General features: G+C 42.1%; 2 protein-coding genes across 2 annotated transcripts; one reads left to right on the plus strand and one right to left on the minus strand.

Moving 5' to 3' along the window:
- Positions 1 to 4,690: 4,690 nt before the first annotated feature.
- Positions 4,691 to 9,030, plus strand: LOC138623922 (uncharacterized protein C1orf232). Its single transcript, XM_069703723.1, has 4 exons — positions 4,691 to 5,009; positions 6,695 to 6,772; positions 7,016 to 7,122; positions 8,212 to 9,030. Exons 1-4 carry the CDS (start codon positions 4,938 to 4,940, stop codon positions 8,567 to 8,569), a joined length of 615 nt encoding a protein of 204 aa, XP_069559824.1. The 5' UTR covers positions 4,691 to 4,937; the 3' UTR covers positions 8,570 to 9,030.
- A 20,720-nt stretch (positions 9,031 to 29,750) lies between these two features.
- fam110d (family with sequence similarity 110 member D) lies at positions 29,751 to 47,685 on the minus strand. The gene is made up of 2 exons (XM_069703781.1): positions 47,608 to 47,685; positions 29,751 to 33,955 (listed from the first exon to the last, which is right to left on the minus strand). Exon 2 carries the CDS (start codon positions 33,218 to 33,220, stop codon positions 31,874 to 31,876), a length of 1,347 nt encoding a protein of 448 aa, XP_069559882.1. The 5' UTR covers positions 33,221 to 33,955; positions 47,608 to 47,685; the 3' UTR covers positions 29,751 to 31,873.
- Positions 47,686 to 72,089: the final 24,404 nt, after the last annotated feature.

Raw genomic sequence — 72,089 nt, forward strand, 5'->3', positions numbered from 1 at the left:
CTTTACAAGAAAACCAATTAGTATTTCTGAAAATATCAAACCATTCATGTGATGTGCTGTAAGCAAAAAGCCACGCAGCTGTCTTAAATCTGACCTACACGCTGAACTTCCACTGCATGAAGCAACTCGTCTACACACTTGTGGCTTAAAGGTGAGAGTCGGACGTTTTTAACCAGAAATTCTGGATCGTATGTGCCTTAACCTTCAACACTAACTTGGGTTTTCCTGACGCTACATACAGCAGAGTAAACGGGGCAAAAGGCAGCAGTGTGTACGTCACTCCTCTTTACATATTCAACACGTGGCTCATACTGTGTTGTACTGGCTTCATCTTCCAATAGCTCCTTCTGTACATCAGATCTATTTTAGTTTGGAAACAGCCTGGGGAGCATTTACACATGCATCAGCTTTATAAAGTCCAGACTCTCTCTCTCTCACACACACACACACACACACACACACACACACACACACACACACACACACACACACACCGAGGTGGAATTTTAAGTTTCAATCCAAGTTGTCGCGGGAGGCTGAACAACAGGCTGTAAAATTGACGAGCGCTATGTGGACCCCCGTGGATCGGAGTATTTGGGGGTGGGGGGGACAAGACACTGGAGATGGGGATCCGAGAAGAAGGACGAGCACAGATGGTCGTCGATGCTTGGCTCGACTTCAAATTAGCAACGAGTGTGATGTGCTTCGAAGGAGGACGGCCGGGTTCACCTGCGCTGACATCAGCGCTTTCAGAGTAACAACAGGAAGTGCTGCAACGTGAAAAAGTGCATTTATTAAAGTATTAATTATTCAACAAGTAATTGAGTGCTTCCATTTTATGCGGCTTGAACAATGAAGAACACTAATAACATATGATGCATTGTTATAGATTAAAGTACTGTAAGTACAATTTTCAGGTTTTAAAAACATTTTGTTTTACTGTTTTAATTAGCCTACAAGTTACTTTGTATGCTCAGATTTTGAACTGAAAGTTATCTTACTTGTCAAAAACACAAGATAAAGCTCATTGTTAGACATTAAACTATATCAAAACATTAGAATGAACTCCATCTCAACCAGTTACGGCTTTAAAGTGTTACTTTAACATTACTATTAATGATAATGATCAGAGGGGTAATTTTTCTGCATGATATTTTAAGTACATTTGATAATAACCCTTCTTTAGTTTACTAAAATGAAGTTTATAACGCAAAACATTTCCTCATAAGGAAGTATTTTACATACAGAAGCAAAAGAAAAACCCGGTTATGTCGATTAAGCTATTCTTTATAAGATTAAATAATATTTTATCATTTTTCTGTGAGTATATTTTACGAACGATGCTTGAACACTTTTACTTTAGTAAATCCATAGTACGGGACATGAATTTCATTGTACTGAGTACATTTTTCGCCAATGCGTTGCTGCTTTTACTTCAGTAAACGCCCTGATTTTGTCTTCCATCAATGACAGGAGGTTTTCTTTGAGAAAGTACAAAAATCAAAAGTTTCCATGCACGTTTGAACGTTTATGAACTACTGCTGATGTCAGCCTTGGGAAAGCACCAAGCTGCTCGACGGGAGACACAGTGTGCAGCAATAGATGAGAACTTAAAGAAGTTTCAACACTCGTGGTAATGTTCTGATGTATCTGATGACATTCGTCTGGTTATGTTTCTGACCGCCGGTATATAGATATATCAACAGGGAGAATGTGTTCAAGTGACAGGTCATTAAAGACACCCCCCCCCCCCCACCACATCGCGCTTCAGTGCTGATGTGAGATCTGTTTGGACAAAAGAGGTTCATGAAGTTCAGGTGGTTCGCTTCAGCCTTCTTGTGTGGAAAACTTGTGTTCATTATTTCTGTTACCGCTGATCTCTGGCACAACGGAGAGACATGAAGCACTTTGCACAGAAACTGACTCAAATGATAACAACACAGCTTCTGCGTTTTTACAGTCATATCATCCGAGGCAGTTTCACGCTATCTATTCCAGAAAATGCCCCGCAGCTGTTGATCTTTCAGATGACTTTGAACAGGCCTGCATGTTGACGCTGTGGCACGTGTGCGTGTGCGTGCAAGATAAAGTGAATTAATGTACACTGTGTACAGTACATTCTGTTCTTTATCTCTCCAGCAGCACCGCTGCAGCACGGGATTGCTTTAGTGTCTCCCCCCAGTGGTCAGAAGAGGGAGGCAAAGGTGACCAACCACCAAACTAAAACGACCAAAAAAAAAGGATCCATCGCATGCATATGACACATATATGGATGGACTCCTGGGCACCAGCAGATATGGACTTTGTCCCGTGAAGGACAAAAACAAGGAAGCGGTTATAATATTTATATCATAATAATATTTAAAAGAAAGTGTTTTTCTCCCAAAGAAATATTGTAAATATCAATCAGGGAGCCTGATTATGTATATATATTTTTTTATAACTCACATTCTGTTTATAAGATTTATGCAGAAAAAAAATTTAAGCAATCAGTGTAGTTTTGCAGTCAAAAACAGTCCTCAGATAATATTTATGGAGCAGGGGGCTTTAATGTGTGAGGACACCCATTCAGGGGACCCACCTTATTTTGAGGAGGACAGGCTAAATGTTCTCAAACATTTAAATTCATATTGGATTTCTAATGTGCACGAAATATTAAGACATAAACTGCTTTGAGACAAAAGTATTTAACCCACATTCACAGAAACCTTTGGTCTAAATTCAGCGACACAACTTTCCTGGAAATTTATTTAGAAAGAGTCGACTGAAAGAAAACAGCATGATTACAGCAATTAAAATGATAATGAACTTTGTTGAATGTTGTCAAATCAAATCAAACATAATAATCACAAGTCAGACAACTTCAGCAGCAACTTTCGTAAAGTATATTTTCACACTGCCATGCAAAGAAAACAATCAATAAACCAGTCAAGGTCCATTGTCTCTTTTTTTTCCTGAAAGGAAATCCGTTTGCTAAAATGACACTTTTACATCTGCCTGGGGAGCACAATTTGATACGGTTTAATATGGTTTCTGGAGCCACCTGGTGGCAATTTAAGACTTTGTTTCAATCTGGATAACTGATGAGAGAAGAAACGGCAATAAACATCCATTATCTACACCCGCTTTATCCTGAACAGGGTCAAAGGAGTAGCAAGTCAATAAATACAAAATGATTTTAACAAAACAATAGTGGAACGGATCCAAAAAAACATTTGTAATGTCTTGACAAAAACTTGGTGTATTTCAAAATATGACAAAATTCAAAAATTCAAAATATAAAAATTAAGACACATATTTACTTTAACTCCAGATAAAGTGAGACCATGCTTTATCAGCCTCATCCCACCTCGAGTTTAATAAAACATTCTCACGTCTTTTTGATGAATTTTCTCTAAAACTTTACTGGGTATATCATTTAACAGTTTCATTATAAAACCCTTAAAACTATATGTAGGCCATCACACAAGCCTCAGTAACAATCAAGCGCCACTCTGTGGTGTGTTGACGCTGATAAATACATGGGTGTGACCTTTCCATCCTGAAACCCGAGCTGCGTCCACAACCAAACTGGCTGCTCTTCCAACAACCAACATGCATCAGTCTGTATGTGCAGACATGTCGCCCACAGACCTGCATTCATAATTCATGCTGATTTTATGGATCTGACCGACCTTACACCTTCATCACTGCTGAGCTCTGTATAGTAATCAAAACCAGGAACAGGAGAGCTATAGGGCACGTTGGATCCGATTTCTCTGCCATGTAATCAAGATTATGATCAATCCTTCACTGTGGCAAGCAGCAAGTGTAGTAGTTGGAGTCTATTGCTGCAAAATAAGAGATCATTGATGTCAATTTAACATTAAATGTTGTTATTTCCCAGATATTAGCTGAAGTGTTTGATCCAAATAAGCAAAAAAAAAAACAACAAAACCTGTGTATCTCTATGGTTGTGGGTGGAGTGACATCCAATCAGTCATCAGAGCTTTTTACATCTCTCTTTATCTACATGACACTAGCCAGCCCTCTCAAGTTGCCAAGCAACGAGTAAAAAAAAAAGAAGAAAAAGAATAAAGAAAAAAAGAAAAACTAACAGTGCACCTGAATCTGGCTGGTGTTTGACTGACATGCTGCAGCAACCGATGAGAGCAGAGGGGAGGAGCGGCATGCAGGTGGCCAGACAACTGCGGGAGATGGGTGGATTGTAGGGTGAGACGGTATAAAGGGGGAGCTTCTGCACATAAACTGCAGGTATGAACGTGTGTTTAGAGTGAATTCAAACAATTAAGATAACAAGTGATTCATGCATTCGTGCAAGAAAGTCAGTTTGAGTTATCACAGAACATGAATCCTCCTGCAGTTTTAAAATCATCAAAATGAACTTTCTTTCTGAACATAAACATGTCAATGGTGTGCACGTGTACCTGAGTGTGCATGTGCATCAGGGTTACAGGAACCAGGCTACCAACGCTGGCGGACAATGGACCCCTGGCTCTGGAAAAGAGACCCTCTGAAATATGAATGAGGAAATCCACACCTGTTTCCAGGTAACCGAGGCAGGGATTCTGAACCGTGACGCTGAACGTTAATGTGTGTGTGTGTGTGTGTGTGTGTGTGTGTGTGTACACCTGCGTAAGTGCATGCACGAGCAGCACAACTTCCCAGCTTCACCTGTTCAGACACTCTGTGTGGACGAAAGCAGCTGTCAGGCCGATCGACATAATCTGACCAGGAGAAGAAGTATGAAAATCCTCGGGCCTCTGCACTGAACGAGTTCCCTGCACTTCTAACCTGCTGAGAGTTTTACGCATGGACACAGAACAAGGTCGGCCCAACTGAGACGAGCTGAAGCTGGGAGTGGAGACTTGGTGGAGGGTGGACCAGAGAGCCAGAAGAGGTCTCTGACTGAGTGTTGAGCATTTATCAGTGCAACAATGTGGAAGGTTTACAGAAGCAAAGTGATGAAGACTCTCAATCCTGAGTACGAAGAGGACACGGCTGAAGAGGTACAGGAGTTAACGCCTTTCTCCGATGTTTGTTCGTCTCACTGATTCATATGTTTTAAGAACGAGACAGAAAGATGAAGTTTGAGAAAGTTGATGTGGTTGTTGGCACCGAAGTCAGAAAGTCAGCAGGTTTTGTTTTGCTGACCATCTCTTATTCATCACAGGGTTAGATGAGCCTGCAGCGCTGTTTGGTTTTCTGGCCAACGGGAACTTTAAGGGCAGAAGTTTGGCCTGCAGCTTCCTCTTGTGCATTTTGGCAAACTCGACTCTGCTAAATCTGCATCCATCACACATTATATTTCAATGTTTACCTGCTTCTTTTAGGTTGTTTGAAATCGGTAGGCGGGAGCACTTTAGTTACACCTTGCAACTAAAGCGAAGGCAATTAACATTAAGACATATCATGTTTTTATCGGAGGTACGAAGTAACCAAGTACATTTACTCCAGTACAAGCATAAGTTTCAGATACTTCACATTTCAGAGGAGAATATTGTACGACACATTTTTAAAGGATAAACCAGTGATTTCCAACCTTTTTGGCTCGTAGCCCCTTCCAGAAAGGCCGAGCCTTGTTGGGAACCATTGTCATATTTCAGATGTTTGATGTTGTTTCCATTTAAATTGTTTTGAGGCCAACATTTACCCACAAAATAAAAAAGGGTTATTATCAAATGTACTTAAAATATCAAAAGTCATGCAGAAGAATTACCCCTGTGATCATTATCATGAATAGTAATGCTAAATTAATACTTTAAAGTTGCAGCTGGTTGAGATGAGTTCAGGAAAGATCTGAGAAGATTGTTTAATAAATGAACACACTCTTGTACAGCAGAACTTTGCTCTTCTTTCGTTAATCATCTCAGGACCTCTCCGATTTATCTTCTGACCCGTTGCAGGAGTCGGATGCCCAAGACTAGGAACCACTGTACTAAACTTCCTAACTGCATAAACAGCGAAATGCTACTTATTTACTGTAACACCTGGACTCTATCCAGGATTTGGTACCAGTGCAGCAGACAGTGTTGCGTTGACCCAGATCTCTGGTGAGCTGAGAAACTCGATCCTGCACAGGAGCTGAACAAACGGATTAGTTGGCATTCCTCTGAATGACAGGAGGACAAGACAGATAGCCAGGTCCTCGGGGCAAACTCAGATCTGTTGTCTCTCGCAGCGCCATATCATCTGCAAGGGCGCGGGGAGCACTGCCTGTGGTTGTAGAGATGGTTTTCTTTTAAACAGATATGCAGAGTTATCATCACTGCAATTTGAGTCGTCATGGCTTCACACGCGCTTGTGAAATATGAGATCATTTAAGTGTACTGTGTGACTATGACCTTTCTTCATGTCAAAATAAACACTGATGTGCAAATACCATCCAAGTGTTCATCAGACAAAAAGTAAAATTAAAAAAAATTTAAAAAAAACTGTGTGTAAAATTTAAAAGTAAGTTTCAGCGAAGAAATTTGTCATTTTTGCCATTTTAACAGTTTTTAATCATCTTTTATGTTTTGTCCTGAGGTTTTCGACCCGTTGTAGTATCAAGAATAGGCACTAGATGGCGACTTACGCGCACAAAGCCTGTCCATCTGCAGAAGTACCGGACAGTATGTTGTAAATAAACTCAGGATGTTGCTGTGTGGACAGTTAATGAACATTCATTTTGTAAATTGTTTTTTCGTTGCAGGTCACAGAGGTGGAGAATGACATGAGTCCGGTGCAGGAGGATGAAGGGCCCAACGCTGTCTCCCAACTGGCCAGGAAAGTATGTGAACAATGAGACCCGAATCCTAAATTCACAGACTTTACAAAGATTGTTTATACATTTGTCATAAATTGCTCCGTGAATTCACTCTAAGACTTAATTCATGGAAAGTTTTCCGCCTCCGTGACCGTCTTCTTCTACAGGTATCAGAGAGGACCATTGTTCAGGAGATCCTATTGAAAGCACTAAATGCATCCCTACTTTGACCTTTGACCCTGTGTGTGCGCCTGGTTGTGTGTCCAGATGCAGGGGGCCGGGGCTAAGAGCTGGAACAGACTATCAACTCTCTTCAACAAAGACGATGAGCACCAGCTCCTCGAGGAGACTGAGAGCCCGCCAGTCGCTGACCAGTGAGTGGAAATCTCTCTCTTTTGTTGACATCTGTCCTCTTTTCTTCCTGGTCGGATGTCATCGCTGCACTTTAAACCAACTGTGTGGTTTGTGTAGGTGAAACAGAACAGAGTCTGTATTTTACAATCTGCTGTTCAGATCGCAGTTTTGGGAAATTTCAGTCATGATCAGATTCAAATTTCTATCACACTACTCTTCTCAGACACACACACATAATACTTGGTGGCACAATTATGCTCGCTGACTGAATTGAATAGAAGAAAAAAAGTGTATGTAGTAATATAATGAAAAAATATATCAGCAAATTTAAGCTTTAAATTGCTGCTAGTCTGGGAAAAATGTGGCTGAAAAGTCCAAATTTAATCTACTTCTAGATAAGAAGGGGCAATTGTCTTTACAGCATTATTATATCAAGTTAAATGAAAAGACTTGATACCACTCTATCTGCAAGATAAGAAGCTACAATAAGCAGAAGGATTAACGCCAAAACGTGAAATAGACGCACTTTATGTGCGTGTAAGTTTCACGCTTTCTAAATGTGTAACTGTCACGTTGAGACAGGCCAAAGCGTGGCTATTTCACGTTTTGCTGCAGTGGACCGACGTGTCCATTTCAGGCTTTGCCGTGATACTGGGTTGAATAATGTTAACATGACTCTGCACAGTGCTAACACAATCCAAATAAAGCTGGGCTAACTGGAGTTTAGTTTCATACGTGTAAAGACGTGACAGTTGTATCAATCTTAACATCTAATTATTTTGCAAACTGTCAAACAAGGAAAATGTGAAGCAATTTCATACTAACCATTAGTTAGGAGCGCTGAAGTATAGTGACTGAAATGCTATTAAAATGAGAATTCTATGCTAATCAGACATCTAAAAGCAATAATTAGTCAAATTGTTTTTTAGGTTGAATATTTTGGAAACAATTTAGGTCGTCTGCCATCTCATCTTTGTTGTTTCTGTTTACGGAGCAATTCTTCCTCCGAGACATGTTTCAACTAATGATAAGAGCGCGAGAGTAGAAATCTAAAATCGGAAAACACAGAATGCTAAATTCAAAGCCAAAAGCATCCACTACTCTCTCAGTCCACTTGCAGTAATGCCAGAGGAGCCTCCTCGACCCACCAGGCGCTCAGGATTCTGGGATAGCTTCGCGACCAACTGGGCCGCCAAGAAGCAGGCCGAAGCCGCGGCTGCTGCTGCTGCTGCTTCAAACGAGGCGGCGGCGGCGGCGGGAGAGCAGGGCGAGGAAGGGGTGACGGAGGCCGGAGGGGAGGAGAGCCAGGACGGGCGGGGCGCTGAGGGAGAGGTGAGTGAAGGAGAAGGGAGGAGCAACAACAGTTTCTCCAAATACGTCTCGCTGGGAGGAGGCAGCGAGGACGCTTCCTTCAAGTGGAACTTTGTCACCAGCAAGCTGGCAGAGCTGAAGACCAAGACCAACTAGCAGCCCGTGAGGGAGAAATCCAGAGAGTACGAACAACATGACGGAGGGGGTTAGATGTAGGAAGGATGGAGGAAGTTTAAAAGTGGTTAGTTTTATTATATTCTGATTTATAAAATTATGCTCACTGTCTTATAGTTGGTTAAGACACAAAAGCCAGTTTAAGATCCGTTCATGAATGAATGTTCAGTTTCAAGATTAAAAGAGCATTTATAATGTGGAGGATCGCATATTTCAAACCTATTTGACAACGAACTCTGCGGTGACCCTGTCTGCACACCCAGAGACACAATGTTGGGCCCCGGACCAAAGATTGTGAAACTACCATACTATACCCATACGGGAAAAAAACCACGTCATCAAGTGTTGAACCTGGTGCAGGCAACACGTGACGGTCTTGTGTGGTGATATTTATTTACCCAAAGTGCTTCTTAAACCATGAAAAGAGGCCTTCATACCTGTCAGCAAACCTGATCTAATCTGCAGTTCAGCAAAAACTGGATTAAGAGATTAAAGGCAGTGATAGCTGGATTAGATAAGGATTAGCTCACTTAACCTGTTCAGAGGGCAGAGGATTACTGTTCGGAGATTTAGCAGTGTGTTGTTACTGTTACGTAATATTCTGCACAAAAAAACAAAACATCAACTGACATCAGGAATGCGAAATGTGCTGCGCAGTTACATTAAAATGTAGAAAATATGAATGTGTGTTTGATGAGAAAATGTCAGCCACACTGATATGATGAGTTTTCTGATTGAGACTGAGACTGAAATGTGCAAAGTGTGACTTTTTCCACGTCTAATGTTGTGACTCGACAAAAATGTGGCTCAGTTATTATTTTCTCTCCTTTTTGGTTTTGTCTTGTATGTTTTATTCTGTTGTTTTGTTTCTGTGTTGCTATAATAAAGACTTGGTGCACTAACAACTCAACAAAGCATAAACATGTGAATACAAATTTCCTTTTTTTTTTTTTTTTTTTTTTTTTTCAGCCAAACAGGATGATAATCAAATGTAGAAACACTTCAAAGTCATTTATTGAGGGATGATATGAAAGAACTATAATACAAATACAGCAGTAAATGCTTCACAGGAACGAGTCTGGTCGTGCTTTAGAGGTCAGATGAGAATTACTTAGTGAGAGAGTAACTATTCTCTGAGACACTTTCACATATTTACTTTTTATTACAAATGGAAAAAGACCACGAGGAATCATCAAAGCACAGAAAACAGGCTGGTGTTTCACATTTAAAAAGTCATTTTAGTAGCAGTGATTAAAAAAAAGCAACAACATCTAAATAAATGGGATAAAATTGTTCAGTCAATAAGATGAAAGGAAAAAGTTTTAAACAATTTGTTTTCAACAAACAAAAAAATGGTGATGCTGTCTTCATATTATTTCTTTTTATTCGTGCTATCTATGGGATTTTTCATGCTGCATAATAATCTCTGTGTTTCAACTGACTAAAATTTGTGACACAGTTACGTCATGTTAGAAATTTTGCACCAAATTTGAAGTTTAGGGCAATATTTCAATGTTCTTTTAATGCTTTTCATGACCTGCACAAACAAAAAGTTGGACATTTAAAGGTTAAAACCATCAAATATTTGGTTTTATTTTTTTCAGATAAGAAACAACTTTGTTTAGGATGCATGATTCATGATTTATAATGTCAGAAAAGCACAGTTCTGCTGGCAGTTTCTTCTACTTTTAATTGCCAGTGTCTTCCTCTGATTGACAAACAGAGTGCATCTGAGCTGGTTGACACTGCAGAATATAAAGGAGTGATGGTGAAGTGTAGCAGTTGACCAGCTTCTGCTGACAAAGGTCTTTTTTTTTTTTTTTTAAATCATTTTTGAGACACTTTATTTTGATTTGTGTTGGAGGTCACTGGTAGTCCTACTGTTTTTCTGATTTCTCCCTTTATGTTCTCTTTCTTGTGTTTAGTTGAACCTTCAGATCTATTTTCCTGAAATTGTATTGAAAGGACCAGACAAGATTTGAGTTCTGTAATCCAAAGTTCCTCCTCTGACCAGCAGGGGGCTCCCTTTACCTCTGTACTGTAAAAACATTTGTCTCCTCTGTTCACCTCTCTTTACTGTCTTCATCTGTATTACATCAGACCCATCCTTTATAATAGAGGCAACAATCTGATCATATCCTCTGTCAAATTTTTAAAATTTTTCCTCTCTCATCTCCAGTTTTCTTCTTCTCCTTTATTTCCTGTTTTTTCTCCTGATCTACACCCATTTCCTCTCCTACTGTGCCATTTCCTCAGATACAATACAGCTTCCTTTTAGATCTGGGGCTCTTTGTTGACATTTCCATTTGAACTTGACAGTACACCCTAATAAAAGGTGAAAAAAGTACGTCAGCAAATGCACCCAAAGCTCGGCTTGGTGCTTTTTTTAGCTGACCCGTCTCCATTATTTCCATGTGTCTCCAGTGTCAGTCAGATTTCAGGCTGTCATCATGGATCCCGGGAAACTCGGTGAGTCTCGGTAGCTCTGTCCAGACTTCCACGGTTGTCAGTCTCAGTTTGAGTCAAAACAGATCTTTCCCTACACTCACATCTCAGCGACATGTTCGGCCTTTTTGGCATATTTATGTAACTCGCCCATAAAAGAAGCTCTGGAGGAAAAGTCATTCCACAAGATCCAGATTTTTTTTTTTTTTTTTATAATGTTGGGTGATGAATATTGCTGACTAGTAGATGTTTTGAGGTTTTATGACACCGAGTCGGCGATGCTCAGTGGAAATGAGGTTTGTAGAGCATGAAAGCATCAGAAACTGAACGGTGATGGTTGGCAGTTTGCGCAGGGGGGAACACGGGGGGGGGGGAGGAAGTGCAGACAGATAAAACTGGATCAACGAGGGGTCTGTCATGTCTGGCATAGTTTCTTTTAATATGCATCTCCGGAGAGCTTCAAAATAATGACCTGCTTTTTACAAAAGGAGAAATATTTCTGTTCGATTGACAAGGAAATATTAAATAAAACTAAATACGAGATGTTTTGGTTTTTCGCATATTCCTCTATTACTGCAGTTTATCCAGTATGTTGTGAAGCCAATGATTCTGCTTTAATCTAGGTAAATGTGCTTTTGGGAGCGAACCTCCAGTGGTCATTTGAGAAACTGCAGCTTTTAGCACTTTCGACATTTCGGCTTTATTTTTCAGCCCCGGAGGCTTTCTGTGATGGTGTAAACAAAAGCCTCACATATTAAGTTTAACAGCTGACTGTCTATAGTTGCGCGTCTGGCTTGACAAAAGCTCAAAACGTACCCTCACTTTTGGCATTATGTTCAGGTCATATCTGGATCTTTAACTGCTAAACACGTCTCTGTGTTCACCTGCTGGATGCCAACTGTGGGTAATGTAGGCACTGCGTTTTGACAAGAAAAAAACAATGTGTGGAATTAATTTTCTGCTGCATTAACATTGATCGCTTCTGGATGGAGATTAATATTCATATTTCGTGGTCATGATCAAAATTCCAAATAATTGGCCTTCGAATGATGCAGGCCGGAAACAATATTCAAACACATCATGATATAGAAATATGTAGAAGTGTAGCCTATAGAGGTCATTAAAATGCATGTTATTATTGCATTCTTCCGGCCCGTTGATATGACGATGGTGAACATGTCACAGAACGTACGACTGAACTCTGCAAGGGCTCAGTCCACAAGTCCAGAGGGGGGGGGACATTTGGATTTAATCAAAAGGTCTGCACATAAAAGGTCTGTTTCTGTCCCTCACTCATTTCTTCTGTTACTTCACATTCAGCTGGCCAATTATAAAGCAGCTTGCATGCTCTCCCTTCAAACAAACACATCAGGAGCAATTTAAGACGTGTCGAGGGTGCTTTGATATGTCAGGTGAAGCCAGGGATCGAACAAGCAACCCATAAATCTGAGTCACTCCCGCACATGTGCTCACACTGCTCCCAAAGTGTTAAACTCTTTTATCAAAAGTCAGGCCGGTGTGTGGCTGCCCCACTCCCTCTGCTCCTGTGGCCTTTACCATTGGGTTCACTTTTGGCTCAAACCAACCTTCATTTATCCGCCTCTTCTAACACAGAGATATAATTCAGACACCGTCTCTCTTTTCTGCAGATGAACAACAGCCGAACTGTCTAAACTGTTTCGCACCTTGCCCCGGGCTCCGTTACACACACTGTAATTACTTAAGACAAAAGCAGACCACAAAGTTGTGTGACTTTGAGTTGATTGCTGCTTAAAGCCCGCAACGCTCTCTGTACTGGCTCATCTGGTTAGAGAAGATAACAAGTCAATCCTATTTATATCCAAGATAGTCTTTTGTGGTGGGATTACCTTTGTAATTATGATGATGTACGGCCATTGTGAATGATAGTTAGGACACGGGTTAATGCCTAAAAAGGTGGAGATGCTCTTAATAGAGCTTTTATATCCCACTTTTTCAAGTTAAGTGCAGGTTTAGAATAAGTTTAGAAAAGATGGAACACAAAAAGAAAATTAAAATTAGATTTGTATTATGTGTAGATGCTTTCTCAATGCTCTGAGGGAAATTTGGTTTTCCACAAACTCATTTCTGTATGGATTTAGTAAGCTAAAATAAACTTAAAAAAGGCATCACATGAGGTCAGTGGAACTATTTTATGTGATGACTTTGGGACAAACTACCATGTGATTATGTTGTACGTTTTTGCATTTCTATTGTGCCTTTTTTGACTGCTCTTGGCCAACACGAGTCATAAATAATGCAGCCAAAACAACCGGACCGTGCCAGGTTCAGGGAGGTTTATCTTTAAGATTGCAGCTGGAGGTCTCAAGGTTGTTCGGATTTTGAAATGTGGTTAGAAAAGTGCATAAATATGTGTCCCTCAGGTCTTCTCAACGGCTGCTTGTTTTGTCTGAGAACAGAAAGATGAAGTCGGAGAGAAGATTCGCAGGTGAAATTATAGAACCGGGCGTGAAGGAAAACGAGACATTTCTCTTTTTATGAAAGTCCTCACAGACAGACAAACATGTCTGGGAGCACTCAGGTATGACGAAGTTGCGGCGGCAGTCTCAACAGGCGTGGTGAGTCACACACACTCCAGCAGCTGTCCCATCTGGAAACCAACCTGCGGGAGGAAAGGCACAAAAACACTGTCTGAGCTCTTTTCAGTGACTTACTGTACCTCGAGCTGCCACCCCTGCTTCAGGCAAGACTGAGGAAACCTGTCTGTGGAAAACACACACACACACACACACACACACACACACACATATATACAGTTTATAGAGCGTAATGTGAAAATGGGAGGAATACACACAATGCATTTTGTTTAGAGCGAATACAAACCTTTTTTTCCCTCCACTGTTTATAAAACCTCCTCCACCATCACAAATCTTGCAGTGAAGTTTTCTCTTATTGGATTTTCATTCGGCGGTAACTGTTTAGTGGTGGGAAGTAAGTACATTTACTCAAGCCCTATACTTAAGAGCAATTTGGAGGTACTTGCTGTTTACCTGAGCATCTATATTTCATGGTACTTTATACTTCTGCTCCACTACATTTCAGAGGGAAATAATGGGATGTAACGTTGATTTGCCAAAATTGATAATATGAGAAGCTTGTTAAAGTTTAAAGATAAGTTATTAAAGATTTTTAAAAAAACAATGGTTTCCAACATTTTTGTCTTTTGACGTCGTTGAGGTCAGATTTTAGATGACTAAGACTCGTTAAAAATTCCAACAAACTTTGATTTTCCCCTCTAAACGTCCAAATGATACTATCTCACCAAAGTAAAAATTTGAGGAAAAAGTCCAAAGATTTAAAACTAATTTTTGTATCAGAACTTTCAAATTTTTTTTTTTTTTTTTCCTCCCAGTAAACATCTAACAGATTTATCTGCTGTTCAAACTAACTCTACCTGCAGCAACTTTAATAAGCTGCTGTACACACTGATACTTCAGTATTGATAATATAATTAAGTCTTATATGATAATATATCAGTTAGACAGACCAAACCAGCATTTTTACTTTGACACTTTACGGAGATTGTCATTTACTTAGGCAGGCTATTATTTTTCACGCAGGACTTTTACCCGTCATGCTGTATTGGTACTTTTATTTAGGTTGAAATTTCGGAAATAAGTCGTCCACCACTGAGTAAATGTGCCACAAGCTGCCGTGGCTCTGCCTTTTACTTTGTTGAGTTTCCTGTTTTATTTTGAAATGACCTCCCCTCTTGTGTCTGTTTTTCTTTACTTCCTGGCCTCGACTGTTTTTCCTGCTAGTTTTTCTGAGTTGTTGTTTTTTTTTTGCTGACAAGCGACGGAATTAGGTGAGTGAAGCTGGTAATGCTTTTCAAACCTGCCCAACTTCCGGTGTCGTCCCTCTCCCTTCCTGTAAACTACTGTGACGCGTGCATGCCCATATTTCCAGTAGACTTACCCAGTAGCACAACGCGCACCTCCTTTTCTTAATTGTCCCTCTGGTTTACAGTAATTACACTAATGTCCTAAAAGTAAATGCGGTCACATTTAATTCCACAATCACCGCACGGAGGTCATTTCCAGGCGGGAGGCCGCGAACTTAACTAAAACTTTGCACCAGACGTCGCTGATAAGTTTTATCAGCTAAAAGCAGCGGAACCACCAAACGAGCACGCGGGCGAAGCGGCGTTAATCTCCCTTGTTTGCAAGCGTGTCTGCAGAGACTTTATTTTGGTTTACACCAAGTCTAACTCTGTGCTGGGTTATGATGACCTCTGTTTATAATTTATAGCCTCGTTAACCCTCAAGTGATAACGTGCGGCTGCCCGGAGGGAAGAATATCAGTGTTTTAACATTTTTAACAAAATGATTTCTCAATTCAATTTGATTTTATTTATATTGCGCCAAATAAAAAAAATAAATAAATAAAAAATATTTACACAGTAAAGTTCTTACGGCAGAATTTTACAACATTTTACAGAGGAAACCCGACAATTCAACAGTTCCCACATAAACTAGGATGTAAAAAAAACCCCAAAAAACCTCCTCTTTTAAGGGAGAAAAACCTCCAACGGAGGGAAGGAAAAACAATGGGAGAGAAAAAGCATGAAGTTAATGAGATGCAATGGTGAGATATGAGTGTATAGAGAGAAAGAAGCTCAGTGCATCACGAGGTTCCCCAGCAGCCCGGGCCTATGACAGCATAACCAAGGGATGGTTCAGGGCCACCTGAGCCAGCCATAACTATAAGCTTTATAAAAAAAAAAAAAGAAGGAAAGATTTAAGTGTAACCTTAAAGCTCGAGAGGGTTTCTGCACCTCGAACACTTCATTTTCAGAAACAGGATAATTAATCCCTGGGAATGTTACAATTTAATGATAAATATCTTTCAAAATAAAATAACAAAAGTGCATAACACGTCGAACACCAAATTAGAATTACCAAACGGTACAGTGAACGAAACGGAATAAAATACAATAAAAAAATAAGTACCAATAAAAATCGTTAAATAAACAAATATAATCATAAATTTGAAAGAATTGTGTAAATGATGTCACAGATTGTACAAGTAAGCAGTCGAACCTGTTTTCATACCTGGGGCGTCAAATAATGTTGTTTTATCAAAATTATTCACACAATGCCGCAGGTGCGGAAAACCACCTGATTATGTTTATGAAAGATCAAGGTTTGACTTAAAATAAGGACTTTTACGTTGGTACGGTACAGGTTCAATATATCGAGTTACATAAAAGGAATCCATATTGACTTTTGCTTTGTTGTGGACTCGACCACAACAACAAGTTTTTTTGTTGTTGTTTTTTTTCATCCATCCAACCATCCTCAACCTCCTCCCACATCGACTTTACCGCTCTTTGCACTTTGTTACATGACCTTCTTCCACCCGACTCGTCACAGTGCGCGACGTGAGGTACCTCGGGCCTATCTCCCGACGCCAGCGGCTTTGACAAAACCGCATTATTTGACAGGCTGGGACCGAGGGCGGCTCGGTGATCTTAAAATCGCTCGTAAGGAAAACATAAATAATAAATAGACAACGGCAAAATCAGAGTCTCTTTTGCCCCTTTAGAGCGCTGGTAATTTTTTTTTTAACGGACGCGGCGCTCCTGAAAGGTTTTAAAAAAAGAGGCAGCGAGGTGAATTATTTAGAGAACCACGTACGTCCCTCTCTTCACATTAAGGAGGGTTCTCAGGATGTTTCATCTCCTGTAATCCGCAGGCTCAATCTGGGTTTTGTAATCTCGCTGCTCTTTAGGAATGGATTTGGGACCCCTTTTGAAAAGAAAACCTGCAACCTACCCCACCCCCTTTTTTATTTCCCAGCAGAAGGGTAATCTCCCCACTAAGCTCCCCCCCCCCCGGCCAAACCACAACCCCCCCAAAAAACACAAATAGGCACACACACACACACACACACACACACACACACACACACACACACACACACACACACACACACACACACACACACACACACACACACACGTCCTGCCCACCCATCCATCTGTATCTCTGTTGAAATCTGATCACCCATCTCCAAATGTAGGTCTGTCTCTGTCTGCTGTAAATAGATTGATTTTTCTGCGGCCATTGACACTCTTTAACAAGAGCTTAGGGCTTAAAGGATTGTCCTGTGACCACAAACCAATACATTCAGTCAATATACAGGATTTTTTTTTCTTTTTTCTTCTCAATTCAAGCTTTTTACTAATTGTTTTTTTTAAACGTCCTTTTCTTTAGCCCAATGTTTTGACTCTTTTAACGGTTTTATGTGAAGCACTTTGAATTGCCTCGTTGTTTGAAATGTGCCACACAAATAAACTCGCCTTGCCTTGTATTTGTCGGCCGTATTGATTATATCCACATATCGGTGGCCACCTACCGGGAGGAGTGCTCAGCCCGGAGAACCCGAGTCCTGGTATTTCTATACATGACTCACAAAATATAACTGAGGCGTTTCTGACTCTGAAATTACAGTTTTTGGAGTTATATTTAAGGCAGCGATATGCCAGAGGCTTACGGTCCGTCAGTCATTGTGCTTTTGAGAGCCGTGTCGTCACGTCATTGTCACGGACCACCGGTTGCTGTGGTCACTCGCGCAATAAAAGTGCTGGTTTATCTTTATGTTGTAAATTCGTGCATTGTTGTTGCTGGAATGCAAATCGATGCTTCGACCTTTCACAGAATCCCTGTCGGGCTCAAGTTACTGTTTCTACAGCTGTTTAGGCTTGTTGTTCTTTGCTTTTGCTCCCGACCTGCAGCTACAACCTCTAAGCCTAAAAACACACACAGAAATGTACACACACACACACACACACACACACACACACACACACACACACACACACACACACACACACACACACACACACACACACACACACACACACACACACACACACACACAGCTCACCGTGAGAACCAGCCGACTCCAGCAAGACAGTGAGGAGGCATTCAAAAAATGTATCAGGACAAAAACTCATTTTTGAGGATATTTCCTGTCTCGTTGACTGTATTTTTTATTTTTTTAAATCAATCCAAGCGCTACAAATTAGTTTGAAAATGTCAAACTATACGAAGAATCTGTTATCGAGACGACAGAATCTTTAAAAGTATCATGTCAGAGGAAAACGAGTATGCTGTCTGATTCTTGAAGACGTTTCTCTTCTCATCGGAGACATTTATTGGGTTTGGTTTTGGATATGTGACAAAACATCAAGAATAAAACAGTAAATCCAGGTCACAGTATACTTTTATTTCAACACTTTGGGAAAACCCCTAATTTTTAAAAAAAAAATCTTTTGAGTGCTGGATATGAAGATTGACTCTTTCAGGTAAATATGAAACTACAGCCACTGCCGGATAAAAAGCAGTCCGGGTCTCGCAAGTAAGGCCAATGTGGAATACCACCCAAGGCCACTAGGGGTTGGCTATAAAGAGGTTCTGGTCCCGTGGACTCTCATTCAACTTCTCATAAAATATGAAGTTAATACATTCAAGTCAGCAGGCGGTATGTTTTTAGAGGCATGTAGTTAAAAATATGGTCAGTTCTGGCTCCAAAATAGCAACATGAAGACGGACGAAATCTGAACTCCGGGCTTCAAATCGAAATAAAAAAAAATAAAAAAACACAGCTTGTTTGGTCTTTGTACAAATAATACACAAAAAGATATCGTGTTTTCACGAATGAGCTTTAAAGGAGGCTGCCGTTGAATTGAGTCTGACTCGCTCGCCCCTGTTTCCAGGCCGCATGCTAAGTTAAGTTGAATTTATTGTACGAACATTAAAACGGTATCAATCTTCTTACCCGACACTTAAAAACAAAGAAAAATAAGCTTTTCTTCGCAGCATGCAAATTTATTCTTTTTAATGCTTAATATGTCTCAGGCTCTCGTTTGCCATTCTTCATGAACACCGTAAAACATTTTTCATTCAAGTAATCCAAATGAAAATGCTTTTTTTTTTTTTTTCCACACCGCATCGGGGACGGCCTTCGTACGCCGCGGAGTGATCGTGCGTCCGTTGCCTCGGCGAATCGAGCCCTCGGGGAACCGATCGACCCGCAACGGAACGAGCCGAGTCGGAAATTACACATCGACGCACAGCTGGAGATCTCGCTGCCCCTGTTTCTCATCATGTACGAACGGCGCAGGTATGGAAACACGCTGGGTTAAAAAAAAAAAAAGAAAGAAAAGAAAAGAAAGCAGACGTCTATTCACAGCTACGCCGGCCCGCACGGCTCGTCTTACGCCCTCGTCTTCCTCCGCTCCTGCAGGAGTCGTGCTCACTCCCATCCAGCCTGTCATCAAGATGTCATTAAAGCCCACTCCGTCTCTCGTTCGGCTGGTCGTTCTTTCACCCCCCTATCCCCCCTCACCCCCCCCCCCCCCGCCTCCTCCGACCTGAAATTCCTCCTCTTTTGCATGTTGCTTCCCCTCTGACTAGTTGCCCTCCTTCTGTCCAGCTCTATTTCTGACGTGGGAATCCGGGGTGTCCCGGGCTGTCTGGGTGTCGAGGCGGGGAGGGAGACGGTGCCACTTGATGAGGAGTTGATGGAGGCTGTCAGGAGCGCTATTGTGGGAAAAGGCTGTTGTTTGGAAGTTGGCTTTTATTAAGATTTTGTTTGCGTGACTGTGACCTAATTAATAATTAAGCCAGACAGATGGTGCAACCATCTTGTATTTGGGTAAATGTGATGAATTTGTAATCGGTTTTTTATGTCTAATTAAATGACAGCTAAAGGCGTTACGTTTTCAGGTTGTATGTTCCATGCTCACGAACTCAAATGTCAAGACCGCCTTGAGGGAATTTTGTCAAATTTGGTACAAACGCTTTTTCGGTCTCGAGGGTAAACCGATTAAAGGTTGTTGGTCAAAGGTTAAAGGTCACCATAGACATGGATGGAAACTGGAACTTGACTGGCTGTCAAAGGCAGATAACCAGGAGGCAGTAAAGCTGGTCCTCATTTAAACATCGTCAAATCGTTTGATTTATATCGCACATTTAAATTCAACAAACTATTGCCATTAAAAACAAAATGAGCAACAAAACAAAAAGAGAGCGACTAAAAGCAAAATGAAGCTGGAACAAAACGCAAGAAAATGACATGAAATGAGGACTACATAATGCTCATGAAATCAAAATTAAATTGGGCCTAATCTAGAAGTACAGCGGAAACAAATGTTTTTAATGGAGATTTGAATACTGGGAGGCTGTTTCAAAGTTACTTAAGAGCTCTATCGCCCCAGAAAACACACTTATATGCTGCTAATTTGCAACAGTAAGCATGTTTTGAGAGAACATAATGTAGTTCTCAACATGAGAAATCATTTTTTTTTAACTTTAAGGTTAGCAGTGTATTGGAGCAGTTCTTCAGGATTATTTTAAAATTCCTGGCATGCAGCTCTAGACTTTCAACCAGTGATTGATTGATGTGTGACCATATTTGATTAGAGTTATGAATAGCTAAGAAAATTATTCTCTGATGTTTCTGATTCAGTTTAATCTCCTTCTTTTCAAGCATTAATTTTTTACCCAGAAATCCAGAGTAATCCTTTTATATCTTGTTTGTGTCGCTTCTCCATAACTCAATACATCTTAAGTGAAAAGTTCAGCTCCCTTTTAAAAAAAAAAGCATCTTTAAACTTTTATCTCTCCGGCACTCTGCGTCACACTGATGGAGAAATCCGTTGGAGAATCAAAGATCACGGCAGGGCTAATCCTTTCATTCACCACCTGTGGATACCAGGGGAGCTTCTTTAATGCAGAGTAATCGTTCCTCTCGAGGACCTTTACACCTCAGTGAGTGACACACTAATTGGCCAATTAGACACCTGTATCACTCGAGCTGTCCCAGGAGGAGACACCACGGTCCGTATGGTGCGAGATACGTGCAGCATATTGTAGACAATTCAATTCAGGCTCGGGCTGTCTGAAGATGTTACCGAGCTTCATGCAGCCGCCTCACCGAGCCCGAGGCGGTCGAGAGCATGAAGAGATCAGACTCCTTCCTGTGTTCCTATGAAAATGTTTCAGAATGACTTCAGGCCATCAGATTTATTCTGCTTGCTTGGCTTGAAGTTGGACAAATGTGTAATCTGGACAGATTACTATGATTACTTTTAATTGGTAACTCTGTCGGAAAACTTGTTTTTGGGCCGAGCTTGCTTTTGTGTCTTTGTTATTCTGCTTAATAGTAATTAACGAATAGCAAAAATGAACGTCGCCGTCTTTACAGAACTCGGATAGTTTTCAGCGTGAGTGTCACAGCGCTGCATTCCTCTCCGTGCTCAGTAATTCTGAATCCTGGCAACAAGTCAGGAGAGCTCATGCTGATGGACTGAAGAATGTAATTAGAGGAAACAGACTGCATTAGATCACATTAGACTTCACCAGGTCAGCAGGCAGTTCGCATGTCATCTGTTGACAGATCATTTGTTTTCAAGTTCCTCGACTGCCCGTTATGATCAGCTTTGTGGACGGTTATCTTCGGAAGTAATTGCCCACTGAGTTTGGTCTTCCATTACATTTTTTTTGAGTGTTTTATCTTGTTTCTACATTAAACCAGGATTGCAGCTATCAAAGTAAATATAAAGTGACAGTGTGTTTAGGTATTCCGAGTGCTGAAAACAAACAAAATATATTGAAGAGATTTATGTTAATGATACAGTTTAGGTTGAAATGAGTCTCAGAATTACTAGTTTACTCATCTGTAGAGGTCCTGTCAATAAAGTTTTGAACATATTCAACTTTCCAGGATATAATAAAAGTGGATGTTTTGGAAAGCTAACAAAAATGACTGTTCAGTCAGTGTTAACTAACGGGATACCACTTGTACTGGTCCTGATTGACAGCTGATCTCCTCTGTGGGGTTGCTGCATTTAGATCCCGCCGAGGATGAAATGTCAGGTGGGGGATCCTCTGTGGTTTCTGAGGGCTGTCACTGGCTCAACCCTCAGGGGAGGTCCTGCCCAGCTCGGCGCCGTGGCGATGGGCCTTCCCTCGCCCTGGCAACCAGACTGGGGTTAAATTAGGAAAGGCTAACCCCAGAAGTGTGGTGGAGACGAGGGCGAGGTCAAGCGCTCTGGTCTGCTTTGATGATGGTGGAGGTTGGAGAGCGCAGCAGACAGACGCTCTTCATCTGCAGCCGACAGGCCGAGGACGGATCGAGTGCTGCTGATCATTAATGCTGCTCCTTTTTGGCTTCATGCGTTTGGGGACGAGAGTTATGTGTATATTCATATGTCTGATGTCACCATTCACTTTACTGATAGAGGCTGCAGCATATTTTTTGACGGTCCGTTTCTTTTTACAGCCGCCCTTCTTCGTGAGAAATATTTTAGAAGTGTTGGAAACTGTCTCTTGTAGTTGGCGTCACCAGCATGTCAATCTCCGGAGTCCTCCACAGGAGGTTAAGCGCTCTGATGAGAGAGATACAGCAGAGTCAGAAATGTTTAGGCCTATCTTTTACTAAAACAGTTAGGACAACTCTATCATGCCACAGCGTATCATACGGCCGTCCGTCCGCCGCACAGTACTGTCAGTGGCGTGTTTGGCCTTGGGTGGGTGTGAAAAGCAAGACGAGCTACGTTTGGGCTGTAAAAACTTTGTGGTTAGGGAAAGGAAACGTTTTTGGTTTGTAGTAAATGTGACACAGTCATGATTTGGTGAGGTTGTAGGCACAAAACCCACATTTGGCTCGGAAAAGCTCATCGTTTGTTTTACAATAAGTAATGTTACGTTAGCAACGTGACATCGGTCACTTAAGTCAACGTGCATTATGTCAGTTTAATATGTTACGTTATATCCGTAACTCATTTGCATTGTTTGTTCTTTCCGACCACCTCCGATCTCCCTCCCTCCCTCCCTCCCCGACTCTCAATTCGTCACATGACCTCCTTCTTCGCCCCTTCTGGCAAAGTGACCTATACCTGAATACATTTTAAGTATCGCTGCCTCCAAAACCTCTGAGGGCTGTGAACGTCTCTGCCTCTGACTTGGAGGTCAAACTATAAAGCCTTCGGACTTTACCGTCACCGAATGCTTGTGGGAGGAAGAGGAGGAGGAAGAGAAGGAGGAGAGGCTGAGGGAGACTATGTGAAGCAGCGGATGATTTGTCGTTTAAACTTACATTTTTCCCAAACAAATATAACCGACTTTGGAACACATCAAAGCTGCCAACTAAAAAAGGGAACGAGCCTGTCATTGGTTGTAGCCGGGCCATATCGCGAACACATGGCCCCGGCCAGGAGGCGCGGTTATACCCCGTTTGGCGGTAAAACATCAAGAACTGAAAGTGAAAGAGAGTAAACGAAAACCGTAGGGGTGCAATAACGCGACCAATAAAGAGACCGTATCGCGGAGTTTGGGTTTCGAACTCCGTGCCCTCGTGCGAGTCAAATATCAGAGGAAGAGAGGTGTGGATGAATGTTTTGGTGGATGCAGATGAGGAGCGAGGGCCAGCTGTCGACCTGATGTTTTCCTGTTCCCACATGACCGTGAATAGATCTGACTATGTGATTCGGTTGTTTTCTCACAACGCAGTGGCCAAAAATGTTATCACATCAAGGAACACGTTACCGTAAAAGATCTAGGATCAATTTTTGGATTCCAAATGTTTTGGAGCCACATTTTTTACAATATTTTGGGAGGAGATAAGTCTTATTTTTGAAAGTCTGCAAGCAGATGTTTTCAGACTCACTCGGGGTGGTAAACTTGAAGTCTGTCTGCACGAGTGTATTTATATTTTTAGTATACTAAATACTTGTTTGCCAAACAACTGCTGTTCATCATAGTCCTTCGGAGGCTCTGCTTGCTTGCACAGATATTGGGCAATATTTGCTCCGAAATGCACCACAAGAATTAAAAAATATAGAGAATATATATATTTTTTAAATGGATAAATCTACAGTTTTGTTGCTGTGTTGAATCAAGAGAGACAAATTCAGACAAGAAATACTTAACTTCACATCAAATTAAATTTAGTGATGCTTACAACCATAATTTTGGTTTGTGACCAGAATAAAATTGGCTTTGATCAGCGCGCAGCCTCGCTGGCCCGTTCACCGTCATCATCATCATCTGTGACTGGTCAAAGATGTCATGTGGCTAACCTCATATTCTCAATTTACTGCCATCGTTTTATTATAAATCTGTTTACTAGTTGTGTTTTAGAAACATCTGCTCTCAAAGATACTTGCAAACTTCTCCAATGTTTTAATTAATAAAACTCGCTAGTATGATAGTGTTCAAAATGCTGTAATGTATTTAAATCACAGAGATAGTGGCAAGATGTCATACCACAGCAGATAAACACGTTCTTCAAAATAAAACTGAACCATCGGCCGCAAGATCTTTGCAAATTTGTGTTTTTGAATTCTTTTCATTCTTTCTCACAGATTGGGAAGGATACGAGATGAAGGTGGGAACAGTGAGAATTTGTTTTTCTCTCATAAAGAATAACTTGCACGAATCTGCACTTCTGGCAGTGAAAAACAAACACTCAGGATTAATCGCTGCTTCTATAACTCTCGACCACACAGAGCCTCCGTCCCAGCTATTCAAAACTCGAAACTTGTCACAACAAAGGAAGTTAGTTTCTCTCTTCTTTTTTTTTTTCCTGCGATGTAAAAACGAGATGTATTGCCAAAGTATGGGCTATAGCAAGGATAGCCACGTCCACAAATAGATTACTTCTCATAATTGTGTTCGCTCGTCAAGACGCTCAAAGAAGGATTATCAAAATAAAAGCAAGCAGGGAGAACAAGCGAGTGATCGGGAGGAAGGAGGAAATGCTGTCCATCTGTGTGGAAATCTGAAAGACTAAAAGCATAGATTCTTCATTGGTTCATTATGATTGTACCAACATGAACTCTTAAACACGGCAGCAAAGGTTAAAGTGAACTATTCAACCTACGTGACACCTGAACCAAGAAACTGTCGCTATCTGTATTACTCCCTGAATGAAAACAGAGCGACAACTGTTCAATGTTCAGTTTCGGCTCAGCCCAGCTCCGGTCAATCCCGTCTCTGTTATACAATGAAGGGTCAACTGACCTCCCTCGGAAACTGAAAAGAAAATGCATGAAACCCCTGTCCTCCTCGTCCTGCAAGTTTCAGTCGGGGTTGAACCAGAGCCCCGGCGGCAGCCCTGCCGTTGTTCTGCCGCAGCCTGTCCTGACGTCAGACGGTTATTTGAAGAGGGTCTCTGGCTCCTGGTCAGGTTTCCCACAGGGCCCAGACTCAGCCCATCTCCCTGACCCCCCGGGAGGCAGAGGTCACGCATGAGAGAGGGGAATGAAAAGGGCCACCCCTCTGATTTATGACCCAGCGTAGCTATAGGATACCTTCAGCTCGGGGATGGCTTTCGTTACAGAGGCGGGGGCACACCGAGTCAGATTTCCCCCAGCGCCTCCTGCCAGCGTCGGCTTACGATTTCAGCCGTTTAGGGGGAGAACTTTGGCATCCTGTGTCGAATTCCTGATTGTTTTGTCGTGTGTTCGGACAATAAGCAGGCACAACGCAGTCGCCATTTATTTTTTGACTAATTCCCCGGTGGGTTTCATTCCCAGATGTCAGCCAGCTGTTGTAATTTGGAACAATATTACATAACAGATTCGACTGGTGCTGGGTGGGATGATTCCAGCCATTCCTTGGACTCTGTTGTGAGGATTTTTATTTTAGTCTGTCAGAAGACATGTCAGTCAGGAGTCGATGTGTGTCTGTATCAGATCAAGATGAGGAGGCACGTCTTGGTTCCCTCACACACACTCATGGTTCATGACCTCAGCTGGCTGTTTGTTAAAACCCTGTAATTTATTTCAATTCATTTAAATACAACCCCCGTAGCTTCTTCTTAAACTACGACGATGACTTTATCTGATCATTTTTACTGCCTCTGAATGACTAAGTAACAGTATTTTGACAAGTGACCTGCTGGTACTATCCACTGCAGACAATAACTCTGCAGATCATTTTCTAATAAAATACTGCAGTTATTACACGGCAAAAATGAAGTTATTCATTTTGCACTGAGAAATTATGCTTAACGTGTAGATGGTCATCAGGCAAACAGACTTTTGAGTGATTCTGTAAATTTTGCATCGCTCAGAGAAAACAAAACGTTCCCCCCCCAAAAAAAATTAAATACTCTTGCTGTTTTCCATGTCCTGAGGCCTTTCCATTACCATTCTTAATTTATTCCATGCGGTTCCTGTTTTCTACCAAAAGCACACTCAAAAATCAAGCAGATATAGTCTTCGAGTGCACTTAAAGCAGTTGTGATTAATATGACTGAATCTCATGATTCAAATTAATTGCTAATGTTCCTTTGTATTTCCTGGTTCTGTAAACTATTTGTTTTACCATATTAACTTTATATACCGCCCGTCATCGTGCCAGACCTGTCAGTCCACTAGACCGTACCGTGTCGGTGTTCTACCTTGACCTTGCGTGGAAAGTAAACGCATTTATGAGCTGCCCGTTCTCATTGACAGTGAGGGAAATGCTGCCCAGGTCATGTGACGATGTACAAAGAGTAATGAAGTCTAAGTAAGCTTGAGGTCAGGGGGTGGTTGATTGGAATAAGAACAGAATTTCCTCCCAGGAGACTGCAGTTTGTGTCCATGATGTAATGTTTCTTAAGTAAAGGGCTTAATTTAACCAAAACCATGATCTTTTGTTCACCTTAACCCAGCAGGTTTTGTGCCTAAAACTCACCACATTGCTACCGTGTCACATTTAACCCAAACTACGATCTTTTCCTCGGCATAACCACGTCGTAAGGTGCCTTACTGTTCACTTCTCGATGAGGCAACGTGGCACTGACACGTTTTCCTCGAGTGGACTGACGAGTGCATTAAACACGGGCACGATGCCGGGTTGAATAATATGTAAACGTGGTAATGACAACTAAAAAAAAAATAAAATCTTCTAATGAAGGTATATTTTGTCACTTTTCCACTGTGAAAGAATTATAACCTCACTCGCCTGTCAGAATCAATATATGATTCGGAGGCGGGACGGGAATATTTAGAGTCCCCGTTGCTCGCATCTTCTCGATGTTTCCAGCGCATCTCTAGTGAAAGCGTGTCTTCGTAACAGCAGCTAATTGGCTAAAACAGTTGATTCCTCTCCTGGCAGACTCCTTTCTGACGGTTGTGTGCGTACGTTTTTCAGCCTCTCTGTCCATGAGTCATGAACCGAGCTGCTCTCAAGCGTAGACATCCGCTGTGTGCCGAAGCTTTTGGCGCAGAAGAACTAGGCCAGATTTGACACACTTCACAACCCATGCTAACCCTGACACACATTATTGCTTCTCAGAGCACCGAGGAGGAAAAAAAAGAAATCCCAGCTACAAATGCAACACACTCGGACACAAAATGATCGTATTTGATCTGAGCTGTTATCAAACGGTTGAATTGGGGGAATTTTTACAAAAGAAGCTCTCCGCTTGAGTTCAATACTGTTTTATACTGCAGGCTAAAGGGAATCAGATTTACATCCACTGTCTGAGAAATATGTCTGTTATGATTTAGTGGTGCTAGAAGCCTTTAAGCAAAGAAACGGCAAAGAAAAGCCACAACTGCGTGTGCAGTTCATAAACAGTTTACATTTGTTGTCTATTAAGTTGCTAAGAATAGTTGTGTTGATTTTCAAGAGATGCTTTTATTCAGTAAAATCTCCTGTCTGTCAAGTTATAAGTGGGTCAGAACTTTGCTGAGCAGGATTTGCCGGTGGGCAGAAGTGTAAAGCGGCAGGTCTTTGAGCCCCCTGTGGTGTTTCTTTTTTTTTTTTTTATGCGAGTGAAAAACCACATCAGCAGCATCAAAGCCCGGAGTGGTGGAGTCCTGCTAGTTTATCATCCACTTTTTGAGCTACCAGGCGTTTTTTTTACAAGCAAGTCTTAAACAGGTTCACCAACTTTCCCTGCAAAAAAAAAAAAAAAAAAAAAAATGTTGCTTGCTCAGCGCTAGACCGACCTAAACCTTTTCCAAGCCTATAATAATAAGATCCCGGTCGTCCTTTGCCAGCTGTTGTCTGTTTATTTCCAGGCAGACTGAGGAAGAAAAAGGCCAAACCCAAAATACGACCATATGTTTAAACCTTGTCCTATGAACCCAAAACAGGATGTCACAGCAGGCCCTCCGGTCAGAGCAACTGACAGAGACACAGACACACAGGAGGGCTATTGTTTTGTTCTGTTTTGGGAAAGGGAAGTGTGGTAAAGATGCAGAGACATTAGCCATGTGTGTAGTTATTATACACTGTATGTGTTGCTGTTTGAAGCTTACAAGCTTGCAAAATTATGTTGACTGTGTGCGCAAGTGAGCCCAGGGAATGTGTCAGATGTTTGTATCCTTTCAATGTCCTTAAAGCAGTTTGTGCTATATCAAAGGGAAAGCCCGTCTTTAAATAGAAATCATGTATTTTTTTTTTTTGCTGCCTTTGTGAGTTTGATGAAGTCTCTAAACTGCTGAATGAGTCATCTTTCAGACTAATCCTGGAGCTGCTTCAGGGATGGTGAATAACAGGATAATTGGCAGCAGTGCAGCCCACAAGATGACATTATCAGGAAACATTTTCTAATTCCCATCTGTAAGCTCCACAGATAGAGAAATTTCTTTTAGATATCTTAAGGAATTGCTTGATTTACTTTTATGCCAAGACATGAATAAAATAAACACAATTTTCAAGTCTGTATACAGTAAATGATGTACCTGGAGCTAAACACCTGTTGGCATGTGAGCTTTATAAGTGCTGGATGGTGTATTTTGTTACCTCTACCTTCATGGATTAATTACAAGACCTCGAGTGTAACAAGCTGACCTGGGCCCGGTTGGTGAAGTTTGCCGCTAGTTCCATCATGGACACGTGACATCACCTTTTGTGTTAATTTCTCATCAGTAGAAACGCAATATTAGCAATCCATGCATGAGAATGAGAAAATACGGCTGACTTTGCAAATTTATTTGCAATTTCTAAGTGATGTTAATTTATGGGAAGGCACCATACTAGTCTCTTAGTACTAATTAGTGATAATTAATAGTAACCTCTTAAATGAAACTTTTGATTATGAATTTGTGATCCTTGTAGTTTTTAGTTTTAGGTGGTTTTGTCCGTATGCTCAGCTAAGTATGCCAGCTGCTGGTACATATTTATCATATACAGACAAGAAATTCCCTTTAAACACATTTTATATACACAAAAAAGAAGCAGAAAATATCTGTCAATCAGCAATATTCACAATCTCACAATAGAGTTTGTCAAAAAAAAAAGAGCCTTTTGGTATTTTTGCATAAAAATTCCAGCTCTGACTTTCAGTTCAGGGAGTCAGCATTAAATAATAAAACCTTTTTAAATTTTCCTCTTTAGATTTCAATCCATTGCCAGCTTGAGTGTGAAAACAAATGCTGAGTCAGAGGAAAGACAAAGTGTGTCAGGAGGAGGCTGCAGACAGGGTGGAGGGTGTGCTCACGGCGGCGTAGACATAGCATCAGGCCACACAGAGGCTTCCTTGTCTATAAACACAACCTGTTGCAGCTCTCTCAAGAGTGTAGTATGCAGGGAATGCTAAAAGGATTAGCGCCTAGCCACTCGAGATAATGTGAAAAATGAGAAGTGATGCGGTAAGGGGAGACAACAAAGAGTTAAAGACGAGACAGCATCACAACACTGACTGCCTTTCTTTCCTCCTGCCATGTTTAAACCACAATAAGTGCACTCTGAGTGAAGATACGGTCCTGTAAAGTCTCCAAAAACACCCACAAGACAACAACAAAAAATGGCTTTTACACAGATATTTCCTTATTTGTGTTTATTTGCTGTGTACATAATACACAAACTCTTTGGAATAAAAAGTAAATCTCTCATATATCAAAAAAAAAAAAAGAAAAAGAAAAAAAAGAATCAGAAATTACTGAGACATGTAAACATGCAACCAAATAGTTTTAACGGGAGATAAATAAACAAAACAAAAAAAAAGAGTCCAGGTGGGAGGAGTTTGTAGGAGTGTGCCATGCTCGAGATAATTACGGAAAAACAACATCGAGGTTGCAAGTAATCGTGTTAATTTATCACATGTACAAATATAACGTGCAAATGAGTTCGGTAGTCCTCAGCCCACAAGCCGTCTCCATCTAACCTCCGCATACCTCAGCAGACCCCCAGTTCACATTTCAGGGGCATCCTTTCAGGGCGAGCATTGGAAATGACCTTTCATGGAGATAAGGTGGGAATCACTGCAGAATGGATGCAGTGAGGTAGGAGCTGCGGTTATCAGAGAGAGGAGGGCGGCTTGTTTTGATGGGAAAAAGGCTGACTGGGCTCGCGGGGGAGATTAAAACGTCTGTAACCTGCCAGATGGTGAAAGTGACACAAACATTTAGCACAACTTTACTTTTAGAGGTGAATATGTTCTTTTACGAGGCTATTTTCACTTTTAAAACATCTGCAGTGAGATTAAAAGTCTCAGTTTGCGTATATTTGCTCGCCAAACTCTAGTTTTGCTTTCACAGGATCCCCGTTTGTCACTTTTGCAGCTCCACAGCAGGGACCACTTAACAGGCATGACCCATGAGCTAAACTAATCAATAACTGTGGCACAAGTGATTATTGAACACTGACCCTCTCTAGGGGTTGCAAAATGAAACACAAATGATGAAAATTACTGGCCAGGCATGGCTCCTTGTTTTTCCAGGATGCAGATGCTCCTTTGAATCCAGCTCAGTGTTTAACGTTATCAGAGATGAATCTCTGGAAAGAGTCAGAGCTACATTTCTATCTTTCGTCTCCTCTCTGTGTCCAGTTCAGTGCATTAACAGCCCCACAGGGGCGCCTCGCATGTTTGTTCCAACGCCTGCGTTTTAAGTAGTAGAAAAAAAAAATAATTAAAAAGCAACACACAAACTAAACTGGGACAGATTCGAATGAGGTACTCATGGTTCACTTCACACTCACACAACAGCTTTCCAGTCTAGAAAAGAACGCAGCTCAGTGGTTTACCATTTTAAATTGGTCATTAAGGGAGGGTGTCGGTGTCAAAGACACTAAACTGTGTCCGCTGTGTCAAACAAACATACATCTATGTGCCTACAGAGAGACGGGTCACAGGGGGGCTGATTTCAAATCAGTTCTGGATCTGGTTCTGTCAATATCTGAAAAAGAGGCTACAAATGGAGAGGACAACATGTCCAGTCCACACACACTCGCACGCACAGATACCACAACATGTCGCTGGGAGAAATGGCTCCATTTGCCAGTATGGTCTCACACAATACCTCCATATGATCTATAAATACAATATATCAATTTGACAGAATATAACTCGTAGCAGTCGTTCTATAATTTGAAGAATCGGTGTCGTTGGAGTCGAGGGACTAAACATCATCGTGTGCCATGGAGTGCTAATCCTACATGCAGACAGTAGCGCCAGACAAACCCTGGGAGGGTCTGACACTCATTTGAAATTTTAAATAAAAAAATCACATTTTGAAGGCAGCTTTGCCTCATGAAGCTCAGCTGCTTTGACGTTCACTGCTGCTGGAAGCTCAAAAATAGAACCAAGTCTTATTTTTCCCTTCTATGTTGCATTACAGTCATGCTTTTAAAAAATGTGAAATGCTGTGATGATTGAATCCTCTGACTTTTGGTTTGTAGTCCATTTTAGCAAGACATTTCTGCACAAGGTAAGATTGCGCAAGAGTTTCACGGAACAGTTCTTCCTCCCCCGGTGAACATGTACGTGGTTTACTGTGTATCACAAAAGGAATTCACAACAACACCAGCAGACTCGGCACTCCATGGCACACGGATCCCTGTCCCTTCGTTAAACCGTAGACTCTTTGGGTCCTTCACGAGCAGCGTTCTTACAACCATAAAGCCACTTGATGACACGGGCGTTTCTCTCGATGATCGACACACCGGTGGGGAGCTGATCAGCCAGTTCTTCCTGAAACAGTCCATCTCCTGAGTGGCGGGAGAACTCACTGGGCTCTGAGCCTCCACAACCGTCCCCGCCCACACTGCGCAGCGCCAACGAGAGCGTGTCTATAGAGCTGGCACCGGAGAGGAAGTTCTCCCGACCCAGACGCTCTATCAGGTCCATTTCCAGCCCACAGAAGTCAAAGAAATTCTCCTGCTCTGATAACGCTACAGAGCAGCGCAGTTGCAAGTCTGACTTGGAGCGCTTTAGCTCCCCAAACCGCCTTCTGGGTGCCGGTGGTGATGCCCGCTTCCATGGGTCATTCTCATCATGCTTGTTGCTTGAGTGGTTGCCATTGGTGATGCCTTTGTTAACTCCCTCACTGGTGCCGTTTGTAAATCCAATCTTAGTCTGTTCAAATGGGTAGCTAAACCCAGGACTGGGGGTAGACTCTGGGCTGCGTTCTTGGTCGGTTTTACTAGACCTCCTGCTCCCTGGTCCACCATCCATAATGTCTTTGTCGTTGGTCCAAGACATGCGGGACTCACCATCCCTCGATGGTGCTTTCTCTTCACCGATCACCATCTTCTGGATCCTACCCTCGCCTCCGCTGCTCTTCTCTCTCATGGAGCCCTGGAAGAGTCGGCGGACAAAACTGTAGCCCTTCAGCTCCATGTTGTTTTCTCCCACTGCCGCACCGCCAGGGGTTTTGCACTCTTTCTTCTGCCGGTAGATGATGAGGGAGTCCGGCCTCAGCATGCGTTTGCCTGTACTCCGTCTGAGCACAGGAGCGCTGTGTGGTGCCACCAAAGTGTTAATGCCAGGTGCCCTGGGGCTGGGAGGCATCACGTTGCTCCTGTTGTGCGCCTCAACATCAACAGAAGTCCGTCTGTTCTCCTTTCTGGAGTCGTCATTTTCGTTTTCATCTCTTGAGATGAAGGAGCCAGAGAATGTGGAGAAGGGAGTGTTGGAAGAGCGACTTGGGGGAAGATGAGGCGTCAGGCTACCAGAGAGGGCGATCGCTCTTCGGGGCTGCGGTGGTGGGGTGGCACAGGGAATGAGTACTGGCTCTTGCTTGGTGTTGATCACCTGCTGGCTCTTAACATACTTGGCTTTGTCTGCCTCAAGCCTCTCCACAGCGCTGATGGAGCGGCCGTGGCCTCCACCATCTATCTGCCTGCGCAAGTAGTCTGGACCCTTGTTGAGGAGCCTCAGAGGAGAGGGGGATCCAATCGGCGTTAGGGGCTTCATGTTAAGTCACCAAACTGGGAAAGACATCAAAATTACACCCCCAAAGCTTCCGGTGTCCTGCAGAGAGCTGATGTTGGCTCTGTCAAATTGTCAAACCTACTGAGAGTGTTTGGAAAAGTCTTTAAGTGTAGAGGACTGTGGCAGCTCTCATTCCTGTTCTCACAGCTCTTAAATCTATTTGGAGGGGTAATGGACAAGTAGCAATTCAGGAGACCGCAAGGTCCAAGTTTGTTGTAACGTTTTCTATAGATAGCTTACAGTCTCTTTGTTGGGCAGTGTTAGAACTCAGACAAATTGATATCTCTATCCAGTATTTATGCAGGCATTTGGATGGGCAGGCAGGGAACAGGGAAGTCCTTTTTTTTGTCAGCCAAGAGCGCTCCCAAATGAGATGCTCCCTGCCCACAGCGCAACAGAAATAGCAGGCAGGGTGCACTTTGAAAGGGTTACTTCCTCCTCCCCCACTTTTTCTTCTCTCTTTCTGTCTCCCACCAACACCCTTCACTGTTGATCTTCTCAGTGATGGCCGCCTGGAGAAATTAGATATAATGGCCTCAAATATTTGTTTAGCGCAGGCTGCCCAGGGGACGTCAGGTCAAGACTTTTTTTTGTTGTTTGCTGCCCGTCGTGGTTGAGTTGACCTGAGGGTGGCCGGCACCAAGGCACTTGGTTCGCTGATGGACAGATGGTAGAGAAGCCGATCGCGTCCTTGTCCTCACCTCACCTGTGCGAACCCTTGGGAGACACAGAGAGAGAGAGAGAGAGAGAGAGAGAGAGAGAGAGAGAGAGAGAGAAAGAGTGGGTTTTAGTTGGGAGTGTTGCTCTTCGGGGCGGGCAGCACAGACCAGATGGCAGGAAGGACAGTGGTCCCGAAAGCTCAGCTCAGATTGTGCTTATTTAAAGCTGGAGGGAGTTGCATATCTGGAGCAGGCAGTAATGCAGAGCTGCCAAGTATGAGCTTTTACTTACCATCTGCCTTACATGCATATGAGAGAAATATCGATCCCACAAGCATTATAAGTAAGTGGTGGATGAAAGAAACAGACAGGATGATGACACATCTGCCTCTATCTAAACTCATTAATAACCTTCATTAGGCCAATTGTTTCAGCTTTATGGCAGCAATTACATCATCCTGTGTTATTGAGCAGATCCGGCATGCATGATTATTATTGTTGTTATTAATAATAATAATATTATTATTATAAGGACAGATTTTTTTTTTTATCCGATGTTGTTTCTATAGCTTGTGTGTGCGGTCGTGGGTATTTGTGCGTCTGCTCAAGTTTTGCGCCTGAGCCAATAAGCATGTGTGTGTGTGTCAGCACGAGGCAATAAGAGGCCTCCCTGCATATGAAAGAGGGTTGTATGCACAGTAGGGCAGCAGTACTTTACGATATTCTGCACCTTTTTTCATGAAAGAAGTAGTGAGTGTCTGCCATGTGCAAGCCGGGCGGACAAAGAGCACATCTTTAAAAACCTGAAGCTGTTATAAATACCCAGAGGCACACGTGCTGCCTGTGTTTCATTCACCTCCCTTCAACATGTATTTAAAGTCTGTCTGGAGAGATGAATGCGCCTTGTGCTGCGCTCGACAGCAGGAGGGTGTTATATTGTTGTGCTTATTGTTCCCTCAGGTCTGCTTCAAGTGTTATCGACTGCTATTTTGGCTTTTCCGTCACGAGAAGTAAAACAATGAGCAACCAGGAAAAAGGATCCATATCTCATTTGTTCGGATAAATCACATGACACCACTGATAGCTAACACACGCAAACACCTAACAACCCGACCTACACCTTTGCCATCTTACCGTCTTGATTTATACAATACTAACAGGTAATACAGTGACATGTGACAAATGTTGTGAAGGTCTGAAGCAAAGACCACATTATTGTACGACACTTAAACAACTTAAACCAAAGCAGCTTGAAGAAAATGTGTCAGTTTCCTGTTAAATCATTTACTATCATAGAAAAACCTATGCATTATTACTTATTTTCTTAAAACTAGAAATATTCTGACACTTAAGTGAAATATTTATAGTATTTCCTTGGTTCCCACAGATGAGTAAAAGGATCCTGTTCAATGAAAGACTGGCGTATTTAAACAGATTTAAAAAATTTTTTTTTTTTACGTTGCTATGTGACGCTGTAAAGCTTTATACAAAGTTTAACCAAATCCCAAAACATCTGTACAACTAGCAGTTAGTGTGTGATAATTGTTGTACATAGCCTTTTTTTGTGAATATTCTTGAATTGCCTTTGAAATTTAAAGCATATTTCTTTTATTTGGGTTATAAAATAAGCTAATGATCTCCTATTAAAGAATCATTCATTTAAACTAATTATAACACAAACCAGATCCTAAAATTCTCTGGTTTTTTTCTTCTGGGTTTGGTTTGACTGTTTACTCTGCTGCTACTAACATGAAACCACCGCTGACACCTAAGAAGGTGAGCTAACATTTCACCATACTCTACCTCTTTCAGCCTCACACATACCCCTCACAGAGCCTGTCAAATGGCATATCACTATAAATTACCTGAGGAAGGGGGGGATGGGGGGAGGTTTGGGGGGGCAACAGCATACCGGTTAGTTTTTCCAGATGTCGGTTTGTCAAAGCTCGGGAAAGTCAACCATTGTTTAGGTAGATTTCCCGGGAGAAATGTCTTGCAACAGGTGTGGAGGTAAAAAAATAATAAAAAAAATAATAAAAAAAGAGAATGGATGGAGCATGAAACAAGAAAAACTGGTGGAAAATGAGGAGGAAGTGGGAATCGGGGGCTATGCCGAGTGGCTTTGGTTATAGGGTATTTATTATTAGACATCTTTCTTCTGGAACAATCTGTTCTCCATCTGAGTTCAAAATGAAAAAGCGATGGGCTCATGCTATTGAAGCGTTAAAGGAGATTATCGCCACAGGAGCCTAAACAAAGTCATTAATGCTGATGTTGGTTTTCTAGTGAGGGGGATGGAGGTGCAGTATGAAAAAAAAAAATCATATTCAGAAAACAAGGGGCAATATCTATGGATAAAAGAACTGGTACAGTAAATCCCCAACAGTCATAACACTGAAACCCACAATAATGTGGGCAACATCTGTTTTTGTCCTACTTCTAATGCGTTTCGCAGTGCTAGTGTGCTTTTATTGAATCTGACGTGAAGAGTTTGACGGAAACCAGCCACTTTCATAGGTTATCTCTAGCTCCAAGTGCTATCTTGGACATCACGTGACTGAATCTGAGTCACGGTGCTTGCTGTCGGGTGTTTGGGACACAAAATCTTCACGAAAAAGCCGCCCTATACTTAAAATTGCACTATAACTTGACTGTGTTACAAATTCTTATGCATATAAATCAACATAACGGTAAAGCAGAGAAAGCTGGAGCACCGGGGAGAAGAACACACGGAGGGTAGACATGTGACTCATCTGGGATTTGCTGGAGAACAATAGCCACCATTAGTTCCATTGACCGTAATGAGCCAAATTAGTACGCAGCACCTTCTGCTGTGATGTCAAAGTTTGTGAAAAGCGGGAGATGGCCTCAATTCCTCTTGTGATTCAAGACCTCCTCTGTCTTGCACTGTAGGTTGTCATTAACCTCTAAACCCTTCCCTTCTCCTCTCATCTCTACACTGAACACCACCCCACCCCACCTCCTCCTTCCTAATGCGACCCAACCCTCCCGCCTTCCTTCCCACCCTTCATCTGTCTACATCTCCTCTATATGCTACAGGGCTTCCCTGCCTATTCGTTTCCCTCCTACTCTATCACTCTCTTCTTGTATACACGCATCTGTCCGCATCTCTGGCTTTCTTTCTCTGCTCCATTTGTTTCTCCCTGTATCTGAGTGCAATCTTCAAAAGCTTTTGTTCAGCTCTGCCAACATACCTTTCATTACTTTTCCAAACAAGATGCTTTAATTATGAGAAAAGATTTGGTTCATATATTGTACTGTACAATGTAGTAACCTACATTTCATATTGAAAAGTAGTTCCCAACCTAAGAGCCAAGAGGTCATACTTAAGGGTCACAATATGATGAACAAAATAGGACAGAAGGAGAGAAAATATTTCTGCCTCAAAGATGTTATATTTCTGAAATCTTTGCTTATCTCTTGAGGGGAGAGTGAACTCTTCAAGACACGCTTTGATCACACCAACCTGTCAAAAGAGGTTATAATGAGGCATTCCTTGGCCACCAATCAGTTAGTTGCATCCACCATTTGTCTTCTCTCTGTTTTAAACAAACGAGCTGGTATGAAGTGTTGTCCAAACACATCCAAGGTACGAATTGTCTAAACCTGAGTGACCTAGTTGTGTGGGAATAAAACAAGAGATCCAGACAGAGGAGTTCAAATCTTCAGAGGCAATCCTGGAAGGTGGGAGGACCAAGGTTTCAGACACTGTTTGATCCTTCCTTTTAAATCCTTGTTTTTCCTTTTCAGCTAAATATCTTTTGCACAACTCAGTTAGAGTCTCCAGCCACTGAAACATCGAACCTCTGATTCCAAAGTGATCTATAGGACATGCGCTACAAAAGATACCACCAACGAACTCTCAGATCTACTATGTTAATTGTGTGACTCTCATATGCCTTCCATCTCTGCTCTTTCATAAAACGTCTCTGTCTGTCTGTCTGTCTGTCTCTCCTCTCCCCTCCCTTCCTCCCTCCCGCATGTCCTCTCTGTAAAGCGGATGGCCCAGCCTGCAGGGGAGGCTTAACCAGGCGCCCCCATGCAGCTAAAGAGAAACCAGATGTTTTGTGTCATGCTACATCAAGACGCTCGGATGACCCTGACGGAGACCTGTCATGGTAAGGCACTTTGATTTTCTTTTCAATCAACAGCATCGTTAGTGCTGCGTGGGTTTGACCTGAAGCGGGTCACGTTCAGGTCTGTTTATCAGTGACACTGTCAGGTGAAAGCATGCAGCGCTTCTTCTTTTTCTGATGTGAAAGTGGTGACCCCAGCAAGAAACTAAACACACACACAAAAAAAAAGTCCAGGAAGTGTTTGTTTGCATCAAGAGAGCCCAGAGAAGAATAGCTCCAGGCTGGCTGGGCGTATCCAAGAAAAACCAGCTGGTCTTGGATCAGAAGGCCAAAGGAAGTTCCACTGTGAATTATGTATTCGTTTAGGTAAACACAAGATAAGAGGTTAATAAATTCACATGAATCACCTTTGAAGCTCTTGGGAGTGTATTCAGCACGCTTACCTGTCAAATTTATCTCCGGACGGATGACGGGCATCTGCTGCCGACAAGGAACGAGCTGGCCCTCTCTAACGTCGTGCCTCTCTTTCCCCGTCCTCTTGCATTTCTCGCTTCCTTTCTACTAACATCTGCCGTGACTATTAGGGACGACACCGACTAACAATCGTCCCTAATGGAACGAAATGTCTGAATGTTCAAACATTAACCAAAGCTCATTCAAAAGACTTCTTTACGTCACGACGAAGCATCTGCACGCATCGATTCTCTACAGTGTGAATCAAAAGGCATCTGCCTCTAATGAGCCACGACTCATGACTTTGTGCGGTCATTAACAAAGACTACACACACAGACTTCAAGAAGTCTGTTGCGGAGCGGGGCAAAGGAACGTTTTCTTTTCCCTGGAGGGAGTAGAAGACATAGGTGTCGTCTTCAATCCTCCAAACAAAGAGACATACTGGCCTTTCTTTGCATTATTAATGAGCCACAACAATGGTCCTCCTCTACATCAGTGTTGACCTGGTTGCTCTGCCTCATTAGTCAGGGTGGCAAAAGAACAAATAACAACACGGTGACAATAAAATGTAAGAAATGAAGCCAGGGGATACATAAACTACTGCTGCCCTCTAAAACAAAGCCTGATGGCCACTTGTAAATCCTGTCACCAGTGGGAGGCCTTCAGCGCCGTTATCCACGTGATCTACGGTCAGAGGCTACCTAGAGGCTTCCTCCACATTCATGTGGAGCAGCAGTAGGGCCACCTGGGACGACCTAAGGGACCCCCGACCTGAATACACTCCCTCCCTCCCGAACCGTAAAATGGACAAGATGGGCTCTTAACTCACTGCTGCTGCTCTTTTGTCATTGAAAGCACATCATTGCGGGGACAGCTGAGCATTGAAGCGCCACGCCAGACGCCAGGCGCAGGGCGGCACGGTGGTGCAGTGGTTAGCGCTGTCACCTCACAGCAAAAAAGGTTCCGGGTTCGAATCCGGTCCTGGGCCTTTCTGTGCGGAGTTTGCATGTTCTCCCTGTGCTTGCGTGGGTTCTCTCCGGGTTCTCCGGCTTCCTCCCATCATCCAAAAACATGCACCTCAGGTCAGGTTACCTGGCGCCGCGCTAGTGGCAGCTTGCTGCAGCATCTCCCCCCTGAGAGCCCCCCTGCTGTAGTGAAGAAATTTCCCCTCGGGGATTAATAAAGTGTATAAAATCAAAAAAAAATAAATCAAAAAAATGTACTGGGACATGTCGGGGTTGTGTGCACATGCATGCCAATTAGATAAAGATGAAGGTCAAGAGTGAAAACTTGGAAGTCTGCAAAGTGTTCGACTCACAATAACCAAAAGTGTATCGGCTCATCATTATTTTCAAAGTCTTTTTGTGGAATCTGCTTCTGTATTTTGAACGAAACGTTCAAACAAAGAAGTCTACATAGGCAGTAAGCACATTCTACTAAACAAAAACCTATTATTAGCTAATAAAGTAACATTGACTAAAAAGCCAGACTTTTAGCATATTTGTAGCCTAAAGTCTAAAGTTAGCCTTTTAAAAAATGATTCGTTTTTTTTTTTTTTTTTTTTTTTTTTTATTTTTGAAGCTTAGAATAAAGAAAATTGCACTTTGTACTCACAATAACCAAAAACCTTGCGTATGAGCTAATGATAAACAATCAACTCTGCACATTGTGGTATCATCAGTTGATAAGATAGCTTGCTAATTCATTTTGTTTTGACCAAATTATGCATTGTATTATTTTATTTTTAAAAGCTGTTGAGAAAAAAAACAAAACAATAAAACTGCCGTGATCACAGAAGAATGTGGGAACCTGTGACAGGCACATATTTATATTTTAGAAAACCAATGAAAAAGGTCATCACCAGTGTAATACACAAAATAATGAATTGTTAGCTGGCTACAATCCACTAAATTAAGGTAATAATGAAGAGAATAATTATCATGAGATTTCAGTGAGTGCTTTAACATGTGATGTGGTAAAACTAATACGGTCATTCCACTGTATGCGAGGCCTTTATCAATGCTGTAACACCCGGGCCGCGCTCACACAGATAAGGTCAGCTCAAGATAACGTGCACATTTATTCTTGCTTTTATCAACAGACTGGGCAAGTTCCTTTTTCTCCTTTCGATATGGACCGCTAAGAGTGCTGTCGCTGTTTATTACTGACCTATATAGATTTGAGTCACGCTACTTTTCAGCTTTTAAAGCAGATGAGCATCAAAATCTGGACTCGGACTACCGAAATCTGCCCAACGTTTGACACTCAAACACATCTCGGATTCTGTTCTCACTATCGTTATCACATGAACTACATATGATCTCTCCACCATGGTGCTGTGTGCACGGGGGCCTCGTAAGCCACACTGCAACAGAGAGACACCTGAACCTGCCTCCACGTACAGGAATGTTAAGCCCCGCTGAGATACCTCACGCTCGATGAGTGAAATATTGCAGATGAACTCGTGTACTTACATGGAGACGGAGTTCACGTAGGTCCTCATGCAAGTACAGAAAATCTATGATTTTACCTGTTGGACTTTACTTTGAGGATGAGCTTTTCGGTGTTGTGAGCGTGAATCTACCGTGATGGGACACTTTGACAAACAAATGGCTGTATAACTATTGAAGAAAATAACTGACGGATCGACTTGAGAATGAAAAACAAGCGTTGGTTGGAGCTCAAGTGGCTTTTAACTTTTAGATTTGACAGTTCAAATTCTGACGATTTGAATTTGGATGATGCTCAGTTTCTTCCGTTTCTTTTTAAGTTTTACAGGTATTTTTGTGTTTTGATACGTCACATGATCCGCACTTCCAGCTGTGGCCACTGGATCAAACAAATGATACGAGAGAAACAATTTGAGGATTTTGTTTTCAGTTAAATCAGTGAATTCAATAGTCACAATTCTTTGGTTGTGAACCTTTGTGCTCATTTTATATGTATGTGCAAGAGAGAATTAAGTTCGCACACCAGAGCGCCCAGATCTGGGCTACATCAAGCAGACATCCCAGCTCTGGAAAGCATTGTTTTGTCAATTATGACCACCGCTGCTTCTCCCTCTACATGCCAGCCTGGCTTATGTGACCAGTGGTACAAACCACAGTGATCTACTGTGTGAGTGCACAGCACAGCACAGCCCTGGACTGGGAATGCTCTGTGCGAATCTCTCTCCCCCCCCCCACCCCCCACCCCCCCAAAAAAAGCCTGTCCTGTGTCTGTTTATACAACACAGAGGCATAAATCTGGGCACATCCCTCGATCTCTGAGAGTCTTAAATTATGAAGCTCTGCTCTCACACTGTGAACCCTCATTAAGCTCTCAGCTGGTGTGAACGCTCTGAGAGACAGCTGTGTCTGGCAAACGGCCAGATGTTTTATTTCACCAAGTCGGCACATTTTCCACTCTGCCAGGCGTATGTCTGCTTCAACAAAAGTGAGGAACGATGCTTCAATGGATGGTGGCTCTTAAGACTTGAAAAGAGCAACTCAAATGTCAAAACATGGTGCGTGGTGTCAAATCATACACCTGTGAGTGGACTGAAATGTCCTAAAAACACCACAGGGATTAAAAGCCTCTGTACCTCTAAATGCATGAAGGCTAGAGGGAGAGATCCGCTACCTCTAGATTTTGTTTGATCGAGAATGATTAAAGGAAGTAAATGAAAAACTGGGCAGGAGAGGAGATTTAAGTTGTCTTTAGCATTTGGGAGAGAAGAGAGGAACTCCCAGATCGACTAATAAGAAAGAAAATTAGCGTAGCATCTGTGTAACACCCACCCTCTTCTCACACACAGACACCATGTTGCCAAAAGGACACTCGCACAACATTTGCAGAATTATTGTAAACACATGTTGCCGATGCGAGCAGTAAAAGGTTAGCACCAACTTGTGAGTAGTTGTGACAGGGCTGTTTGGGGTTGGTTAGAGCTCAGAGCTACTCCAGCTGTGCTGTGTCCTCAAAACACTGGGTCGTCTGTGACCGCGGTGCCAAAAACCCCATCCAGCCCCCTCCTCCTGCGTTACTACAGACCCTCCACCGCTTTATATGCGTCAGCATTGATTCGCTATCTGCACAGCGGAGCGATGCTCTGCGCATGTTCAATGTGCACAAACGCTGATGAAATAAAAGGCTCCACTGAACGGTTCTTATAATGTGAACACTGCTGATCGGATAAGCAAACCACCCGATCCTGTTTTGTGCTCATTAGGTTTTTTGTTGTTGTTTTTTTGCTAGATAATTAAAACCCCTGAAAACCTCCAGTTTTAAACTTCCATATGCGTCAGTGACATTAAATAATCATGACTGAATTATGATAAGTCAGTGTTCAACTTTGGTCATTTAATTATTAACAGCTGAGCAGTCAAAAAGCCAGTGCAGCTCATCTGCTGCGTCAGGAACGTGAGGCTGCAGTTTGATTGAATTGAAATGTTGCAAATACAAAAGTCAGGACAATAAATAACGTGACCTTTTTAGAGTGGTGAAAAACAAGGAAATAAACAGAAATCAAGCTGGCAAGAAAACACGCTCGTTTACAATCCCATCATCACAGTAAGGAGAAAATTGGGGGGGGAAAAAAAAAATCCTTTGACGATGCAGCGAAAAGGTCGACGACGTCTAAATATTCAAGATTGACAAAAGCTAATCTTTTGCAGCCTTTCCAGAACAAAACCTATAAAAAGCTTAACTTTTCCCAGAAACTACAAAAAGAGAATCAACCACAACCTCTTGCACGCAAAAAAAAAAAAAAACAGAAAACGAAGCTCTTCTGTTTTTCCTCGCTGCCATCTATGCTTAGCTGTTAACCTCCGCTGAACCTGCCAGCTGTCTTCTCTCATTACCGATCAACCGACCTGCTTCCCCGCTAACAGCCCCCCCGAGTGCCACGGAAAGAGACCCCTCTGTTTCGTCCCCTCCCCTCTTCTCCTCTCCTCCCCTCGCTTCTGTCAGAATCGGAAGACATCTGGAGGAGACCGTGGAGCAGCGTCGTCGGTCTCCTCCCGCGTCGAAGGGGGAATGTCCAGGGCCCGTGTCATCTTCCTCGCGGTCGAGCGGACACAGCGTGGCACGGTTGAGTGTGATGGGATGTGGCAGAGCTACAGAGGCGCCCGCTCGAACTGTGAACAATTACAGGGATGTGAGAGCAGCCGGGAGGAAGGCTGCTCCCACATCTGTCACCCGCACAAAGGGGAACGTCAGGAGATGGAGATCTGTCAGATCATGTTTCATGATTTGGTTGCCCGCAATGAATTTATGAATTGAGTTATGAGCCCGTGGAGACGGGAATGATGCCACAGCAGGAACTAGTCTCAGGTCTCAGTTATGGTTCCAACGTCAGACACAAACATTTGGTGCAAATTTTGCTTTCTGGGAACAAACTTGTGAGCGAGCGTCTTCAATTAAAGATAAACAGTTTCAGTCCAAAAAGCTACGCAGGCTCATCAATTCAGAAAAATATGCCTGTACTCATCAAATTGATTAAAGCTTTCAACATTGCTGATGTTTACAAAACAGAAGAAATAATAGCTGGTGCATAGATGGTCGGTTCCACTTCTTCTTTGGAGGCAGAAGTACCACTTTACCAGAGGCCGCCCGTTTGAATATGTTGTTTCACTTCTTGATGTAACTGGATGTAGTTTGTTTTGACCAGCTTTTCCACTTTTCCACAAAGTTCTTCCTGAAAACGGTGAGTGAGGAAGTTCCCAGAGACTCACGGCACAATGGACCAAACAAGGCGACAAGGAGCAATAAAGCCAAATTACAAGCCTGACGGTTTATGTGTGAATGTTTGAAGCCTCACACTGTTGTGAACATCTAATGTCTACAACCAGCTGCTGTGCAGACACACACACACACACACACACACACACACACACACACACACACACACACACTCCTTTAGCACAGTGCCAGGGGGTCGATGATGTCATTAGCAGGGTACATTTTCCCCTCTAATTAGAAACTCAAACTTCCCACCATAACTTGGGGGTCTTTACATGCAGTCATGCAACAAAACGGGGATTAAATAAAACAAATGTTTGACATCCCTCCTGAAAAGCCGTGTTCTCAAGGCAGCGCTCTACAGGAAAGAAATGCCAAACCTTGAATGCTGCTGTGGTACGGCTGAAATTTAAGTGATAAGAAACACATGAGTGGCCCATTGTGAACTAAAACCATGAAATGTCCTGTGGCTTCCGCTTGTTCTCTGCAGTCAGCACTGATGTGGCTGCAACCAATCAGATTATTGTGCAATCTCAAAAAAATTGTGTAACCATAGAGTGTATATAATAGTGGATGTATGTTTTGGGTCTGAAAAATGAGTCTGAGGCAAAAGTGCATTAAGCTGCAATACCACCGAGGGCCACTAGAGGTTGGCTCCAAAAAGCCTCCGGCTCCATAGACTCCCATTCAACTAGTCTCATAAGATTCGCAGTTAATACATTTTTTTCCACACGTTTTTTTTTTTTTTGGTTTGCCAGCTAAAGTCACTCCTTATTAGTTTTCTGTCGGTCAAACTAAAAATAATCCCGTCATTAATTAGAAAAAGTCTCTAAAACGTGTTTTTAGGGGCTGTTTGATTGACAGGCCTGTGGCGCAGTCAGGTTGCAGCTGTCGGTGGGCGGGACGTAGTATCGCCTGGTTTCCAATGAGATCGAGTCAGATCCATCGCGCCAACGGGTGACATCAGAGATGTTTGTAAGGTAAAAATCAAAAAAGGGAGTAAGTTGGAAAATAGAAGCCGAAAAGAGAAGGAATCGTGGCGTACGCATGTATCCCATAATGTATTTAACTCTTTGACCGCTGCAGAGGTCGATGACACGGTCCGTTCTTCGCTACTGTTTAAATGTGGTGAGTGCATGAACGTGTATGAGCGAGTGCTGTAACCCCACATGTCTCAAAACTCATCAAATCTACATGATTCTGCAGGCGCTCGTAAGCGTTGCATCACTAACGCCTTCATCATCATCATCATCATCATCATCATCATCATCATCATCACTAATACCCTAGCTGGTGCTATGAGCCAAGCAGGAAGACAAAGACCTAAATTACATTTCATTAAGTCATGTTAATGATGTCAGGGCTCCTGTCAACACAGACGGAGACTATCGGGAGCCTCTGGGCACCCCGCTCTGCAAACCGGAGGAAGTATTGTCGTCTGCTCCGCTGGGATCGGCATCAAACACAGATGCAGCTGCATCACTGCTGGAAAATTAGCTCACTGCCACATAAATCTGCAGAAATGGGGGGGGGGGGGGACTGTTTACGACTGCGCCACACTGTAATTTTGCAAGTAGGTATTCAGTCAGAGAGATGTTTGTATCCTGCGCTGAAATGTGTGCGCTACGAGGGATTGGTGTTGGCTTTGGGTGTTTATGAGCGATGACTCATTGTAGTTTTCCGGCAGGGAGTCAAACAAAAGGTGAGGTGAGGAAGGGCGGAGAAGAGGCACGTGGAGAACTTCTAGTTTATCTGTTAAGCTTTCACTGACGTCTACAAAGTAGTGAGAAAAGTGGGCTGAATCATATGCTGAGGAAGATCACGTGATATGTCCAAAGGCTTCTAAAAGTGCCTTTCGGTGAGATTTATTTGTCTTTTATTTTTAATCACTCTACTGTCTCATGCAGGAACCTTAAAGATCACCTCTCCCTGTGGAAACTAAGAGCGAAACACTGTCACTGCCAGCTCGCGATCTGCATCGAAAAGCATGAATTCAACCTCCTGCTGCTGCTCGCAGGCCAAATCCGACACGTGCTCACCTTCGAATTGTGTTTGGAAGACATGTGTGGTCTGTTTAGTCTGCCTGCTAAGTTGTTTATGCTCCTGACCCCACGCTGATCAGACCGACTGCAGGATGCATGAGCCTTGACACGGGGAGGGAGGGGGGCGGGGCTTGGATGGGTAGAGGTGGGTCAAGGTGGAGCTGGCCCTGAGGGCACATGGTTTCCTTGGTGGAGACTGTGCTCTTAGTTTAGAGGGGGTTGGATTGCATAATGACCCTCCTTACAACTTACTTTTGTTCTTTTGAAAGTTCTCAAGTACCACTGTCTCAGTCTTGAAGATGACTTTATATTTGTTTTTGTGAGTTCGACTGGCTACAGTCACGAGCCATGAGACATGTATTGGTCTTAAATGAACTGATTTGTTGGAAAATTCTTGATTTATTAGGATTACACAAATTTGTCTTCCCTCATTACGTGTTTGGAAACCAGAGCCTCATTTGGCCATTTAACTGATTTCATCCAGACGAAAGTATTTAGTGTACATCAGAGTTAAGAGGGTATAAACCTGCGGCCCCAGGTCAAATGAATTTGCTTTAATCAGAGCAGTGGTCACGCCTGTGTGTGTGTGTCTCTCTCTCTCTCTCTCTCTCTCATACCATGTAGCTATTATCAGCTGGACTTCAAGGCTGAGTTAAACCAGGGGGTCCACATATAGGTTTACATGGCATATGATGAATTTCTGCACTCTTCAAATAAAAAAACAAAACAAAAACAAAAAGCAGTTTTGGGTCGATTCATAATCGTGGTCTGTTGTTTATGGACTGTTCAGCTACACACAGCCAGACATCCATCACAGACATGCTGCCAAGTAGAATTTGTCTCATAGGGCAGCGGCCGTAAACACACCATAAAGATCTCAGACAAGAGTCTTGAGAAGACAAACTGTGGTAAACCTGTAGAAGCCTGACTATTAAAGGGACACGTGTTCTGTCCCTGTGGATATAAATAGCCAATTTATGAACTAACTTCGCTGATTATTAAAAAAAAAACAACAACAACAACAAAAAAAACCTATTTGATAATATAAAGCAGCCTGACGTCAAATTTAATTAATAATATAAAAAAAAAATCACCACTGAGTACTTCAGCAGTTTATTTAACAATATATCAGCCATGCTATTTGCATGCGGTCTCGTTGATTATTATGTGCCAATCTCGCACTTGCCGAATTGTACACACGGTAAAATAATACTGCTACATACGTGTACAAAAATAACGTCATATCACTGTGCGAATGGATCGATTCATACCCGCGTCCACCCTGATCGCTACTGTCCCAAAAATAAACTTCCCGATACAAAAATCTCACAAATCAGCTTCGGCTCAAACGCGTCCTGATAACTGAACGGTGACAGATATCGGTGTCTGTTCTCACCTTTATTCGCTCGGTTTATCCACTCGCGTTGCCTTTGAAATCCAGTGAAGGTGTGGAGATCCTCTCCGTGACAGACGGTCAGCGTGGCGCTGCGCTCTGCGCTCTGCGCGGTCTGCTGGCACACTGACGGACCGCCGCACAGCAGCAGCAGCAAAGAGGGAGTCCCGACCTCCCCGTGGCGGCGGCGGTGGGGGGGGGGGCAGGTATGAGGCTGTGTAAAGTTACTGCGGGGAGCTGAGCAGAGCAGGACGGGGTTGTGGATTACAGTGATCACCCACTGTGACAGTTATAACATCATAAGTTACTCAGAGTAGTAAACATTATTACACATGAGTCTATCTAGAAGTATTTACTGTAAACATCTCAGAAATGCATAAAGCAGTCAACTTTACAGTTGGAAGCATATTGCTAATGTATGTTTTCACATCTGCGGGCAAGTAAAGGCTGATAAAATGAGTGACAGTTTAAACATGTGTGCTAATGTATTTACGTAAACTGTGTCTTCATGCAAATACTTCATATCCTTTAATTTGTTCGAAAGAATCCTACAGAAGTAGGCTACAACTTAATCTTTCTGAAAAGAACTGGTGTACACGTGAACAATATTTACAAACTCTATAAAGTATTCTTAAAAGTATCTAAAAAGTTCATTTCCACTGAAATTGCTTACGTGTTTGTTAATTTTGCAATGAAAAGAGCCTGCAAGCCTGCCGGTCTATAAAATTGAGCTGAGGTAAAATGTTTACTATGTTAGTTTAACATTTGTGCGTATGCACCGTGCACAGATAAATAAACAGATGGAGGAGATATGTGGTCATAAACCAAAAGACAAAAATAGCCATCACAATGTATCTTGTTGGGACCATTAAAGAAATTTCTTAACAATTAATCCAATGGTTGTTAGGATTATTGAGACAAAACTGTGAGCCCAAAATAATCTCATCAAACTGTCAGATTATTTCACTGATATTATGAACTTTATTTCATTTCAGAGCAATATACCTAATTGGTTAATTGCTAAATCCGCTGAGTACTTTAAATGTGGTTGACGGTGTTTGATTGTGCTACTTGTTATTAACAATCATTTGTTTGACTGATTCATTGTACTTAATCATTGTTGACTGACGGATCTTAATTCACACATCATCTCAGTGGACTTTTGCCTCACAATTATCGCATATCACTCATGACCTGAGCAGCTTTAGACGTAACAGCCTTTTGGTGTTGTTAAAGTCAAATTCGAGAACAACACCTTACAGCTATGATCCACAGTGCTGACAAAACCTTCCCACTCATCCTGTCAGCTTTGCAGTGGAATCACGTGACTTATTCCAGTGTGATTTGTGTAATACTTGTACTTATTCTCCATCTATTTATTGCTGTCTATGTTGGTGATTTGATGATTAGCTCTGGGGCAATTTATTACGTTGATACCAAACCTGATAGCCAGGAAACTGGATCTATCTGTTCCTCTTTCGCTCCGATCGTCCTCTCTCCTTCTGTGTTTTCTCTGCTCGCTCTCCTTGCCTTTTACCTTCTTTGTCATAACACAGCTCAAAACAACCGGCTCACAAAGGTCAGGAGAGAGAGCGAGAGAGAGCGAGAGATAAAGGAGTGATCCACCACATTTCACTCACACCTGTTTCTCATTCCCAAGCTCATCACTCTTGACATGGCAGACAGGCCGGTGAGGAAGCACAGCGCACGAGAGCCACTGGAAACATTTTTACCGAGAGTATAAACAGCCTGCAAAACAGAGCCGTGCTAAGGCTCACATGATCCATACATAGAGCATAAATCATACATAGCAGGGTCTCCTCTGCTCCGGTATGTTCCGCTGTGTGGCCCCTCAGAAACACTTTACTTTTAACAGAACAAAACGGCTCCTGTGTATCTGCTCCGTAGCTCACGGGAAAAGTGTTAAAGTGATCTTTCAAGGTATGAAAATGGGCAAACGTGAAGCTTAAAAATAGCAAACAGGCTCAGCAAAGCCTTGATAGAATACTAAAAAGAGATCAAGACGCACTTGTATTGTAGAGGAATGGCATTTCTCAGAATAGAAATTCCAATTTCTGCAGAACTAAGTTTGAGCAGTCAGTCACGCCACATTTGGGGCACCTCCAGACTGGAGCCACGGCTGTCCTCTGCCACATCTGGGGGCGGTAACACAATCTGCTGATCCCACTCCCCTGACCTCTGACCTCACAGCTCTGACTGAAGGAAGCCACACTTCCTGCTGAGTCGTCTGCGCGAGGTGGCAAGCGACCTCAACCTTGTTTGACGCCATCGTTGCCCCCAGGAGGACGCTTCCTCCATCTCTCTCTCGCTGTCTATGCTGCTGCATGGTTGTAGAGGGTCGATGTAGCAGGTGGCTAATGCCGAGCACGGTTCCTGGTGCTGGGCGGTTATTTAAGACCCTATTAACTCGGGGCGATAATCCTGTAAATGCTGTGAAGCATCACGTACTGGGAACATGACTGAGACAACGGGGTCACATCGAGAGTCCCAAATGATCCGTTATGTTTCAACTGAGAGATCGGGTTGGTAGTTGTTGCTGGTACATCGAGTGGAGGTGGGAGAGCCTCTCCACATCCATCCCTCTCACTGCCCAAAGTCTTTTTCTCTTAAAGTTGCTGGAAACTGTCTGTAATAAATTGTTCACAACAAGTGGCGACGCACCGTGACGTCAACCTCTGATTTATGAACTGCCATGTTAAAATGTTGAGTCTGACGTTTTAACCATTGCCATCTTGTTTTTTTTGGAGCCACACGTGACCATTTTTGGACAAGCTGGGGAAGAGCGAGGAGTGGATCCGACTCGTGAGGCCGCCATGCCCGCCCACATAGGCACCAGGCACGCCCCCATACATAGCTTTCTTTGAGGCCTAATATCTAATACATTTTTGTGTTATTTTCAGGAGGAACACCAAAACAGTGATCACAAAGTGATAATCTGGCTAATGACACCATGATGTCTTGTGGAAAAAGCAAATTGACTTTGTAATTCACGAGAGAAATGAATGTCTTTTCAGCTCTTTCTGTTGTTCAGTTTGCTTCCTGTTTCCTCATATTGTGTTTCTCCATGCCTTGTCTCCTGCCTCACAGTTTTCCGCATGCATGCTCTTGGGCCGAGAAGTTGTACTACATCGAATGGACTACCTCAGTTTTGTCCCTTCTGCCGGTTCCCGTGTTGACCCTTGCCAGTTTTTGGATTTCAGTTCTTCGTGTCTTGATTTCTAAGTTTGTTTTGTATTCGTCAGTTGGTAAATTAAGGTCTTTGTTTTTTTGGTCACCTGCTGTGTTCAGTGTGTGACACCTATTGAAACCACAGGTATTCTCGCATACAGTCTTGATATACAGATATTATTTATGGGATTTTCTGATTACAGTTACTATTCAGTTGCGGATGGTATCTGCAATATGAAGTGTGAATGTCTGCAACTGAATTACAAGTAGTTGTAATAGCAGTTTCACAGATCTACAATTTCATCCTGACTCGTCATAATTTCAGTTAAATATCTTTAAACTTTCATCCTGCGCAGACAAAGTTCACCTACAGATATTACAGTTTTGAGTCTGCAAAATAATGTTGCAGATGTCTACAACTGCAATGAGAAACCTCAGACACATGAATGGCAGAAGCGACGTCATTTGTCCTAGAATGAGAGAATTATTGATTTTTGCAGTATACATCCCGTCTAGCTTAATGTTAAAAAAAAGATTGCCATCTTTTATACAGAAGCGCTATAGGAGGAAACATAAATATCTAATGGAAAATAAGCAGAACTGTTGTAGGTTGGACAGGCAGTAGCATTTACATAGGCCTTTAAATCAAGTGGAGCATCTGCCTGTGCAGCACGGTTATCTTAATCTGTTTCCAATACAAATCAACTTGTTTAAATGCTTGTCTATACTAGGTGTGTATAATGATAGAAAAGGCACAAAAGCTATGATCAGGGAGCGTCTTCAAGCATCAACAGATCAATAAGTGAATACTGCACAGCTTTAAGTGTACAAAGGCTTCCTCTGAGATCATGCATGAGCTCCAGCACCTTAAACAGCTCTTTATTTGGTTAGCAGTCATCTATCTGCATTGGATTTAAAGATTATTGTAGAATAGGAATGAAAAAGACAGAACATCTCACTTGAATAATCAAAAATCGAAATCCTAATGCTAAAAAATTCTTATAAGACCATGAAATTATCTCTAAAGAGCTAAAGAGAGGCTCCCTGGAGAGGGCCAATAAGCTAAATTGTTTCTTCAACAGATTTAGTTCACAGCCCTCATCTGTCTCCTCCACAAACCTCACCTCCCAAACGCCTCCGCTGCCTTCCCCCCTCCCTCCTCTGTCCCCCCTGGTGAGCTGCATGGACACAGAGCCCTCAGCTTCAAAGGGCTCATCCACCATCGACGCCATGACCCCCCTTCCCCCCTCTCTGTGACGACTGGCCAGGTTAAGAGACAGCTGGAGAGACTCCACCAGCGCAAGGCTGCAGGACCTGACGGCGTCAGCCCCGGGGTCCTGAAGACCTGCGCCGTCCAGCTGGCTGAGGTCCTGCAACACCTCTTCAACCTGAGCCTGGAGCAGGAGGAAGTCCCGGTGCTGTGAAAGACGTCCTGTCTGGTTCCAGTTCCGAAGAAGACGACTCCATCTGGCCTCAACGACTACCGACCGGTTGCCCTCACATCTCATGTGATGAAGGTGCTGGAGAGGCTGGTCTTGGCTCACCTCAGAGCGCTGGTGAAATCTTCACTGGACCCGCTGCCATTTGCGTACCAGCCTCGTGTGGGAGTGGACGATGCCCTCATCTACCTGCTGCAACGAGCTCAGTCGCACCTGGACGGAACCGGTGGCTCTGTGAGAATCACTTTCTTTGATTTCTCCAGTGCATTCAACACCATCCAACCACTGCTACTGAGTGAGAAGCTACGGGTGGTGGGGGTGGACATGTCCACCGTCTCCTGGATCACTGACTACCTGACAGGCAGACCACAGTTTGTCCTTCCTGTACGTATAATGCTGTTGTAGCGAAAAAAAAATTCCCTTTGTGGGATTAATAAAGTAACTATCTATCTATCTATCTATCTATCTATCTATCTATCTATCTATCTATCTATCTATCTATCTATCTATCTATCTATCTATCTATCTATCTATCTATCTATCTATCTATCTATCTATCTATCTATCTATCTATCTATCTATCTATCTATCTATCTATCTATCTATCTATCTATCTATCTATCTATCTATCTAAAAACTCAGTAAAATGGAATATTTTGCAGTGTGCTCCAATATTTCTTGGGAAATGTCTTCCTTAGTTTATATTACAGATTACATTCTGTAAAAACCTCATATCTGTGTGACATAGCTCATAAAGGTTTCTCACAAACCGTATGGATCAAGACTCTTCAAGTATATCTTCTGGCACATTTTAGGGGATTGATGAGCAGAGCCATGTCCAGTTTAAATACTGTTTTACATCTTCTTATTCAAATACCTCAGCATCTTCCCATAAGCCAGCTCTGATCCAGTTCCCTCAGGACCCTCGTCTGTTTACACGTGTCATCTAACATGGAGGAAACTGGATAGCCACGAAAAATCGTGGAGGTATTAAAAGTGAGATTGTCAAACTTTTTCATGGACTTTGTACCCTTACGTGTTGCGTAACACTATTTTAGATTCAGGAATGGCAAACATTAAGTACATGGTTACAGTTTCACATACTTTAACAGCAAAATAAATATTTATTCATTAATTAATTATTTAGTTAAACATTGATGTTACTTTCTGAGGCCTATAGGCTTTAAAGGGACATCTCTAAACAGGATTAAACCAAAACCATCTATATGGCTGGATAACACTTTATTAGGTAAATTTCTTTTGTCTCCACTCCCACAGTCCCAACCCAAATTGGTCCTCGCAAAGATAGAAGCCCACACAAGCACACACACACAGACAGACAGACAGACAGAGGCCTGAGGATTAATGACACTTCAAAGGGAGGAAACAGCACTGTGGCCAGCTTCCTGCCTTAGCCCATCTTGGCCCATTTGCTGGCATCTCTGTGGCTGATGACGGCCTCATGAGCCATGTGGCGACTATTTGGAGGCACAGAGGTAATTGTCTGAGGTACCCATTGATGTAGCAGCACTTTGTCTTCTGTAGGTTCAGCAATAAGGGACCTGGGGCACCTCAACCTGTCTTCACATCACTCAAACTTGATGGAGCCCCTAAAATGCTTCATGAATTTGATTGTGAATGGAGTGAAATGCAATGGATTATGATCCACATTTTATTCTGGATGTACATCATTGTTTCTCGCTGAGACAACTTCTCAGCCTCTCGGTTTTGTCTGTGAAAATTAAGCCTCTATGCAAATTGCTGTGTAGCAACTGTTTCTGAATTGTCATATTCTCCTCCCTTACATCCCACAACACATATTTATATAGTTTTATTTTTTTCTTATCAATGAACTGAATTTGCTGCCTTGGATTACATTCACTGAGAATCCGAGTTGCAGTAGGTGGGATTTGTTTTTTGGAGGAAAATGATTTGGCTTAAAAGCACTTTGATTTGTTAAAAACACATAGTTCAATCTGCACTGTCATTATTGTCATATTGATTATGGGTCAGCTAACTGTTGTGATAGCTTGTAGGCATGAACACAGAAATCTTCCCCCCAAATCAATTCTCCCTCAGCTCTGTAGAAATGCAGGGAAATAGTGAGCTTCTTTCAGCATTAAACATCCACAAAACAAATTTGCTAAGGATAGTTTAAGACTATGATTTGTAGGAGACAACATTTCAATACACTTCAGTGCTACAGGTGGATCAATACGCTTGTATTCACCACAACATTTTACATCGTGATTGTTTTCTGTCCTGTAGTGGCTTAAGGCCCAGACCTGCTGGTTGACCTGACAATGCTCACATGGGTGCATCCTCCTCTGTTTATTTGACCCTCTCTGCTGACCTTTGCCCCCCTCTTCCCACCACTCTCCTTCCAAGTTACGACGCCTTTTGTTTGGAGTTTACATCTGGTGGAGGAACACCATGCCCCCGCATTGTTTTGCTTTAGTGCTCGCAATCTTTCTCACAGAAGAAGGACAGATATACAAGAAAAAGGGAGAAGGATGTTCACCAAGTCTTGAACATGTCAGAACTGTTGACCCAGTGCCACAGTTGTTTGGACGTACACGAGGTCTTGTTTGGTTTAAGCTCCAACATGCCGCTGCTCTGACTGATGTCTGGGTTGTGGTCGAAGCCTGGCAAGGTGTGAAGCCCCTTGTTGTGGATTGCAGCCATCTGCTGACATGTCTCTGGACAGCTCGGGGCTGTATCGTAATGTTTGCCGAAGAAGACAATCATAATATGCGGGGAGTCCAAAGTGTACAATGAGAATGGCAGGATTGCAGCGTGTGCAGTATTTCATCATATTAAAGATCAATATTTGTGTAACTACAGAGAATATCAGCTATTTTATCTCAGGAGGCATTCTCTGGGTATTTCCAGTTGGCTCAGGGACTCATAGCCTTTGGCAGAACATCTTTCCTGGGGTGAAATAATACCAGGACCTGATGGGCATTAAGAAAAGCATGCTGCAGTGAGACTTCGAGGTCAGTCAGCCAGTATGGTCTCCTCATAAACAACCCAAACTAACACATTCAGGCTTTCTGTGAAAACAAACACTGGAAAGTAGGGGATTAGTTTTTGTATGTGGGTCAGCCGCAGCACTGGAGAGGTTGTCATGTCTGGATGGCAGCGCTGCCACCTGCAATAATACTGAACGCTGTGTAAGTTGAGGTGTTTGTTGGAACAAGACAAAAAATTAGGACATTGTGCTTTTGGCGTAAGAGCATGAAAATTCCTGATATTAGAATAATGCTCCGCCCAAAATCACAGTTGAATATCAGCAACTGACCTTAGCAGCAGCAGGTCAACTTGAAGTTTCAACAGTTGCTTTATTGTGCTGACGGGGAAATTGTCGGGTGAAACACAGAGTACAGAATAACATAATAAATACATAAAATATATCATAATTTTATAATTTGTGTTGGTTACTATGGAATCTAAGAGTGACAAGTTTTGTTTATTTTTGTAACTGTCTTTGTGTAACCAGAAATGCCTGATGACACAGCTTTCAATGGTGGTAGTGTGATATAGAAGTATTGTATTTAACAAATTTCTCTGACTACACCCAGAATTTATTACCATGCTACTAATTTAAGCCAAAGAATTTCTTAGTAGTTTTCTGGTGGTCCATCTGAAAATAATCTAATCACTAATTAGAAAATAGGCCTCAAAAAGCAGTGTTTTTGCAGCCGTGTCTGTTTGACTGACAGCCCTGTGATGCCGTCAGGTTTCCGCTGTGGTTTGGCGGGATGTAGCTTTGTCAGCTTTCCAATCAGATCAAGTCAGATCCACCGCTCGCTCCCCCCCAGCTCGTCCAAATATGGTCACTTCTGGCTCCAAACCGTTTTGAACTAGCAAGATCGCAACAACCAAACTCCAAACTCGAGGCCTCATAAGGGCAGGTCACAAACCAATGGTTGACGTCGCTGCTGTTTGCCGCTTGCTATTAGTCCTCTTGGGATAGTCAAAATAAAAATTGAGTGTGTGTTGGTGCATTAAAATTAAAGTAGTTTGGGTCGTTGCTTTTAAATGCATCTAATTAGTCCTGCCCTCTTTCCTCTTCTGTAAATGCAGCCGTTAAAAGTATAAAGGGTTTGTTGGAATACCCCTGAACATTATCTTGCAATTTATATTTCCCTTTTTTTTTGGCTATAGACCTTTAGAAATAGTCCATGTTTGGGTAGTTATGCTGTTCCTACTTTTGCCTGAGATTTGAAAATACTTGACCCCCTAGCCTAATGGAGAATGAATCTGGACAGTGAGAGCTTACTGGAAACCAGGCAGACTTCAAAGGTTCTGTTCGCAGAAGTAAGAGGTTTCCCAACAGCCTACGCAGTCACTCCAAAAAATCTGTCAAACAGCTGCCATGGAACAGATGTGGATTTTGATCGAGGCTAATCACCTCTGTCTGCAAAAAAATACAATCTATGTCCGCCTATAAACCTGCGCCCATGCTACATCTATTCTACCAATTAGTGACATTACAGAGGGCTGCACATCCTATACAGGCCACTTCCACCTTAACTGTACTCCCGCAGCAGAGCAACCAGGTGACATTAAAATGGTTTCCACATGTATTTCTGTTGCCTGGTGATAAATGACTCCTGTATGCTACCTAAAGAGCTGCACCAGGCACAAGGGTCATCTGCGAGAGATGCTTTGCAGATTGAACCTAAATCCCACCCTCAGTGAACAAGCTAAACAAAGACTCGTCTAAGGAGAGTCATGCTCCAACAACTTTTCCTGTTGTAATTCACCCTTGGGTGAAGTCCACTGAAAGAGGTCGGTGTCTGTCTCTCTGTGGTCCAGTAGTTCTCTCTGATTTATCCTCATCAAGCAGGAAGACAGAGGTCTCATCACCTGTCCCCTGGTGGAGGTGTTGAGGAGCTTAAGTGGCTCTGCGAGAGGCTCTATTGTCCCCTTAGGGATGGAAGTCTGATCTTCCTTTGTGCTTGTCCCTCAACGGGAGACGGACCTTTTTTTTTTACCATGTAAGGGTTTCAGCCTGTGGGGACATGTGTGGGTTACTTCTTACCTTATGTTGCGGGCTCAGCTTTTTGAACAACGAGGTGGTCGGATGTGAATAAACTGGTGCTTGTCAACACCTATCTTGTCCCAAAACACGAGACAAAGTGGGCCTACCTTGTGGGGACATGAGCTGTAGTGATGTGGCTCCTGTCTGTCAATGATCAGACTCACACCAGTAGATCTTTCATGTAGCTGATTTAAACTTTAACAGATAATTTGTAGCAGAGATCTGCTTACTCAAACGTTTTTATGACATGACAGATGGCAAGTAAACATTATAATATAATCTAAAACATGTGGTATAAACTTCAAATTTTAATGAATGGGAGCTTGCAACTGTTTGGATCAACCATGTGTTCACCAAACACTGCTGCAGTAGGTTGGATTGCAGCAGCTTGCTGCCAGGCCAAAGGCTTTGCACCCAGGTGCCAAAGTGCTTTTTTTTTTTTTTTTTTTTTTGACAAGGACAGTAACAGGCAACCAGCATGTGCGCCAATTTCTGGGTTATAATTCAACCAGTGTCCACATGACCATGAAACCGCAAGTCATGGATCAAAGCCAAGGTGACAGACATGTCATTCTTTAATGTGTTACTCTTCAATTTGGGAGGGCTCAGTTTTAGAAGACAGCCATTTATTAAAAGCACCATCTGAATTTACAGCTTTGTATGAAGTTAATTCCATCGAGTGAATGTCTGTTTGTCGCTAATGAGTTTGTGGCCCCGGGGAAACAAATTTTCAGTCGCTTGAAAGATGTGTCCCCACCCAAACAAATGTTTTAAGTCAACTTGTTCAGCTCAAACATGTGGGTACAGAGATGAGAGATTTCCATTATGTGTCCCAGTGGGGCAGTTGGTGATGCTGTGTGCAGCCCTGCAAGACCTCACTGAGCTCGCAGGTCTTTGATTCTGCTTTTTGGCAAATATCACTCTGATACTGGCAGTCTGTGAGCTCCAATGTTTCATTGGGTGGTCTGGGTTTTTAACCCTGTGGAGTTTCAGAGAGAATACATTTTCCCAGTGCCATCAGCCTTAATGAAAATCACATTGTCTACAGCTGTTGGCCTATGGTGAAATTTGGAGGCTTATCTCGAATTTAACTTTGATTAGGCTGGGTCTTTGGATTGGAGTTGCCCACCATCCTCCGCTCTTTGATCTGCTAGAGCTCTCGCAGGAAGCTTTAGTACTCCTAATCATCAGTTTGTGTCCGAGCTTCCCTGAGGGGCGCAGAGAGAGAATACTGACCCACAATGTGAGCATTAAGGGGTGAGACTGAAGGGGGGAAAACAAGGCCAGATCGGCAGACGCACAGTCTGGCTCCAACCATGGATAACCTCAGGGTACTCCCATGCCTAATGTCACATGGTCATTAAATCAAGGAGCCTCTATTAAACTGGACACGGCTGCTTTTGATGCCAGGATCCAACACACTAACACCCTTCATGTGACTATTACAGGGACCATTGCCCAGTGCATAGTTGTTGACATAAAGGGGAAGTTTGACAATGCTCGAGGGCAGTGATAAATCTACAAAAACTCTGAACAGACACTCAAAGGTATAGTCTACTTAGTAGATTGCCACGTGCAGATTGGGGATCTTCTCCAGCTGTAGCAACGGGGTACAAGCATGGAAAGATTATGGAGCAGTTTAGCTATGATTTAATAAAAATAAATAAGTAAGGGGAACTTCCAGGAGCAGTGACATGTAGGGATGTGTTTTTTGTGAGTTAAAATTTGTTGGTCCAAACTTAACCCCCTTGTGTTTAGCAATCATTTTGGAAACCATCAGGGATTTTGTCTCCATATCTGTATGAAATCGCAGTTGAACCCTTAGCCATCGCTATTAGATTTCACAAGCTGATTCAGGGTGTTGACAGGATTGGAACTACCCGCAAGCTACTGTTGTATGCAGATGACCCGCTTCTCTATATTACACATCCAATCAAAAGTCCCCTTCAACTCTTGGACCTCATTAAATCTCTTTGGAAAGCTGTCAGGCTACAAATTAAACTTGTCAAAGAGACTACTATCCCTTGTTAATAAGGTAGCAAAGGTAGCATTACATGTAACCACTTTTATTGTAAAGATAAAAACATGAATCCTTCACATAGCTATAAGAATCTGCGTCACAAATTAATTTAAAGTACTTTTTAAACACAATTTCTAAGTATCTTTAGGATACAAAGGGAGACCTGTAATGCTGGTCCAATCTTCCCTTCTCCCTCGCGTGGTGTTTTAACTTTAAAATGACAATAGTGCACAGGTTTTATACTTCACCTTCAAATGTGAATGTTGAGATTTGGGACAAATGTTAATCTGCAAGCATCTGCCTGACCCACCGTTATCCATAACTCTCTTCACTGTGAATGTTTTCAGAGATGTTAACGTGTGTTTTTGGGGACACATCATTCCAGCTTCATTTTTTGCACCTGAGCACCATGTGAGACGTTTTGAGAACAAGCGGAGATGTGAAACAGACAATAATGATTGAAATGTCCAATTTTGTTACTGAGTTCAACTTTACCAAAATTGAAAAAAAAAAAAAAAAAAGGTCAAGTCTGGATGGTCAAATCCAAAATCACTACGTCTTCTATAAAAATGTCTTGTAATATCATCTAATTTTATATTGTACTATATTATATTGCTAATGGTGTGACGTAATATTCATTTAAAAAAATAATCCAAATGACCACATTTATAACATGAACAATGGTGTTAATAATTGAACCCATCAGGGCTGCAGGAGTACATCAGACAAACTTTTTGGCAACCACTTTTCCAATGTTTCCACGGCCCCTGTTTCATCATTTAGTTGATTGCGCACCGGACGCTTCCAGTGACGGATAAGAATTTGGCTCCTGCTTAGACTGTGTGTGCCAAAATCCACCCAGAGCTGTCCAGCTTTCTGGGGAAAACCAACAGAGTATGCTGATTGCCTATTGAGTCCAGCCTTAACGTGTTGTCTGGGGCCAAATAGTTAGGCCTCGGTCGGAGACCTGGGACCTTTGTGCCCCCAAAACATTGTCAAATGGAGCTTGACCTTCCTCTCAGCCGTTTGATTCAGACCTCCCACTCACAGGTTGTTTTCAAAGGTCACAAGTCTGCTTTGGTCAGTGTGTTCTGTCATTTTGTGAGGGATCGTTGCCCTGATTGACCCTTGTTGCGTTATGGGTCCCACTTTGGTTTTTTTTTGTTGTTTTTTGGGGGGGTAGGGGGTAATACTGCAGGTACTTTTTGTACTTCACAAACAGAGTACAGGTTTTGCTTGACCTTTTCACTATTTCTCTGTTTCACCAAATCCCATCCATCTTTAGTTAGTTTGTTGTGCTGCAAGGTGAAAAGGCACTCAAGCAGGCCTAAAATAGTTTCTAGTATACAAGTAGCACCATGTTTTTAGATAACACTACAAGATTACTGTTCTGATATCACTAACAGGAGATTAGCTGTGGCAAAAAACACACCATCGTAACTTCAAATCTGAGTGTACTCTTGTTATTCTTAACCCTTCTACTGCTCCCTTTATCAACTGGAGGTTTCTGTGCTGTGTCCAGAGACAAAGCATTAAGGACAGAGAAGCTAAAAACAGGAAGCAGAGGCCCTCTCTGGTTTCATCTCATTGCTCCCAGGAAGAGACAGACCCATTTCAGGGCCTGAGTGAAACAACCCAGAACACACACCAAAAGTCTGCAGCCTCTATCAAGTATCAGGCATTATTTACTTACTTGACACCTTAAGCCACCACTTGTTGACATGGTGAGTGGAAATTTACCTCAGGTTTTATAGTGACCTCCCTAAGTGCTTTGATCTTCCCTGAAAAAGTCCAGGATTTCATGAAAACGATGCACATGGTTATGAGAAATAACCATAAATCATGACTTTGTGACTTCATCTCAAATTGGAGAGGACATGTGAAAGAGGTGTTTTTTTACTGGAAATCTGGTGATTCATGATAATGGGGGGGAAAGGCAGTTCTGCTCTGACTTAACTTCCTTGTCAACTTTAGTCTGCAGGAGTTATGTTTTCTTTTGATTCAGTGGCGCTGATGTTTTGGTATCAGGACAATAACCTGAGCCTTAACAATATCTATGAATCAGTGGAAAACATTTCCTTGTAAGCGAGACAGATTTTGAGTGTGTAATAATGGGAAACCCAGCGGAAATTAGTTTCACAGATGCCGATAACACACTTCATTTTCATTTTGGACAATCACATTCTGACTAAATGTGGGACAGCACATTGAATTCCTTTGGCTATTTCTATCATGTGTCTGTAGCAAACCCAACCTCTTCTGCCTCTATCACTTGGACAAACACACACCCACATACGGATGAGGATCTTCCGAGTGGGAGTCCAACCTGACTGACTTGCAGCTGTATCAGCAGGAGTTGGAAAATTCCTGAAAAAACCCACAAAAGAGAGAGAAAATGAGGCAGAGGAATGAAAGCAGATAAGAGGACGGGTGTTGGGGTTTGTTGGCCTACCTCTTCCTTCAGTCCCTCAAGTTTTATTTGCCATAATAGGTTTGTATAATGAATGCGTCATGCGAATGCAAATGTTCATAATGTTGAAGTGTGTTAGTATGTGACTGAATCCGCGCATGCCTTCCTCTCCGTGTATACCTGCACTGCATTATATAATGAATGAGTCTGTGTTTGCAGGTTAATGCTAATGGCACTGATACTGTTGAACGATGAAGTCCTTCCAACTGACAGACCCCTGTGGGTCGATGTGAGCGAGACTGTCAGGCATCAGTAAACTGTGCAATGATGACTCATAACTCTTCTGATTGAGTCTGACATTGTGAAGGAAGTTCTCGTACTTTCTTTTAATGGAGAACAACTAGGACTGCTTGTTTAACATTCAAAGTTTAACCAAAATGAGAAAAGCCGTGTTACTTTGTGCAATATCGTATCATTTATATAGTGTCTTAGCAAAAAAGTAATTCTATCACAGTAGCCAAAACATACAAAATCATTAAATAAGATCACTGAGGTTATTGACAGCAGCTGTGCAATTTGCAGTGAAATTGAATGGTGGAATTGCTTGAACTGCAAGACAGAACTGCAGCCAACCAAAGCCAATCAAAACTTCTGACATGTCGGAAGCTCATCCATCATTAAACATTCAGACAATTAAATTAAGGCATCGTGAAACTGCACATCAAAATGGGATTAATGGAATGTGGCAGCAGCTCAAACATTTCAGGCCACATTTAAATAGTAAATTTGTTTTGCTTGTGAGATTTTCAGTTCAATAATCAATATAATCAAGACATGTAAAGTACCAAATAGAAAGATAGAATGTGCTGAAGTGAAAATTGTATTTCAGGGTCCACTGTGGCACACAAAGTTATCATGAAATTGGAGGTTTGAAGTGTGAAATTGAACCTGCTCCTGCACTGCATTCCTACTTTCAACAATGAGTGCATCTGATGGTGACTGTGATGGACTGAGGCTTCTTTTACATTCAGCTAAGCAATGACGCGCGCACACCTGACCTCAAACAAATTACAAAAGACATGAATGAAAACGTATCATTTAAAACTGTACGTCAAAAATCAACATTATGTTCATTGTTTCAAGCTGGGATCTTTCACAAATATGGTATCTGATAGATTGTTCGGATAATCCCGTAAAACTTGCTGTTGAAACAGTTCACTGGAGTTGTGTGGAAAATGTAAATCCAATGAATAAGTATTCAAGCATATATTATAGCATACATAGTTATTAGGGCCCGAGCACCGAAGGTGCGAATGCCCTATTCTTATTTAAGCGATTATTATGATTCTCCGTAAACAACTACATTTTTAGCGGCTTTATCATATTCAAAAACTCCTGAAAGTTGGTACACCCGTTTCTCCCGGCGAAAAATTTTGTATTTTAGTGGAGTCGTGAGTGGGCGTGGCCAAATGGCTCGGTAGCGCCCCCTAAACAGATGCCCCGGTGGCTCCATTTACCTACATGCACGAAATTTGATGGACACGTGTATCACACCGAGATGTACAAAATTGTTACATTGCACCATTACGTCAACTCAACAGGAAGTCTGACATTTTGAATTTAGTTGCCATTTTTGGCAATTCACACACCGAAAAATTACTTTTAGGTCACTTTTTGCTGTAGTATGACATTTTTTTTTTCATAATTTGGATGACATGCTACAGTATAATTTTTTTTAAGTCATAACAGAGGGGGGAAACAAACCCCAAACCTTCTAGCTGAGAGGCACCAGTTCTAACTACTGTGCCACCAATCTTCCCAGGAGCCAGAGAGCATTATGACCAATCTTTGGCTCACTGCAACCTATAACTCCACCATCCACAAATATTCATTGAAATGCGACCAAAATTGCCGCACACATTCTTTGGATAGTAGATATACGTGTTTTCAAGGGGGTCTGCAGTGATATTATATATCTTCCTGTAATGTGTACTGTATATCCAACTTTTGCAATTTCTTCAGACGTTTCAACTTCACTAAAAGTTGAATCACCATCAACAGGCCATGAGCCATTAATAGCAACCTTGGTGAACTTTTACCTGTTGAGTTAACCAGACTCATGGTTGAGTCGCTGGAAGCTCTGAGTGAACTCCGTGAAACTCTTTCTCCTGCCACGACTTGTCCTCTGACAGCGAAGATAGGCCAGCGGTCTACGACACCGAGTCCGAGCTAGCACAAACCTCATGAAGACACGAGTTCAAGCCCCACTCAGGTATCACACATGGTTCATAGTTTACAGAGGGCGAGTCCCCTTAATAAGCCACATGGTTCACAGAGGGTACACCACGTGGTTCACAGAGAACAAGACCTCCTAAGGCGAGTCCCTCTAAGGGTAGGTTCACATGGCTCACAGAGGGGAGACCTCCTAAGGCAAGTCCCTCTGAGGGTAAGCCACACGGGTTTCGGGTTTTGTACATGCAGTCATACTAAAACCACAATAAAGAAGTCTAAAAGAGACTTTTTAGAGCAGTTGCACTTTTTTGTGCAGTTAGAGCAGTTGCCTCCTCACAGTGAGAAGTAACTTGAGGAATGCATGTCAGTTTAGAAAAACAAAAAACTGATTAAAAAAAAAGTCATCCAAAATATCCAAAGTATGTTGTCCAAAATATGATAAAAGAAAAAGTCATACTATGTCGTCCGAAATATTCAAAAAAAGTCATACTTTGTCAAAAGTAAAAAAAAAGCGACCCAAAATAGAGTATAGAGTATCTAGTATCTAGTATAGAGTATAGAGTATAGAGTATAGAATATATAGTATAGAATATATAGTATAGAGTATATAGTATGCAACAAAGTAATAATCCAATTCATCCAGTGGGAAGTAAAAGCATATTGGGCAATTTATTTGAAAACCCTTTATTGTGATGGGGTATTTTTCTTCCTTTGGGCTACATATATAATGTTTAGGTACCGTACATAGCATGTCCAGTTAGGGCCTTAATGGGCATGCATGTGTAATGTGATGCCATGTTAGCAAAGGGCTTAACCCTAAATTAGTCTGGTCTATAACGTGGAGAGCTTCAATCCAAGCTTAGTCAAAGCACAGTCTGCAATGCTTTCTAATTAGCTGAGCTTTACATTACAGAGACATTTACGTAACAAAAAAATAAACTCATTAAACAATTTAAGTGCTGCTTTTTTTGTCGTAACTTGGATTATATTATCTGTAAATGTGAACCCACATAGATTAAAATGAAGATCACACACACACCCCACTCCATCTACCAAACAACACACGCATGCACACACACCACATCACACAGTCCCCTTGTTTTCGTCAATATTAGGGGCTGCGGTTCAAGTTCTGCCCCCAAACGAGCACCATGACATGTTGCTTTGTTTCTTCGTCCCACTCCCTCCCTTTTTTTTTTTTTTTTTAAAGATCGCTGATGTGGAGAAACTCCACAATCTCCATTTTTTTTCTTCTCCTCTTCCAAAAACAGTACAATTGTTATTTGTTTCTGTCATCTTCCCCTGTTGTTGTTGTTGTTGCTGTGGACCAGACAATGGCTCATTCAGAAAAAGCCTTTTGAGTGTATCGTCTTGTGCGAGACGTAGATGATGTGGTCAAGACAAAAGAAGGGTTCCTGTGTTACTGCTGCAGACACTGAACACATCTGGACAACCCTGCTCTAGGGATTTATCTTTGTCTTTCCACAGAACCTGGAGATTAAGCACTTTACACAGCAGCATGTTGACTGTACCTGTTGAGGTAACGGTGTGTTAATCATCTACGGAACTTTCCTTGTCCAGACTGAGTCAGCTGGCACTGCTCCCGTCACGAGCCTGTTTCTTCTACCTTTAGGCTAACATATCCTCTTTTTCTTTACGACAGGCTACGTTGCTGTCAACATGATTATTTTCCATGCAGACTTGTGTAGTACATGACATCTTCATTTGGAATCCATCAGTGGGCAGGGCTGATTACAGAGCACTGTTTGACTGCTGTATTGTTCCCATGGTTGCCAACATGTCTGGTTTTTCAGTGGGCATTGTTAGCGGCCTAAAATGAGCTCTCAACACAATGTTGTTTTAAAAAGCTTTATCGTGTGAGTGTAGCACTTTACAAAGCCTGCTGTGGTTAATGCTTAAATGTGCTGCAGTTTGGTCTCATGTTTTGTTGCTCATGTTAGTTGATGTTCAGCTGAGCTGCCAGATGTGCCTGAGGAGTCTCTATTACCATTTAAAAAGTGGTGAGCCCTACAGTCTTGTATTTCTGTGCCTAAGTGAGAAATATTATGTATTGCAGGCCACATGCAATTTTCACATATAAACTAGCTTCGAGTTTGCTCGTCTCTGCATCTGAATATGATTTACTGATGTTGTTGTTCCCTCAGGAATTCCTAACATCTTTCTTATTTTGATATGCTGATCCTTATCCGTACTCTGCAATCCTGCAGAGTTTAGCCCGGCACATGCCTGAACGCACCCACCCTCCTCTGCTCTTTACACACAGGACTTTGTGGTTTGGGGTTTAGTCCAGAGTGCAACTCTGTGGTCAGCCGCTACTTAGACAGGCTGAACGAAACGGGAGCTGAGTTTCCCTCTCCTCACAGTGGCACCTACCTAACATGTCATCGCATTTATACAAACAAACACGCATCAGCAAACTGTGGCTGACTTCCCCCAGAATGAAGGGTTGGGCTGGAGCCGGGAGCTCTCGCAGATCCTCGTGGGTTGAGGGAAGAACAGCTCCACTGCTCTAATGCAATATTCAAATCCAGCCTGTGTCTGATGCGCAGCGTGCCCGGCTGCTGCGAAGCTGTCCTTCCTCATCACCGTCCACGCTGAGTCACGCTCCCCACGCAGCCGCGGCCTCACAGCCTCCACCGCCTCTTGACATTCTCTGTACTGCTGGAGGGGAGCAGGGGTGAACACGCGTGCAGGAACACGGCAAATACAAATGCGTGCACTCGTATACTTTAGGACAAGCATGGGGGTAAAACACACACTTTATGCAAACATGTGCACATGTGCTTATGTGCACATGTGAACTGATGCATCATGATTCGCTGACCCACTTAGATGGTAGGTAGGTAGGTGGTTACTTTATTAATCCCCAAGGGGAAATGTTTTGATGTAGAGTTATTGATTCACTCTACATGCTCACAACAAAAGTAAAAGGACAGACTATATGGACACATACTTACAGTGTAAATGTAAAGTTAAATGTAATAGTCGGTTCATTGTACCATTAAGCAGTGGTAAGAAGTTAGACAGTGCATTTACTTAAATATAATACTGTAAATATTTAAACATGGAGATTAATTTTTGATCTCCAGGACACTAGGTTCACTTCCTGAGGGGTCCATAGACCTTTCAACCATGTCAGCTATGTGACATGACCGAATTAATGTGATCAGAATTGGAGGTTATGAATCTCATGTGACTGAGGTCCGTGTACGTGCTCTCATGATGTTACCTAAGCAGGTTTCTCTTGAGATACAGTGAAAAGCTCTGTGGATGGCAAAGTAAACGGATCTTAAGTCATCACATCTTCTCATAAGCATATTTATATACAAAACTGGCAATATTTTATATATGATAATACAACTGTACATAAAGTTCACAAAAATACACTTTTCTATAACTACTTTTGATGCTGGACTCCTTTTTTCTGATAATTCTTGTACAGTTTTAAACAGATCTTTCTTTGTGTAGATATACTTTAACATCTTTAAAAAAAAAAAAAAAATTAAAAAATTAAAAATCTGACACCATTGCTTTTTGATCATACTTGAATCTCATTTATATTTGATTTAGATGAGTTGATGGAGTGCCTGTTTTCAGGCGATGAGACAGTGACCTGCATTTCTTCCTTCAGGTGTCCCTAATTAGATGTTTGTTACAGTTGATTTGATAATCAATGTTTTAACAGAGCTGAAATCCATTTGCTTTCTGTCCAACGAAATACACTTCACTGCTTTTATCTGAATGTTGCACTTCCTCTGCCCTATTTCCAGAATAGTAGGAGTTATTTAGAGCAATCCTCTTTACAAAGGTCTTATCCAAAATGTGTACAATTTGTATTAATGTTCTGTGGTGACTCCCACGCGTAAGCTACTCAGGAAGCATGTTTCAGATGTATAGTATGGAGGACAGAGATACTGAGGGAGCCAGGAAGGATGTGGCCCGTCCTGTGCTGTACTGGCTTCACTCTTCCTGCCTCTGTCCATGTACTATATATGTTCGCAGGCAGGGTTACACTATTTCACATTCTCTCTCACTCATAAAACAAGTCATCACATTGTAGCTGTGAGTCTATAAACCAGTTTAAGCATGCCCCAATAGGTCCCATAGCTCCCTTTAATAAAAACTCTCCCAAAAATAGTCCATTGCATATTTTATGGACCTATATTTTTGTCATTCCTGCACTGAAAATGGGGTGAAGACGGCGCTTTGTGGTTCTTTCTCTACAACGGGCTGCTCTTTTTATAGACTCAACGATCACTGTGTTCGTCTTCATGTGGTTTCACTACGGCGCACGGTGGCAGTGAACTCTGGAATTGACTCGTCACCCTGCGTTGACACAGTGGCAGCGGTTATGTGACTTAAACTGAGAACTGTTGGACTGATTAAAGAGGGTGATGGTGCATGGTGACATATTTAACAAAGCTAAAGTAAATGACAGTTTACTTAAGAGTAGCAATGTTTGGAAACAAATGTACGTTATCATGCCGTATTGACCCAAGAGCATAAGTTTGTGTACGAGCAAGTCAGACAAATTCAGTCAGAAAAATTTCTCATCACGATGGAAATAACAGCCTTTGTGCCCACTCAGAAAGAGGCAGGATGAAAACGAAATGCCTCTGGGAACAGAGGGAGTGAAGCCAGGGCATTACACCGCTCTTCAATCATGTGGCAACCAGAAATTGCGCCAAAAGACACCCATGCCTGGTGGTATGAGTGACTACACCGACACTTTTTATCTGTCAAAATGCAAATAACTCAATGAACAAATCATTCTAAGGTGTTTGCATAATCACTTAATAATATGTTTAAAGGTCCCATACTGTATACATTTCGGACTTTCATGACTTTTTAATTATAAAGCAGGTCTTTGTGCTATACACGTACAAACAGCCTGTATTCAACAACTGTGCAGTTTTTAAAGAGACTTTTCAACCTTTAGAAGTTTGTGATGTCACAAAGTTACGCTCAAGCATGGCCTACTGTCCAACCTTTTAAGTGGAAAAAAAACAGAGGGCTCATTTCGTTACGGAGCTTGGAAGTTATAGATCGAAGAAAACCTGTGTTTGCTCTCAGCGTGCATTACTTAGCAAAAATGCAGCCAGCCAAAAGAGGATCATTTACAATATATCAGAGCGACTTAAAGACATAAACAGCCTGTTCTTGGTAGCATTCCAGAGAGAAGCTTAAGAGAGGATATGTAAAACTATATATATTTTTGTTACTTAAAACCACAAAAATACCCTTTGATGGATATCAACGCTAAAAGTAAAACACCAGAAAAGTGTAAAATATAGGACCTTTAATATTTGACAGCGTCCTGTTGACATGCGTCACTTATCAAAATAAATTCTCCACCACCGGTTAATGTTTAAGTTGGTATTTGTAGTGAGTCCCAACAGAAAGTCAAATCACATAAGCTCACTTACGTCTTAAAACCACGCTGATTGAGAACTTAACTTCTGTAGTCAGAGTCTGCACTGCAGGTGGTCACAATGACGGGAACAATAGAAGTCTGCTAGTGCTGGTTGTGCAGCAGCTGAAAAAAAAAGTTTGGTTGACATTAATTTTTAACAATCTTCCCTCCAGCTAAAGCTGAAGCTATAGTGGCCTCCCGGCTACATTGGAAAAAAAAAAATACTTTCACTGGCAGGTAACTTCAAACTCTAAAATATCTTTCCATTCAGCATTAGACTTGATAGATGTCGATAGACGGTATATCTCCAGCAGCAGGCAGAAAATCTGCATTATTCAGTGGTCATTTAATTGGCTGGAAGTTTGCCCCAGGCTGACCTCCAGCCAGTCATGAAAAATGCATGTTATGCATTCATCAGGTAAACACAACTTTAAATAGATTCAGATGTTTATCGTGTTTGCTAGATGTAAAAGTGGAACAAATTGCTGACATGTTAGACATATTGCACTACTTCTAAGTGGGCATCAATTCATGCAGATTTAACTTTAACTTTTAGAAATTTCACAACATTTTGATAATAAAATTCCTCCTCTTAATGCATCAGTAAATGTATTCACTGTGTACTAAAGTAGTTATACTTTATACTTTATAGTTATAAAGTATAGTTATACTTATAGTTATACTGTGTTTAGATTTTATCATACCTGCGAAATCTAAGATTCTTAAAAATGTTTAATAGTGCACGGTTCAATGTACCAATCATACCTGCATAAATTAACATAAATTAATTCAATGAAGTAAACATGCAGCCTTATAACCACACATAATACACAAGCTTTTTGCATTTTTTTTTTCACTCTTCTGTGTTTCTACATTGAGACCTGCTACATTGTAACTTATAACTATTAGTGTCTTTATTCACTTTCACTGTTCTCAAACTCTCAGAACAGTCACTATGTGGACATATTTGTACAGCGAAAACAGTGCCAGGTCCAAATGACTGGTTATTCCACTTAATAATACATGAAAGAGGAATTTCTTGCGGTGGTAAATTATACATGAAAAACTGTGGTGGTGAATTACAGAGCTGCCATCTCAAGGTACATGCTGGAACAACTCCTCGTGGATGGCTGCACCCAGCCCAGAGGTTGATTTGTGCTCACGCTCGAAGATTGGGAGAGCAAAGGTTGAGTCAGAACACTGTTAAACGTCAACAGTCTTGAGAGTGGTGTAATGTTTGTGTGTTTGCTGGTGAGATGAGGATCTGTGACGTATCCAGAGAGCAGCAGTGTTCAATATGTGTATGTATTTGGAAAAAACTGAGAGAATTGTTGTTGTTGTTGTTGTTGGTGGGTTTTTTTTATATGACACTCCGCAGGTTCATAATTTGTCTTCCACAGCCTGTAGGCGTGCTGATATAAAGCTCATATCACAGCTGGCCTTGGCTAGTGCAGCCTGAGGTAAGCCATTTACTGTGTCTCTCATCCTTGGCCTTGTGGATGAAGTCATAAGTCTAGCAGATGTTCAACATCACTTTGAAATTAACAGAGTGCGCAACAGGTAAAGTTGAAAACTCAAATTGATTCAAAACATACCAAAATAAAACACAGAAATAAGACAATCAGTTTTAACAATTTTACAGAAAGCTAAATTATTCGTAGTTGGTGACATGTGAGATACATTACCTCTCAAGGGCTCAATCTATCCTGAATATAATGTCATGTGTGTGTGTATACAGTGGAATACCTCCAAGCAAATTTTATCGGCTGCTTTGAAGTTCAAAGTGGTTTCTCTCTTCCCCCTCTCGTCTATTCTGGGTGGTGCCAGATGTGACCTGAGCAGAATCACCAAGCGGGCGCACCTTTCATGGTAATGAGGTAAGAGTTATGGTTCCCCCCAGAGCCAAAGGGTCTGCCTGGAACATAAAGAGAGGAACACCTTGGAAATCTTGACCTGACAGCAGCGAGCAAAGTCTGGCTCTGCTGCACAGAAACAATTTTATTAAAACAGTTTGTTTGTGTGTGTGTGTGTGTGTGTGTGCGTGCGTGTGTGTGTGTGTGTGTGTGTGTGTGTGTGCGTGTGTGTGCGTGTGCGTGTGCGTGTGAGGAAAAACAACATGATGTTTCATTTTGAGTAAGTCCACATGCTTCCCACCTGAAGCCGATTTACACCATTCAGATATGAAGTGCATCTTTGCTTGGAGAATTGCCAATCCTCGCTCAGAGATCTGGAGTTATTGCTTTTCACCGGACAATCAAAGCTGTTTTCAGTCAACTGTCTTTTGCTTATGTCCCTTCCACAGACTGTCTGTAGACCCCGCTGGCTTATTTTCTTGTTAAAATTTGCAGAAACATACAAATACTTGTTCAATGCTGGTTCGATTATAGAAATATCACGATGACAATTTCTCCAGTTTCTCTATCCTCAGAGATCATCTGAATAGTTTGGGCCGCATGTTTTGTCAGTATTCCTGGAATGGTGGCGCCACCTTCGGGTACAGACATGTACATGCACATTTTCACAGTATCAAATAATGACATCTGTTTAACGGTGGGAGGTGGTGCTGCATCATGTGACGACAGCGTGAGTGAGTCAGAGCTTCATTTTTTTTATTTTTTTTTTTATATAAAATGCATGATGAAATATATTCTGCATGCAAGTACAAGTTAGTGGAATGAGACAAAAAGCACAGAGAGATAAAAGAGCAGGAGAGG

The sequence above is a fragment of the Brachyistius frenatus genome, unplaced genomic scaffold (genome assembly GCF_029030835.1).
Source record: "Brachyistius frenatus isolate BFR_SWC_R1_liver_20210118 unplaced genomic scaffold, ASM2903083v1 Contig_48, whole genome shotgun sequence".
In the NCBI taxonomy this organism is placed as follows: Eukaryota; Metazoa; Chordata; class Actinopteri; family Embiotocidae; genus Brachyistius; species Brachyistius frenatus.

Bases quoted from the DNA above. Each gene is read 5' to 3' on its own strand.
- LOC138623922 (XM_069703723.1), top strand. From the start codon at position 4,938: ATGTGGAAGGTTTACAGAAGCAAAGTGATGAAGACTCTCAATCCTGAG. The intron at 5,010-6,694 runs GTACAGGAGTTA...TTTTCGTTGCAG, and splicing joins AAGAGGACACGGCTGAAGAG to GTCACAGAGGTGGAGAATGA. The intron at 7,123-8,211 runs GTGAGTGGAAAT...CTACTCTCTCAG, and splicing joins AGCCCGCCAGTCGCTGACCA to TCCACTTGCAGTAATGCCAG.
- fam110d (XM_069703781.1), bottom strand. From the start codon at position 33,220: ATGAAGCCCCTAACGCCGATTGGATCCCCCTCTCCTCTGAGGCTCCTC.